This window comes from Homo sapiens, chromosome 14 (genome assembly GCF_000001405.40).
Source record: "Homo sapiens chromosome 14, GRCh38.p14 Primary Assembly".
Lineage (NCBI taxonomy): Eukaryota > Metazoa > Chordata > Mammalia > Primates > Hominidae > Homo > Homo sapiens.
Genome location: NC_000014.9, coordinates 87139138 through 87203000, shown reverse-complemented (window position 1 = coordinate 87203000; position 63863 = coordinate 87139138). Strand labels below are relative to the sequence as shown.

Genomic DNA, 63863 nt, shown 5'->3' with positions numbered 1-63863 from the left:
ACTAGAATATTTAAATACAAATAATATTCCTTTAAATCAGTTAGAAAACAAAATATAAATTGCTGTCTTATCCTTGGCATTATTACTTTCCTCGTCTTGTTTTTCTTTCTTTTATGTCTTATTCTTTCCTTTCAGTTTTTTTCCTTTGATTTTGTTCAGTTATTTTACCTTTTCCAAAGGCCTATGACCTATTCTGTAAAGTTTGCAGTAGGTTATAAGTAACTTTAGACATTTCAAACATATATTTCTGCTACTACTTAAAATTGTACCTCATACGCATTTCAATATTTCAGTGTTCCAAATACAAATGCAATTTTAGCAGAAAGAAATAAATGAAATTGTTTCATTTCACTTTTTTTTTTTTTTGTGTATGGGATTTTATACCATGAGGACTGAATCAGAGATTTAAGATAATTTGTTGAAACCAATACAAAACAGTCCTTCATAAACCTTATTATTGTCCTTTCACTTTTGCCCTCTTTTTAAATTTCTTCTGCCATACTTGCTGTAATCTCAGGCTAAAAGAAGACAAAGGAGCTACCATATTTTGAATTGTGTCTGATACAGGAGCTTGCATTTATGAAGCACCAAATACAAGGTTTTTAATAAATGAATAAGGGCAATTTGAATAATGACAATTAGAATTTTAAGTCTGCAGAAGTGGAAGCAAAATATTGACTTTGATAATAAATGTAATTTCAGCAAATTATCACTCATCTTGGAAATATCTACAATCAAGGGAAATATTATCCTTATTTGTTAGAAGTAATTCAAAAAAGTTTGTATCATATAGTACTATTCAAGACTATCAACATATTTTACAACAAAGATGAGACCAAAATGGAATGATGTTTCCGTTTTACCTGAGTCATTAAATGATGAAAACTATGTTTATAGAAGTTTCAGGAATGAAACATCACAAGACGATTTGAATGAATTGCTTTTCAGGTTGATTCCTCATGTTAATATTCTTTTTCTCTCAACTACATTTCATGCCTCTTTGCATTTTTATTAAGAACTTAAATGATGACTCTCAGTAGAGAATAAGCTTCCATGTTGGTTCTGTGTCTCAGAGAGAAGTAGGGTATTAAGAAAAAAATGATTTCAATTCCCATAAAAGGAACCATAGTATTTTATCTAAAATAATCTACTAACTCAGATCAGCTGCTTAATTTATCTCACAGCTAAATATTTTAAATTATTATTGCAATGGTGGTATATATAACCTAGTCTCCCATAATCTTTAAAATGGAGCAAAAAAATCTGTCTCTCCTAAATAATAGCATATCCTAACCATTAACTTCCCTTTTTATCCATTAATTCTTGCAGTGAGGATAATTTTCCAGAAGGATAATATCAATGAATATCCATCTAGATTTCTAGTCATATTAGGGCAATTTGCTTTCTGAATTTCTGATATGGACAACCCCTTTGTGAGTAGCCTTTCCTGGGAACAGAACATTCTTCTACCTGCAATTCCTTGCCCAATAAGAATAGGTCATTCCAAGCTTGGGAGAAGCTAGTTGGTATTTTTCTATTTATCTCAGTGGCAGCTATTTCAACTTGGATGTAGATTTTACCTCATAATGCTCTAGACCACTGGGTACCTCTATGTGATCCAATATTATGGTGGGTTTCACATTCCACTGCTTGACTTTGGGCTTATAAAAAGGTCTCTGGGTGACAGCAATCTGCCAAAGCTGTGTCCAAATGGTACTGTTCTGGAACTCTGCACAGAGGTATCAGCCAACGTAAAATGGCACCTTTACCAGTTCTTTGAGCCAAGCACTGAAATCATACTTTAGGTCTTAAAGTAATGGCCATTTTGTTATCCAATTCCATAAAATATTCTATCCTGTGTTCAGATAGAACTGTATTTTAGAAACAACCTGGAAATTACCTCCTGTTTTCCCATACCTCTCATTTTCACTATTGCGGTACAGAAAATACTGGTTTAAAGCCCTAGAGCTGATTTTAAATTGTGTCCTTTTTCAGTTTTCATTCTTTGTTCCAACTCATGGATCATCTCTCCATACCTTAGGTAGATAGGAAGGAACCTCATCAAATTCTTCTGCATCTCACACATTACCCAAGTCCTAGGTGGCAATTCAGATGCTGAAATAGTGTATCTGCAATTAATCCCATGAACTTGGCTAGCAATGGCTTGAATAATATAGTCTTAATCTCAGAGACAGCCAGAAACCAGTGAAAGAGCAGCATACTAGTTGAGAGACAAAGAATTATATAACAGCTAGTGTTGGGGGGTGGGTGGGAGTGCACATTCTGACAAGTGTCCTTCTCAAGATTGTGAGGGTTTCATTAAAGAATTGAGAAGTCCAGATATGAGTGAACAGATTACATCAGCAATTTTCATTAGGTTGAGCTTTGAAATTCCATTGTGGGGCACCGCCTGGCCAACTTTATGGAAATTTTAGACTAGAGAATTAACTGTTGTGAGGGGCTTCCTGTCCATTCAGGATACCTAGCAGCACCCATGGCTTCTACCTGCAGGATGCCAGTAACACCTCCGACCCTTGTGACAACCACAAATGTCTCCCGACATTGCCAAGGGGCTTTGGGTGTATCCGGGAGAGATATTGCCCCTCTAAGAAGAATCACTCTAGAAAAAAGGTAGTATTATTTGTTTCCATTGCTTTTTTTCTACTTTAAAGTTATGTTCAACAAGTTTTAAGATATTAAAAGAGCAGAGAGAAATCACTAGATCTTAAGATATATCAGTGCCAATTCAACATAATAAGCAATGCATTTAGATTCCTCTTTCGGCATTCTTAATATTTAAGGAAGTCATAATCTGATATATGGATATGCACCAAAATAATGCAATGTACTTGGAAATACATCTTGGAAGATTACGCACAATTCATTGAGTAAAGGTGTAAGAATCTTTAGGATCCATTATTAGTTGGAAAACAATACTCTCTAAAATTGTCAGAGTGGTATTCTCTTATTAGCTATGAGAAACCATTAACCACACAGAGTAAGGTTTAAAAAAAATTCATCACTTGAAATCATTAGCTTCCTCATAAAATTGTGAGAAATGCAAAATTATTTTTCAAAAAATCATTAGTTACAGAGCACTGCATTATAAAGGCATGGGTCTGTTACTCTACCCTTTTCTGCATAAAAATGTGTCAGATGTGCAAGATCATTTATGTTGATAAATAGCTTTTAAACTATGTTTATGGCTTCATGATCAAGTCGATATTAGCTCTTCCATTTTAACAGTAATTTTTATGGTGAGACCATCTTTTAGATATGAAAAATCCTGAAATGAATGAGAATAAACATCACTTTTCATCCAGCTAAAAACAACAGTTTAAAAAGCAGTTTGTTCTGTGTACTCTGTGTCTCAGAGGCTGACTAGAGGCAGCTGCTTTAGTAAATGTCACTGCCTGAGTTCTAGTCACTGAAGATTTTGGCTTCCTTCCCTCTCTTCTTTGTGATTTTTTTTAAGGCTTAAAACAAGTGTCACAGCTTCTAAGAGAGAGCTTCAAGAGGCCCAAATAGTTATTTTCACCCAAGACACCTTGTTATATGGAAGATGAATGTCACACATTGTTGGCCTCAGAAATGAGTTATAAAATATCTTTTTTTCTCCATTTTTTCCAAATTTCTAAGGCTTTGGAATGATTTCAGCTAAATGTTTAAAAATGGGATCCAATATTACATTCTTACTATTTGATCATCTCTGTATGTAGGAGAGTTTTCCAGTTTTTTAGAAATCAATTACTATGTCCTATAAGGGGTTATTATATATTATAAATATAATACATTATATATTATAATATATATTATACTTATAATATTTAATATTATAAATATATAATATATAATAATATATATATAATATATTACATTCTTATTTTTTGATCATCTCTGTATATAGGAGAGTTTTCCAATTTTTTTTAGAAATCGATTACTATGTCCTATAAAGGGTTATTGTTTACATTTATTCCTCTCAGGTTTATTGATAACTTACATTGCCAAACAAGGTTTTTTAAAGTACCAAATGAAATAAACCTTACCCAAACTAATTTAGAAAAAAGAAAATTTATTGCCTCATGTGGAAGAAAAGGCTGGGAGTAGGGGAATGTTTGGAGAATACAGAGTGAAGTTTGGGCATTTCTAGTTCTTGTTACAGAGGCTACAATTGTTTTCTTTCTTTCTTTTTTTTTTTTTTTTTATGAGACGGAGTCTCCCTCTGTTGCCTGGGCTGGAGTGCAGTGGTGTGATCTCGGCTACTGCAACCTCCACCTCCTGGGTTCCAGTGAATCTCCTGCCTCAGCCTCCAGAGTAGCTGGGACTGTAAACAGGCGCACGCCACCATGTCTGGCTAATTTTTTTTTTTCTTTTTTGTGTTTAGTAGAGACGGGGTTTCACCGTGTTGCCCAGGCTGGTCTCAAACTCCTGAGCTCAGACAATCTGCCCACCTTGGTCTCCCAAGATGCTAGGATTACAGGTGTGAGCTACCATGCCCAGCCAGCTACAATTTATTTCTGAAGAAATCAGTCTCTCTAATGAGTTTTCTCTTTTTTATTTCACGTTGGTTTCATTCTCAGGCTCCTAGTGGTGACAGAATAGCTGCTGTAGTCTCTAGGCCTAAATCCTCCCATGAATCAGTGATGATGGGTAGAAGGCAGCACTCTGATTGTCCAGGACTGACTCAGGGGTACACCCTGGATTCCTCACTGGGCTTGATTCAATCTGTAGCATAGAGATTGAATGAGAGAAGGATTGGCCCTTCAGTGGAATGGCTAATGGGTACTAGTGGGCACAAGCAATGTTCATCCACTACAGCTGCTGTCTACATCTATATCAAAATGTTTGTTAAATAAACAATAAAGTCAAAAATCCAGGTGCTACAAGACAAACAGAAACATCCTTGCTCTTAGGCTGTTAAACTGGAGAAATGACCAGGTAGACACATAACTAAAATTCAAGCTAGTGAGAACTATCAGGCACCATGCTTTTGGCATGGAAGGGACTCTTTACTAAAATGTTCAGGGAAGATCTCTAAAGGAGCTAGTTTTGGGAAATAATCTTGAGTAGGATACAGACGTTCAGAAATGGAGGGAATGGCAAGAACAAATGGAGAGTGGGGTTCATGGAAGAGCAAGTCAGTCAGTTTAACCAAATCAGAAGTCAACAAACTATAGCCTGAGGCCTAATCCTGTTTCGTGAATAAAGTTTTATTGCAACACGGCCATGCCTACTTGTTTACATATTATCTATGGCTGCTTTTGTGGATTTGCATCATTATAGCTGTCTAGCATGAAAAGCCTAAAATATTTACTATCTGGCACTTTACTCCAAATGTTTACTGATCCCTGAACTATAAGATAAATTATGGAAAAGGCATCGGATTACCTGGAAAAGTCACATGAAGATAATAATTGAGCTCTTGATAATTAATTAATGCTTTTTAAGCAATGGAGGCCCATTGCAAGGTGCAGAGAAGTAGATGGTGTGATTAGAACTGAGCCTTACTAATACTAGTTTGGTGAAAGTACATAAAATGCATTGGAGGGAGGAGGCGCTTAACCATAAACTCCAACGTGGAGAATAATAACCAAGGAGCTTGTGACACATGCAGATTTCCAGCCCTGCCTCAGACATGCTAATACATCAGAGATCAGGGCATTCTCACACTGCTTGTTCTTAAAGTCCAGACTTTTAGAAAGGTTGAACTAAATTTCTAGGGAATGGTTTGTAGTCTCAAGATTACCATCATAGTTCATGTGAAAGATGACAGGGTCTCACTAGATGGTTGGCAGGCTTTCTTCTGTTGTTTACAAAGACAGGACTAGAGTTCAAATAGAGACTCCCCACCTCTTGCCCACTCCCCTTCTTTTAAACCCCAGGCTCCATCTCTACCACAAAGGGCCTCTTGAGCATGTGGACATTTGAGGCCAGGTTCCACACACACTCCCTCTCCTAACAGCCAAATCAGGTATGATAGTCTGTCTTTGGGAGGACAACCCAGAGAAGTAGTCTTGGGGCCCTTGGGCAAGATAGTCTAGGGTGCTGGGTACCTTCATTGTGGTCTAAATGAGCATCTGTGAACTTCAGATGAGCACATTCCCTTGGTCTTTGGAACATTCCATTTTATGGTGAAGTGGTTTTCCAGAGGAAGATCAGAGCAGAACCCCATGTAATCTGAGGTCCAAGACCAAGGCCCTGATTACCTGCTCTAAATGTGGGCCAGAGAAAGAAAATGAAGAAAAGATGTGTTTTCAAGATATTGCTATGACAAAATAAACCGGACTTGGTAACCATATTTGGTATGGGAGATCATGGAAAGGAGAATGAGTCAAGGGTAGAAAAGCTTTCAAGTCTCCATTAATGAGAGAAGTATGATGTCATCCGATAATAAAAACAGAAAGTCAGGAGAAGAAATATGCATGGAAAAAAACAAAATAAACCAACAAAACGTGTTGTTTGCTTTGGAAACTTATCCACTAGAAATAAGAATGAAATTTAAGTAGAGAGGACCTGCAAGAATTGGTAACTGTGAAAGAGAGATTAGAACTAGAAAGTGCAATTTAATGTTGACAGAATAGTCTTCTTCTTGACTTCCATCTCTCTTTACTCATGAATGCATTTGAATTTATTCTAACTGTACTGGTCCTTTATTCTTATCTGGATTATTTCAAATAGAAAAATTACTAGTCATCAACTACTTAACAACACTGAGGTAGAGTTTGTAAAGAAAGGCAACCAAAATGCTTAAATATACATAAATGTTTGATTATTTCCATTTTCTTAGCAGTATTCCAACTGATGAGTTGGTCCCCTACAATCCTCTAAAAATAAACGATGAAGATTTATTTCTAAAGCTAAACACTTTCCTTGTAAAATTAAAAGCATACAGATATAACACAAAATTATTTTTAATTCACTGCAATTATCTTTACTGATCCTCAAGTTACTCCATACGTGGCTAGTGGGAAATTTTTTATTTTGGCTCCTGAGTCAGTTTACATGACTCCAGTAGTCTTTGAGTTTCCTTGCTGTCAAAATTGTTTGCACCATTTTATCCTGGATTTAAGCATTTCTCAAAGAAGCACTGGGTCATTTTGATGAGATATACACTTTACAGAATATAACATGGATTAGAAAAGTGCTTATTGGTACTGGGCTGTTTCAATGCATGTATTTTAAAAGAGAAAATTTCTAATAATTTTATTCAAACACTTCCAATTTAATATGGGTTTTCCTCGACCTCACCAGTCTTTCAATGTCTTTCCCCCATGCCCAAATCACAGTTGTCAAGAACACCAATATAATTATTCACTTACTTCATTTGCCAATATACTTAGCATAGACTCACTTCCAGCTTCGACATCAATATGATGATTTGATGATTACTAAAAGTAGGAGGTTTTTGTTTGTTTGTTTTTTGTTTTCTACTGTTTTACCTTAGGATATATCCCAATATGAATGCTAGTTAAATTAAGGTGACATGGAATGGTTCCATTTTGTGTGGTTATGACAGCTAACTTATATGTAGTTAGGTTCTTTCATTTCATTTTTCTTCCAAATTTCATGCTTTGTCTTATTCATTTATTTTTGTAAATGTCAAATATTTGCATCTTTTCAAATATTTACAAAAGTTATCTTCAAAAGCATTCAGCTTCCATTCCAGTCCCCTGCAAAATGGCCCCTAATGGTAGCCATTTAATTTTGTTGGTGTTGTTCATCCTTTCATTTTTTAAAATATAAGCAAACATATATATATATATGGATATATATGGATATATATATATGGATATTTATATATAATGGTTTTCTCTATATATTCCAAACTGTGTTGTAGAATAAATGGTAACTCACTAAATATTCTTTCCTTCACTTTGCTTGTTTAATTTTTCACTTATTAGTAGATCCTGGTGATCACCTGTATTATATAGAATCATTTCTTATTTCTCTTACAGCTTCAGGGTATTCCATAATGCAGCTGTACCATGGTTTATTTAACTAGTTCTTCATTGGCAAATATTTAGATTATTTCCCGTATTTTACCTTTACAGAAAATACTACATTGAATTCCTTGTTTATATATATTTTTATATTTCACCAGTGTATCTTTGTGATATATTCCCAGAAGTAGAAATGCTTGGTCAAAGGGCAACTGTTTACATAATATTACTAGCTATTTTCAAATTCCCCTGCATAAGGTTGTACCATTTTGCATTCCCAACAGCAATGTCTAAGCGTACTGTATTTACACAGCCTCCTCAACAAAGTACTTCATAAAAATTTTAGAGTTTTGACAAGCAGAAAGATGACAACTGGTATCTTAATGTAGTTTTAATTTGTGTTTCTCTAATTTTGAGTGAAGTTAAGGATCTCTTCCTGTGTTTATAAGCTATTTTCTTTTTCTTTAGGCTGTCTATTCCTATCTCTAGTCCAATTCCCCATATAGTGCCTTCATGACTTGGTTCCTGCCATTTCACGTATAAGCTGATGGCCTGATGCATGGCACCCTTGAACACACACCTGCTGCCAGTTCATGTGAGAGGTTCTGCTTCATTCCTTTCTGCTTTTTCATCTCAGCTTTTGCACATGCCCTTCATTTTGCTCCAATTGTGTTACCTTCCAGCATTCCTATATGGAATGCCCTCTGTCCCTTGCAAATCAGCTCCCTTAAAGTGATCTGGAAAAATTCAACTGAGCTCTTTAAGAGTGCCTGCTTTGGAAGAGTCATGCACAAATAGAACACTTACATATTTGCAAATTTTATATGCCTTCTATGTTGCTGCAAAGTTATAAGGAGTATGTATTGCATTTATAACTTAAGCAAATCAAAGAGGAAAAAAATATTGAATTTCCCTTTGAAGTCTTCCTTGTTACCCAAGCAGAGATTTCTATAACCCATACTCTGATTCCACAGTGCTATCTACCTATCTATCTGTAGGACCCTGCTCAGTCTGGCATAAGAAGATACCAATGACTGCATGACTTAAACAACCAAAATTCATTTTCTCAGAGGTCTGGAGCCCAGAAGTCCAAGATTAAGGCCCCAGCAGAGTTGGTTTCTGGTGAGGCCTCTCTCTCTGGCTTATCAATGACCGCAGTCTTGCTATGACCTTCACATGGACTTTCCTCTGTGCACATGAAGGAAGGGAGGGAGAGAAAGAGAGATAGCAAGAGCACTCTGGTGTTTCTCTCTCTTCTTATAAGAAACCTGTCTTATTGGATTAGTACCTCACTCTTATGACCTCATTTAACCTTAATTACCCCCTAAAAGATCTTATATCCAAATGTAGTCACACTGGGGATTAGGGCTTCAACAAATGAACTTAGAAAGGACACCGAACTGTAAACATCCATGACAGCAACTCTTATTCCATTATCCATTCATCCATCCATCCATCTATCTTATTCATGTTGAATGCACTGTTAAAATGCATAAAACTGCCTGCTCGCTTATTTCTCTTTCCTCCATGTTTTGCCTTCGGTTGGAGTAGGCATTATAGTCTCATCACTTTAGATCCCTAGTCTAGCACATAATGGTTGCCCCAAAAATATCTGCTATTATACATAGTGGTTCAGAGGCTGGTCTTTGGGCATGTGATTGTGTAAACATTACATGTATTTCTGTAATCTTTTCCTGAAGATACAAATAGAGGAAGATTCCTTTGCCTTCTCTGATAGCTCATACTTATCATAAAATTATTTTATGTCATAATCAGGCAATGCAGACATGAAAAGTAAAACAGATTTTTTTTAAATGGAAAGTAATAGTCTTTACACAAATTTTTTTAAAGAGTGGGAATATATGATGATTTTCAGTAACAGTTTCCTATCAGTTAACTTGGAAGTTTAAATTACTTTTTGGAAATTTTCTAACTATATTACCTTATTACAGTTTATAAAATAATCAGTTTTCTTGCTTTCATCATGTCGTTTATATGCTGATAGAGAAATATACAGACAGCTGAAGTGTCTATAATTTATCAGCAATTGCAATTTCCTTAAATTTATTGAACTCTTTACCTGGGCTTTTAAAGCTGGTTTCGGATATGAATGACACACACAGCAGGCTGATATTTTGTGCTCTGATCCACTAGAATATAATGGGAAATTGCTCTCTGACTCTCGCTGATTCATCAGGAATTAGAAGGTTAGCAGTAACTCATTAAACACAGAGTTGCCATTTGCAGCTCCCACATGTAAGACATCTGGCCTAGAACTAGAAAGACATCCACTCAGACTCCTGCCAACAGAATCACTGTGACAGGAAACAATGAGGGTAGAGAGTTGGGGGAGATTCTTGGGACAACCCTCAGTTTCTCCACTGGAAGTAAGAGGAACTTGGGATGCTGCCAGGTTTTCTACAGTCTGGAGTGGATGGTGGATAGGTATTCTCAGGTCATGTGTGAAAAGTTCTACCTGTAGACTAATGTCCTGTAGATAGGTGACTGACATTTTTCAAAGTTCCCCGAGCCCTGCAACAGAGCTCTTTTTTTTTTTTTTTAATGTTAATGACTAGACATCTTCTCACCTCTAATAATCAGGAAATAACCGCTGTACATGGACTATTCTTTTGTCAAAGGGTGGCCCTATTGAAAAAAAATAACATGAGATTTGGAAATGGCCATTTGTGGACTTACATACTATGTCTGTTATCACCTGCTACTGGCCCTTGGGTAATCTACTTAATCTTCCTGAAGGAGAAAGGATACAAATACCTGTTTTTGATGACATTTAATGGATGAAATTAGGTTACGTATCTGAGGAGCATAGTGTAGTGCCTTGCTAATCGGTGTAGGTACCTTGATTTTTATTTTATGTATTATTTATTTCACCTGTGTAGAGTACTTTTTATCGCACAGGATGGGATAACTTTCTCATGTAGATTTTGTTTTTTCTCATGTATCTTTTCATGACTTTGACAACTTACTGGACACATTACTGCCTAGCATCTCTTATTGGATAGCTCCCTTGAATTTTTTTTTTCTTGATTCTCTTAATGTTTCTTGGTATCTCTCTCCTTTTCTTCATATGCCCAGTGGGCCCGAAAACCTGGCCAGTGTTAAACTAACTAAATGAAGATGCCAAATAGGGGCAAGAGTTTTACCATGTGCCAGCTGTGTGCACTTGAACTTAACTTCTCTCTCATCTACATTAGCTATTTTGTTCTTACCCTTAGCTTAGACTCCTACCAAGCTAGGTAGAGTTGCCAGTCCTCCTGATTCTAGTCAGCCTGCCTTCAAGTTCACTTCTCCTATAATCCAGGCTAACATGCCAATGCACCCATGCATTCAGCTGGCCACGACAGTGATTACACATTGCAAAGCAATTTCTTAGTGCAACTCCAATTCTCGCATTGCTTCTGTTTCTGCTGCTTCACTACCAACTCTTGGCCTAACCATTCGTATTTGGCAGTTGTAACAAGTCTTTCATTTTCTAACTCTCAGCTTTGCCTTAAGGAGCCTGGCTTGAATATGACCCACCAGCTCTTTCCAGAAATATATCCTGTTCCTGGGTCTGCAAACTAGGCAACATCAAGTAGAAGTTTAAATCCCAGCTCAGCCTCATATTTGCTGTATGAATTTTCCCTTGGTGTTCATGACAGGATGACTTGATCTCTACAGGCCACATGTGATGGTTAATTTTATCTGCTTGGCTAGGCCATGGCACCCAGATATCTAGTCAAACACTGTTCTGGATGTTCCTGTGAAGGTGATTTTGAGGTGGGATTAATATTCCAAATGATGGAGTTTGAGTAAAGCAGATTATCTCTATAATATAGATGAGCTTCATTTCATCAATTGAAGACCTTAAGAGAAAGGATTGCCCTTCTCAAAGAAGAGCGAATTCTTTCTTCAAACTTGAGTGCAACTCTCCCTCCACCCCCTCTTACCTTCTTTCTTATTTGTTTTGTTTCTCTGGAGAACTCTGGCTAATACACTACAGTTTCTTCTTGGTGAAATGGGAATAATATTTGCACCTAATTTCTAGGTTTATGATGACATTGAAGGAAACTAGCTTAGCACTTGACACAAAATAAGTGCCTAATAAATGCCAATTACTCTTCTAATCATGATTTACCTGCTCCTTTCATAACTCACTGTCTTGAATATTGATTTTGCTCCATTCTCAATGGAGCCATGGTTGCCATTCTCAATGACTTCATCTGGAAAACTTCTAGGATTCAGTCTAAATCCTACCTCTCCTGTGAAGCCAGCCTGAATGTCCCTCAGGCAGTTATCTATATATATAGTCCAAGGCTACAGCTTATTAAACGATTATTTATTTATTTAAATATAGCCTTCAAGAAGAGGTTTCAAATGTCTCCCAGTCTTTAAGATCACAGACTTTAATCTCAAACCTTGATGATGTTTGATTCTCAATAAGTATTCACTGAAGGAATATTATGAGATGTCTATACTAATTGTATTAGGAAAGGGAACCTTTTGTCAAACCCCTGTTTCTGTGTGGTAGGTAGGTAGATTCATTGATTCATGAAATATTTTTCAAGTGCCTGCTGTGGGCAAGGAGAGTGTCATTTTTTTTAGCTTCAGTTCTCAGGAGGCATATGACTTATTGACGGAAGTTGTATGGATACACAAGTAAGTGAGCCTCAGAGTAAAATCTTCCATTTGGAAGGCGTGAGAAAATGATATCAAAATCCGGAGGGGGAAGTGATTCTTTCTGCCTGGGTGAATCGAGAACAAGCTCTCATAGGAAATAACAACGTAAGTTTAGCCTTAAAGAAAAGGCAAGAATTGAACCGATGTAAGCGTAGAGAATAGCCCTTTCAGGTACAAAAAACAGAAGTAGGTGTGTGGCAGCTCACGCCTATAATTCCAGCACTTTGGGAAGCTGAGTGGGAGGACGGCAGCCTTGGCAACAGAGTGAGACCCCATCTTTACAAAAAATAGAAAAATTAACCCGACGTGGTGGCATGCACCTGTAGTCCCAGCTACTTGAAAAGCTGAGATGGGAAGATCACTTGAGTCCAGGCATTTGAGGTTGCAGTGAGCTACGACTGCAACACTGCACTTCAGCTTGGGCAGAAGAGTGAGACCCTGTCTGTATTAGTCAGGGTTCTCTAGAGGGACAGGACTAATAGGATAGATGTATATATGAAAGGGAGTTTATTAAGGAGTATTGACTCACAAGATCACAAGGTGAAGTCCCACAATAGACCATGTGCAAGCTGAGGAGCAAGAAAGCCAACCCAAGTCCAAAAACCTCAAAAGTAGGGAAACTGACAGTGCAGCCTTCAGTCTGTGGCCAAAGGCCCAAGAGCTGCTGGCAAACCACTTGTGTAGGTCCGAGAGTCCAAAAGCTGAAGAACTTGGAGTCTGATATTCAAGGACAGGAAGCATCCAGCACAGGAGAAAGATGGAGGCCAGAAGACTCAGCCAGTCTATTCCTTCCACATTCTTCTGTCTGCTTTTATCCTAGCCGGGCTGGCAGCTAATTAGATGGTGTCCACCGAGATTGAGGGTGGGTCTGCCTCTCCCAGTCCACTGACTCAAATGTTAATCTCCTTTGGCAACACCCTCACAGACAAATCCAGGAATAATACTTTGCATCCTTCAATCCAATCAAGTTGACACTCAATATTAACCATTACACTGTGTCTTAAAAAAGAGAAAAGAAAGAACGAACGAACGAAAGAAAGAAAGAAAGAAAAGAAAAGAGAGAGAGAAAGAGAGAGAGAGAAAGAGAGAAAGGAAAGAAAGAAAGAAAAAGAAAGAAAGAAAAAGAAAAGAAAGAAAAGAAAGAGAGAAACATAGGTCACATACACAGCCTAGGTGTGCAGAATAATAAGCAGGCTGCATTGGCTGTAGGTCAAGGTTGAGGATGGAAGCAGAAGGAGAATTTGGATGGAAAAGCTGAGGACCGCTTTATCAGAGCTGTAAATACTTGAATCTAAGCCCAAGGAGTTGACACTTCATTCAGTGGGCAGAGAAGACTCACTGAAGTTGTTTCAGCAGATTTCCAAAGTGGTTGATAAGTGTTTCATAGATGTTGGATACTCATACTTTTTTTTTTTTTTTGAGATGGAGTCTCACTCTGTCACCCAGGCTGGAGTGCAATGTCACAATCTCAGCTCACTGCAACCTCTGCCACCTGGATTCAAGTGATCCCTCCTGCCTGAGCTTCCTGAGTAGTGGGAATTACAGGTGCGTGCCACCACACCCGACTAATTTTTTGTATTTTTAGTAAGGACCGGGTTTCACCATGTTGGTCAGGCTGGTCTCAAACTCCTGACCTCGTGATCTGCCTGCCTTGGCCTCCTAAAGGGCTGGGATTACAGGCATGAGCCACTGCACCCGGATGGATACTCATACTTTTAATAGGAACCTTGTCATCTTGGAAGATGTGAGTAAAGAAGTTGCTATGAATTGGGAAACAATGGCTGTGGGTTTGACTGAAAAGAAGAGTTTGAAGTAGATAGCTGTTTTGTCACATCACGAATGACATGCAAAAGAAACAGAAAAAACACATTTTGTCCAAGGCTGCCAAACCACCGTTTTGGCCTCAGGAACAGTATTTAACACACGGAGCACTTACTATGAGAGAGGCACTGTTCAAGGACTATATAGGTGTCAACTCTTTTGTTCCTAAGAAATAAAGATCTTATTATCCCCCTTTTTACAGATGAAGAAATGGAGACAACAGAGAAGTTAAGTAAGTTACCCAAGGTTAGACAGCAGGAAAATGACAGAACTTCTTCATGGTACCGCTTTGCACTCCGCCAGGCAAGACACTGACTAGTATGCAGCTAGGGCTCTTCTCTTTAAACACTGCTGCTTTGAAATAGGAGGGATTAGATGGGATGAAACACACATCATTTTTCCTTTCTTTTTTTTTTAATACCTCTGGGTTGAAAACACCTTTTTTTTTCTCCTCTAAGTAGCACACTTCAGAAGTATGTTGGAAGCTACAGAGACAAGTTAAACTCTACATGAGCAATTTTTCCACCAAGGGAAAAGTGCCTGCCTGCCATTCTTTACAATCCTCCGGGAAGCCATCCTGAACAGGTAAATGACTCCACAGCGCAAAGGAGCTGAACAATTCTTTCCGTGCATGTCTCATTTTGGAATACAGAAGAGAATTCAATATGTCTTGCCAGGTTATTACAAAAGGAACCTGCTATTGCCTAGCTCATTATATGGCATCTGATACCAGATTTTAAACACAGTGAAACAAAATAACGTATATCTTTATTTTTCCTGACACAGAACCTTTTCTTGCTTTATACTGTGACGTGAGGCTGTAGTCATCTGATACTGAGAGCCTACCCTATCATGTATGGCTGGCTTGGACCCAGAGAAAATCAAGTGCTAAATTTGTATAATTTGGAATATGGGATAGGTAGTTTTACAACAAAGGAAGTTTGATTTTTGTTTTTGTTTTCTTAAGGAAGCCATATTCTCCCCCATTATTCAGTATAAAATTAATTTTCTATTTTCAGTAGTTTCTCTTGAGGAGGATGCCTCTTAGTTCATGCATGTTGCACACAAACAAAACATAATGATGTCATTCTGCACTGCAGCTTTTCTTCCTTTCTTCTTCCATTTGTTCACTATTTATTTAAGGCCCAATGTATGTCATTTGCTGCACTCTTATGGACTAGTGAAAATTATGGGATACATATACATTAAAGAGATGGTCTCTGCCTTGAAGGAGTTTAAGTCCCCTGGAGGAAAAAGTCATATGCATGTGTTTTAACACACAAAAAAACACTACGATGCTGTTTCACAGGAAAAAAATAGTAACCTTTTCGGAAGCAGGTAGAAGTTAGGTAGCACTAGGGTAGTATAATGTAAAAGGAGAGTTTCTCTGCCTCCAAGAGAGCTAAACAGTTAGCCAGGCCACGGGTGTATCACTCCAAGGGAAGGCCTTGAAACTTTCTCTGAGCACTTGATGTGCATGTCCCTGTTTATAAAGACTTCATTTTCCTTCATCTCTTCCAACATTGTCTTCACCCCTGGCTACCTTTCTAACAGCCCAACAAGCTGTGACACTTGCAATCTGCTGAATAAGGACAAGGCTTAAATCAGATGCAAATTTCTGAATGCTTCCTTTCCACCTACTTACATTTGCCATTTATATGCAAATGTAAGTCTACTCTCCGTTCTCATTGTAACACTCTGTCCCTCCAGCTTTGCCCTAACCTGGCTTTAGATGAAGGAGGGCTTCGCGCTCGTTAAATCTAGATCCACATTTAACTGTCCACTTGGTAACTCAAAAACCAAATGTCTCGGATCATAATTCTTCAGGAAATAGCTCTCTATAAAAATATATATCAGAGTCTGGGTGATAATGTAATCAAAAACTACGGGTGTTAGTTAAAGTGCTTAAAGGTAAATTTTCTGGCTGTATTCCCACATTCATGAAAAATGATCATTTTTTCAAAATCTCCAGTTTAGCAGTCTAATGCCTTTGGCAGAAATATGCACTAATGTATCGGGAACAGGCTTGTTTAGCACGTAGAAAACCCCAATCAGGACACTTCACTGATATATACGTCTGCATTGATTTTTGTGTTTTTCTTAAATGCTTATTTCTGATGAAATCTGTCCTATTGGCTCCACTCCTGGGATAGAAGCTGAGCTCTGCATTCTTCCCAGCAGCTCAGGGTGAAATAAACGCTTGTCTAATGCTGTATGGCTCAATGCCCCTGTGTCATATCTATGCATGCCATAAAAGCAGTGATAAACATGATATATTTTTATGACTCTGAATGCTCTATGTGTCAATAAAATATTTTTTAAACTGGATGAAGGCTGCAGTGAACCTGCCTCCCTGCTGAAGCACTGAGTCCCAGTATCCCGGGCTTGATTCTGCCCGGATGGCAGAATCATCAATCGTCTGTGATGAAATTAGGTGTCTAGTGCTTGCGGCATATGCAATGCTTTAGTCCTAATGGCCTAAGAGTTTTTTTCTCTGATACACATTGAGAAGCGTTTCCCTTGCTTCTTGTAGGGGAAATGGATCACAGCTATAATCGACCAGATGAGCTAAATGACCTTTCCTTATTTGAAATGCCCTGGGATTTTACGAGAGGAAAAGATCCATATATGCAAGAGAAACTGCAGTGTAAACTTTTCAAAGACATTTTAATAGGCTGCTTTAAAAATATAATTTAAATGTGGAGGAGCTTCTTTCCAGAATACTTTCATTGACCGAAGACAAGATGCCTTTCAAACTTTGGAGGGGCAGCATTGTTTGTTGTGTTGCAAACTACAAATGAATGATACTGCTAATTGTATTACTTATGTCTACACAGTGCTTTCTGTTTGCTAAAGCATTTTATGTTTAGTTCTCATAATAACATTTAGAAGAATGAGTTATGTCTTATTCCATTTGATAGTACATAGAGCTTAAGAAACTTTACACAGAACAAATAACAGCACTGGGACTAGAGCACATTAGAATGGATTAGATCAGGATGAGTTCCTCAACTATTCCCAGTAGGAGTATCAGCCATTCTATAATGAAAGTATTTTGAATACAGGACAATGAGTAAAAAGCATACTTTAAATGATGCTTTTGCCTGTTCACAGATAAAGATCAAGGACAAACATCAAGTCATGCTTTTGGAAAGAGGAGAACGTTTTCATTTCTAAACTTGCAAGTTTCCCAGATAAGCTGAATAAGAACACTTTTCTGCCCTTGCATATAAAGCGTGCATGTTTTATATTTTCCTTAGTTAACTCTATATCTGAGTTTTATTATTTGGGAATTAATGCCGTTTAATTTTGTTTTATTATCATTGGAGATAAGGAAGTGGCTGTGAAAGGAATTAATATTCATCTGCTATTTATTGTCACTGGTACATGACACTAGGTCCTACATAGTCTAGGCACTATGCATCTATTAACAAACAGCTCACAGTCTCCAAACAACTTTGTAAGTTGACCTGCTTTCCAATTTTCCAATTCATATCGCAGAGGAAAAGAAAAACCTCCAGCTCCTTAAGATATTGCTCATTAGCATAGGGCCGTACCTTGCAAATCTCCCCAGAATTGCTGATATTTACATACCGATTTGACATGCATTAGAATTTTAAGGGTCGGTGCTCTAAAATGTTAGCCCATTGAGCACATGAGCTGGAATCAGATGCGTAATGTTAACATTGCTTTCCCGTTCAATTACATAGCGTTTTGGTCAAAAGTTAAGTTGACACATTTCTGCCAATTCCCTTTTTTTATGATAGCCAAATGTCAAGTACGTTGCAAGTGAACGTTGGCATATGACAGATCAATAAGAAATCAGTGTTAATAAGGCCTTTATGGAGGCCCAGATTACACACTCAGATAAGAACAAATGAAATTTTGCAAGAAATCAGGTCAGGGCAGATTCCAGGTTCTGGCTCTTCTACTTCTCTTAGATAATATGCTGCTTTCATCCTACTGTGTGATAATACAATTTTTGAAAGCAATGCAGCTGAGCAATAATAGCATCCATTGCACAAGCGTGCCTAAACTCCTCAACATTGAGATATAGTGAATGTCACTTACAGACGTACTCTAACACAAATTTACTTTACTTCTTTATTGACAATAAATTCCAAGCATAGAGGAATCAAATAACTTGACTCGGCCCTCAAAGCTGGTCATAAATGTGTCAGATCAGCAATAAAATCGTGGCTTGTTAATTATAGAACTAAGGTCTTTTCAATTTTCAGCCTCTAATCTTTCATAATAGTGAGAATCTTGACACCTCTCACCTGAGAGTGTTAAGAAAAACCAGAGCTGGACAGTAGTTAAAGTTAAATAAAATAAAAACAGATTTTATTCAGAAAACAACAACAACAACAAAAACCTATGGTAAAGGCAAAAAAAGGTATCAACATAGACTCAAGCTTAATTCTGAATGCAACAAGAAATGTATAGCCAAGAACCAGAGTAAGGATCTGGTGAATGGAAAATTATTAAAAGAGAGTATCAGACATAAGGGGAGATTCTGCCTAAACCCACCTAACAGGATTCTTGCTGAAGGCAGGCCAAGGTAATCACACATCACCTGGGTGATGGGGGAGGATGAGGAACCCAATCAGATATTGAGGGTGATCAGATATTGAGGGCGGAGATGGGTCTTGCTGAACCCACTTACCAGGATGCACTCTTTGCACAGTTGGACTCTGTAAGAAAGAACAAAGGAGCTCAAGTGTTGGCCTAGTCAAAGAGGGAGTTCAGAGGAGCCTGGTCAAAATGTTGTCAAGGAAACGATCTTGTCACCAGAAAGGTACACAGTTTCTTCAAAATAACAGAGAGATCATTAAATTGAAGAAAAGTCTTAAGATATGGCATACACTGGAAAGTCCCTAACTACAAACTTGATGAAATCATTTGATTTCTCTGAGACTATTTCCTTAGATAATGGAAGTAAAATATTTAGCACAGTGCATACTGTATTAGCATTTGCGGCATATGTCAAGCATTCAAGATATGATAACAATTATTGTTGATTTGCTTCTCTTTTATCATCACCAACATGAACATTGGTAAGATTATGAACTTTTCTGTCAGAGACCAAGATTCACCTATTAGCTCTGCAATTTCTGTGGGTGACTCTAAAAAATTCATTTCTTCACTCAGAATATTTGTGTCTTTATCTATAAATTGAGGGTAACCAAATTATCTAGGAGCAAAATTAAAGAGCTAGCATAGGTACAGTATGAATTACATATGAAATATTCAATAGAAATTAAAGTCATAATATTTATTACTGTATAACAATGTAAATTTGTAAATATAATATATACACTATAACATATGTACTTTGTACTGTAATATTTAAATTAAGTATATTATATATCATGAATATCATATTATTTATTATTTTTATTCTTATTCATATTTATGAATGGAAACATTTAATGATGTATTTCTGCCAACAAACTATTTCTACTTTTACTTTACTACAGAGCATTTAGCGAAATGATTATAGCCACAAATCTTCACCAAAAAAGGAATACAGAAAAGAGAAGATTTAAAAAAAAAAAAAACAGCAGCTAATGAGCAACAGATTTAAAAAAGGAAAAGACTTTCTGAGAAGGTTAACTACCTCTGTGTAATCTCCCTTTAACTACATTGTATTCTTAATTCTATCTCCTTCGTGGATTAAACAAAAATTCTAATGGTTCCCTATTTAGTTATTAAGAAAACAAGAATGTAACATTCTTTTTCCTTCTCATTGAGATCCACCACCATGGAAACCACTGGGAATATTAGAAAAGGGGCAGTATTATTAACCATTCATTACACCTGCATTTCTATAGATTTTTCTTTCTTTCTTTCTTTTTTTCAAATTTTTGCTGTCTTTTTGGTTTACACTAGCTGGTGATAAGGACGCTTTGATATTTACTTCAGAAACTGTTTCTCAAAAAATCTGTAGAAGTATTTCTGGCTGATTTTAAACTCAGTAGACAGTAAACTATTTTGGATTAGATGTATTTAACAGGTGTAAAAGCTCTGATTCTCCATCTAATAATATAGGAATTGATACAACATACCTGGCAGAATTGTGAGGCTCAAAAGAGACTATTTACAGGATGTTTACAGTGTGATTTAACCAACTGGTTTTCACCTCATCCCAATGCTTTAGTAAAAATAATAGTAGAAAACATACATTGAACACTTATTCTGTGAAGAAGACCTTAGGAGTTTGGGACGCTATAGAAAAACAGGATTGGCCGGCACTGTGGCTTATGCCTGTAATCCCAACAGTTCAGGAGGCCGAGGCAGGCTGATCACCTGAGGTCAGGAGTTCGAGACCAGCCTGACCAACATGGTGAAACCTCGTCTCTACTAAAAATACAAAAAAATTAGCTGGGCGTGGTGGCACATGCCTGTAATCCCAGCTACTTGGGAGGCTGAGGCAGAAGAATCGCTTGAACCTGGGAGGCAGAGGTTGCGGTGAGCCGAGATGGCGCCATTGCACTCCAGCCTGGGCAACAAGAGTGAAACTCCATCTCAAAAAAAAAAAAAAAAGGAAAGAAAAGAAAAAGGAAAAACAGAATAAAAAAGATGGAACAACATGCTGAGCAACAAATATGTGGCTGGTGAAGAATGTAAGTCAATCATTTTTATAATGTATAATATTACTTTACCTATCATTCTCATATTCCCAAAGCATAGAGACAGGGTTAGGTAGGTTACATAAACATATAGACCAAATGCTTGAAAGACTGAGGATTTAAATTCAGGGCTCCTTAATCTTTACATAAAGGATTCTTGATTTGGGGATGGGGACAGAATTAGAGAGAAGAATGATTTTACATAATTTTATTTTTCTACTAGCTACGTAAGTACAAACTTCAGCAATCTCTCACCACTGATATTCCTCCCTGTTGTTTGCCTTGCAAACATACGGAATTGGCAATTAGTAGTTTACAGTCCTGATGTTTCACTTTTGCTGTCATCTGAGGTTTTTCTCAGCTTAGTAACTCCAAAAACCTGCCAAGCCTATAACAAGCTTTGAAAGATGGAGCACGGCACTTGGTGTAACAGCTGATATGATGATCAAATCCGTGGTCTCTGTGTGTGTGTGTCACCCTGTCTCCAGTCTGTTGCAGGACTTCTCTGAGTCCACAAGTTTAAGTTTGTTTGTACAATTTGGCAAAGCACCCTAGTCATAAAAATGGGCCATATTGTCTTTAAAAGATGTTGAAAGCTGTGTAAATGAATCAAATTCTGTGTAGTAAAGAATTTGGCCTTGCTGGAAGAGAGGTCTGGCAATTGCCCTCAACTTCTAGGAGATCTTTTCATATCTGATAAAAGCACCTTTGTTTAGGGAGGGGGCTTGCGGCAAGGAGCTCAGGGTGGAGTTGGTAAGACCTGATAATATTAGGAGGAGGCCTAACCACACCACAAAGAGCTCCTATGTGATTTAAGGTAGGGGCTTTGGATCATACAATATAATTCACCACGTGTGCAATGAATCAGTCATGCCCATGTCATGGAACTCCAGTGAAATCTCTGCACATAGAAGCTCCAGAGTTTATCTGGTTGGCAATACTCTATAAATATTGTCACACATTAATGTTGGGAAAATAACGTATCCTAATTCCATGGAAGATGACAAGGGAATATTCATGTTTGAAGCCCTCTCAGACTCTGACCTAGGTGTCTCTTCCTTTGGCTGATTTTATTCTGTATTGTTTTCCTGTAATACACTGTAACTGTGAGTATAATAGACTTCAGTGAGTTCTGAGAGTCCTTCTAGTAAATGGGTCATTTGAGGAACTTCCTGAACTTTCAGTTGGTGTCAAAAGTTAGGGTAGTCCTGCTGGCTGTGCCCTCAAACTTTTCAGTTTGGCTAATTGTGGTTAATAGCTCCTTTACAAAGAGAGAGAAAGAAGAAAGAGAGAGAAAGAGAAAATAGAAAAACATCTGTCTTTGAACTTTGTTCATTATGTCCAAATCTTGGACAAGCTCCATGCTAATTATGTCAACTTGAACCACTTATTTCAACTCTCTGATTTTCCATCTAATAATGTAGGAATTGATGCAACATACCTTGTAGGACTGTTGTGAAGATCAAAAGAGATGATTTATTTACAGGATATTTCCAGCATGATTTCTGATAGGTGCTTCATAAACATTATGTTTATTGTTTGAAATTTAGGATGGTCTCTTGGAAACACTCTTAGGGAAAAATCTATTCTTGGTTAAGTGTGGTCATTTCAGGCATAGACTCCAAAGACCTATGGGAGAGTTACATGGAATGGAGTATATTTGAGTTGCAGGCAGTGAATAGTTAAATGTGAAGCAACTGCCCACTTCATATACCCATGCAGAGAAAATCAGGAATGATTTAGAGAATTGCTGTTGTAAATGTGGAGGCTGTGGATCTGATGACTAAAGCGACCTCATTTAGGAATCACAGTCCAGTGAATCTAGGGAGCATTCAAGTTCAGTGACTTGTTTCTAGAATATATATTTATTAAGAACTTTTGGCCGGGCACTTTGGCTCTCGCCTGTACTCCCAGCACTTTGGGAAGGCAAGGCAGGCAGATCACTTGAGGCCGGGAGTTCGAGACCATCCTGGCCAACACGGCAAAACCCTATCTCTACTAAAAATACAAAAATTAACCAGGGATGGTGGCGTACGCCTATAGTCCCAGCCACTCGGGAGGCTGAGGTGGGAGAATCGCTTGAAGCCGGGAAGCAGAGGCTTCCGTGAGCCGAGATTGTGCCACTGTACTCCAGCCTGGGCAACAGAGTGAGACTCTGTCTCAAATATATATATATTTTGATGTGCCAGGCACTATTCTGGGAGCTGAGGAATTAGCAGTAAACAGACAAAATTCCTCTTTTTCATGGTGGTTCTTTCAGGAAAAACAAAAAATAAACGAATAATCGTATAACAGAAATGTCAGTAATAATTGATATGCAAAAAAATAAAGCCGTTCAAGAGGTTGGAGTGGAAGGGTAGTGCTATTTGATAATAGGTGGTCAGGGAAAACTGAGACTACAGAGGGAACAAGATTCGTCAATATCTGGGGGAAGAGTGTCCAAGACAGAGTGAAACCTAAATGGAATGTTCCTGGCTATACTGGGAGCCATAGGAGACCAGCCTGGCTACAGCATTTACTTTTATCAATATTCTCTAGTCAGTCACAAATTTTAATTTAATTATTGTATTGCCAAGTAATATTTTAAAATTGGACAAAATATTTTTATCAGACCTTTGAGGTAACATACAACTAAGATAAAACATTGTAAAGACAACGTAGTGAGACTTTTTAAGTGAGCTGCTTAAAAGCATTATAAAAAGACAGTGAATAGAGTCCACGTGCAGTGGCTCACGCCTGTAATCCCAACACTGTGGGAGGCTGAGGCAGGTGATTCACCTGAGGTCAGGAGTTCCAGACCAGCTTGGCCAACATGGTGAAACCCTGTCTCTACTAAAAATACAAAAATTAGCTGGGTGTGGTGGCAGGTGCCTGTAATCCCAGCTACTAGAGAGGCTGAGGCAGGAGAATTGCTTGAACCCAGGAGGTGGAGGTTGCAGTGAGCCAAGATCGTGCCACTGCATTCCGGCCCGGGCAACAGATAGTGAAGACCCAAGATTTGACAGCCAGATTGGTGTACCAACAGCAGCAGCCTGGAAATGCTCCCTGAAATAATTAACTTCCATCTGATGTCCTTAGAGAACCATTGAAAGCCATTAGTAAAGGGATAGATGATTTCAATTTTGTTACTTGGAAAAAATCAAGTTAGGGCCTTCCCACACATCATGTACCAAAATATTTTTAAATAAGTTATTTTCATATAAGATTGCAATCCATAAAAATGAGAATAAGGCATGAGTTAGGACTTAGACAATCTTGGACTAGAAAGTGGCTTGCAATATCTTTAGCTAAAATAAAAATTTTAAAAACACATTAAAATATAATACAGCCTGTCTCCCCAGTTATTGGCAATAAGTGTTTTTTACTCAAATAAGAAAATAAAATAGTTGAAGGGGAAGGAAAATGACTACATGGGGCACTTTTCTGATGTCTCAGCATTTCCCTGTTTTCGATTTTACTTATGTCCTAAGCATGAGTCTGTTGGTGTTATCTGAAATTTGCATTTTCACATACTAATGAGAAGTGTTAGTCATCACAATTCTTAAAATGAACATTATATGCAATCAATCTATTTTCAAATATTTTTAAATTATACTTCCCCATACAAAAAACCAGAAGAGTTTAGATAAGCTTCAGAAAATAATTGTATTGCTTAGATACCTGTAGAAATTCTTTATGAATTCTGCACCTCGTCCATCCTAATATTTCTAGAGACTGTGATAGAATACGCTTCCATGGAAGGAGACATTTGAGAACATTTGGATCCCACTTTCAAAGTAGGATGTTTTATTTTCCCCTCCATTTCACTCACAATCAGAAACATATGGAATGTTTTATTTGCAGGCTACAAAAACAAATCAAACAAGCAATCCTGTGTTGGAAAGAATTTATTCCTCCTGTGGAACAGGAGTCTAGCTCTGTGTCCAAACTTCCAAGCCCACTGCTTTCTCTCTACAGTCATCAAAGTTAATAGCTGCTTCTGTGCCCTCTGTTATTCCCTCTACTCTGGCAGTATTATAGGGCAGGCCTCGTTTTCCCTTCTGAGATTCATTATTCTGTCCTCTTCAGCTTCATGGAAATATTTACCCAATTATTGTCAGTTTCTCCATCAGGATTGCTGATTGTGTGGTTATTCTGCTGATAAGGTTTCTTATCTCTTTCCTTGAGTCCCTTGATTCTCTACCTACAGGCAATTTCTATCCATGTGTAAAGGCATTTTCTAGCTATGTGTACTGTTTGTTCTTGCATTGTTATAGAGAAATACTTGAGACTGGGTAATTTAGAAAGAAAAGAGGTGTAGTTGGCTCATGGTTCCACAGGCTGTACAGGAAGCATGATGCTGGCATCTGCTTGGCTTCTGGGGAGACCTCAGGAAACTTACAGTCATCATGGAAGGTGAAGGGGAAGCAGGCTATGGCCAGAGCAGGAGGAAGAGAGAGAGAGGAGGTGGGAGGTGCCACACACTTTTAAACAACTCGATCTCCTGAGAACTCTATCATGAGAACAGCACTAGGGGGATGGTGCTAAACCATCCCCCCATGATCCAATCACCTCCCACCAGTCCCCACCTCCAGTACTGGGAATTACATTTCAACATGAGATTTGGGTGGGAATACAGATCCAAACTATATCACAATGGACACCTCATTCCTACAGTTTTGGTGAAAACCTTAGATACAGGCAAATGAGGGTGCATCCATAGCCAGTCCCTGGGCATCTTCCCTCTCTCATACGTAGTAAGAAGGTTGTATTAGTCCGAGTTCTCTAGAGGGCCAGGACTAATAAGATAGATGTATATATGAAGGGGAGTTTATTAAGGAGATTTGACTCACACAATCACAAAGTGAAGTCCCACAATAGGCTGTCTGCAAGCTGAGGAGCAAGGAAGCCCGTCTGAGTCCCAAAACCTCAAAAGTAGGGAAGCTGAAAGTGCAGCCTTCAGTCTGTGGCTGAAGGCCCGAGAGCCCCCTGGCAAACCAGTGGTTTATTAGGTCCAAGAGCCTAAAAGCTGAAGAACTTGGAGTCTGATGTTTCAGGGCAGGAAGCATCCAGCACAGGAGATAGATGGAGGCCACAAGACTTAACCAGTCTAATCCTTCCATGTTCTTCTGCCTGCTTTTATTCTAGCTGTACTGGCAGCTGATTTGATTGTGCACACCAAGATTGCAGGTGGGTCTGCCTCTCCCAGTCCACTGACCCAAATGTTAATCTCCTTTGACAACATCCTCACAGACACACCCAGGAATAATACTTGCATCTTTCAATCCAATTAAGTTGACATTCAATATTAGCCATCACAGACATGCAAAAAGGATGTTAACTAGCTTGTTTCATCTTCTAATGGTCTTATCTTTCCCTATTGGAATATTTTCTGCAACCAGATATTAAGATTTTATAGAATGAAAAAACAGGGGCTGCTTTTTAGAATTGGACATAGAATTTGTTGCATTATTTTCTGCTGGTAGATTGGATCTTACTGGTGATTTTTGATGTGTTTTACAGCTTAAAACCTCTTTTGTAGGTGTTATTTTTCAGCTGTTCAACAATATTTGAATAACCTAAGCTATTAGGTTTGTGACCAACATGGCTTTCTCCCCATCTTCCCTTGGACCATTTCTCTTTAGTTTTCAGTTCCACCTGAAGAATGTTAAGGCACTCCTAACATAGATCCTTTAGCCCCTGTCTCCATCGCGAGATTCTATTACAGTGACCCCAAAATATGTTCTTTGAAGGTAGAAGATGGTGATGGTAAACCACATAAAGGTGAATAAACACAGCACTTGTGAGATAAGTGAATTACAACATGAAATATCAGCAATTTGAGTCAGGGATTGCATCTTGTTCTAGACACCATCACACTGGATGTGCTGAACAAAACATTGTTTAATGAAACAATGCTTCATATGAGAAAAGTTTGTAAATAATCAGATCCAAGTAAGAGTCTACAGAAGTTTGGTTTTTTTGGCCACAAAAATAAAATACAGTTATTTGCAAAACAGTAATAAGTAGAAGTATTCAAGTATAGACATGGGTGTAAATTTGCAGTATACAATTAAGCGTGCAGAAATATGATGCATAAAGGGGGCGTTCCCTGTGACATTAGAATTTCATTGCTTTTGGGCACTTCCAATTTTATGGCCAAATCCACCCATGCAGGTGTCAGAGTGAAGAAATAGTTGCATAGAGTATGGTTTAAAGCCCTTTGGAGCCCATTCATATCAACCAGATCACTGGTCTTTCTCCTGCCATATGCTTGCCTTATATGGTACTTATAAAGAATGCTGACTGATTTTTTTTTCAGCATAAAAAGTTTTAATTTTTCCAAACAAATTTTTTCAAATGGCAAATGAACAGAAATTCAAAAGTTGCAAATTCACAGCTGCAGTCTGTGGGGAGAGAAAAACTTCACCCATCAAATCTGCAAAATATACCAGAACATAAAAAAAAATCAATTGATTGGCAGATGTGGATATTTACATCTCTCTCTTTAATTGCTTAAAATCAGCGAGTTGGGAGACTTCACTAAACTTGGCAGCAATTCAAGTTGAGTACAGCTTCTCTTTGGCAGGAGGCTGAGAAAACTGAAATGTGTATGATACCTTTAAAAAAGAGGATTAAAAAAAACCAGGGGAGATAATGAGGAAATTACAACCAGCAAAGCTGAAGAAGTTCAGTGTTGTAGCCTGAGGGATATTAAGAGAGGAGCAAGTTCAAAGAAGCATAGAATTGTCATCATCGAATGCAGAGGAGTTAAATATCATAGACTAATCTAGGTTAATATATTTTAAAAAATAATAGTTTAAAATTATTTTTGAACAATTATAATTGAGAATAAGGTTTTAAAAGCAGCGACATGACACTACTAGTATCTTACCCAAACAATATTTATTTGGTTTCATAAAGGTCAAGGAAAATTGCTTCTATTTTTAAAGAAATAGGGATTTTTAGAACCACAGGAAGTGCTTACATGGATTTTCAGCCCACTGTGATACTGAAGGTGCCTTAACTGGAAGTAAAGGCAAACCTCATGTCAGCCACTGCCTGCATGTCTATGTATTGCCACAGTGGGAAACAGTTCCTCCTTTTCCATCTTCAAAATATCACTGGATGTTTCTCATTGATGGCGTTTAAATATAACTCTGCTGACAAAAGAATTTGCTAAACGGTTTTGAGGCTTTTAGCTCCCATAATATCAAGCCTAACTTAAAGGGCAGAGATAGTACTGAGTATCAACTAAGAATATTTGGCATAGACACATATAAGAATGACTAAAGCACTTAAACGAAGCGGAGACAGTAATATTTGGATTAGAAATTGCAAGGAACTGGCTGAATTTTCTAATTTATAAATGAACTTCATGTTTTATATACTTGAAATTAGGTATAATTAGCATAATTATCTTGATGAGGACATTGAAGATATGAAATGTTAACTTTCCTAAGATAACGTATATACCAACTTATTTTTGAAATTTGATTCAAAGTTTTGAAACATAAAAACACATGATCTTTCACCTATCCCACATATTTCCCAATAGAAAGCCAGGGAACTAAGATTCCCAGAGTAAAGATTTGTGTTCAATATGCAGAGTAAAACCTATAGGTTGGTGCTAAAATAACTGAGTTTTTGCCATTACTTTCAGTGGCACAAACTGCAATTACTTTTGCAAAATCCTATTATTATAGAAAAGATTATGAAGAGAATTTGTGGCATTATTTTTCTCTTATTGCCTTAGAAAAGAAGTGATTTCAGGGATCAGAAACTGTTTCTACATGCTCTTGAGATCTGTGTATGCTTTAAAAATCAGTTATTTTTATTTTTACAATTTTTTTCTATCAACTTATGAATTTCTCTTCCTCCACCAGTTTTTGTAACATCTAAATCCCAAGTTTAAAATATCTTAGTGTTCTGAATTCTTATATACCCTTTTAAGTTAGGCTTTTTAAAAATCATAGTTTTTTTATTTTATTATTTGTATTGCCAATACCATCCTGTTTTGGATATTATACACTGCTATCACGTCTAATACTCTAAAACTCACTGTTTAGTCCTGTTTTCCAAGTTGTCTGTTATGAATTCACTTTTTCTTTCTAACTTAGGTTAAGTTTAAAGAATTGCAACATCCTACAAAATACCATTAAACATTTTGCTCACATTTCTTTTAATTTACTTCTAAATTAAATTAAATTCTCAATTTGAGCAGTTTCTCCAGGGAATTATTTATTTATTTACCTATTTTTGTCTATTAAGGTTATTTCTATGTTCCTCAATAATGTTCCATAGATTTTTCTCATAGTGGTTTGCTAAGCTTTCTAAGTTCATTCCTAAGTATTTTGTAATTTAGTTAGCATTCAAAATGGTATTTGTTTTCCATTAAGCTGTGTAGTGTTTTTTAATTGCTGGTACACAAAATATATTATTTTTTTGAAATGTTTATTTATAACTCCCTATCTACTACCCAGAGACTCAAACAAATCTTGATAGCTTTTTTTGGTCTAATGATACAATTTGCAATTCATTATAATTTTCTTCCATTTTAAAATTTTGATTACTACATTTCTTCTCCTCCTTCTCCTCCTCCTCCTTGTCCTTCTCCTTCAATGGCCATTACTAAAATTTTCAGGGCATTGACCAATAGTAGTGATAGAAAGTGGTAGAACTGATAGAAGCCTTTCCTCTGACTTAATTCATAATGACTGGTGTTTCATTCAGTTGTCAGTTCTACCTTACTGCTTTCAACCTATGTCTGAAATGTTCTCCCCACACATAAACACACAACTAGATTCTTTACTTCATTTTGGGTATTTATTCAAAACTCACCTTCCAATTCATGTAAACCCCATGAAAGGCAGAGGCCATCTTCTTTGACTCTTTCTTATGTACTCAGATTTTAGGCAGAGCTTAGTAAATATCTGTTGACTCCATGTTATTGAGCCATTGAGAATAGCGTTGCTTGGTAGCTTGACACAACTATTTTTTATTATGTTGAGAAAATTAACTGTATTATGTATTCATATACATTTGATCAGGCCTAGATTCTCAGTTCTACTAAACACTGTACGATCTCTTGAAAGGATAAAATTATTCTCTTTTTACTTTTGATCTAATCAAGTTAGACTTGTATTAGATTTTGTAAACATTAAATGACTCTTGCATTCTTGTAATGAATACTGCTTGTTTGCAATGTATTATTTTAATAATATGCTGAATTTGATTTGCCAGGACTTTATTTAGTACCCATCTAAACTCAAAAGTGAGGGTTTCCTGTACTTTTATGATTGTGCCTCATTTGTTAGGTATAGGTATTTGGGTTAAGTGATGTTCGAAAGCAGAGATAGGGATGTTTTTCACATTAGATACAGAAATGCCTATTAGACATGACATAGACTTAATATTGAATTAAATTTTATAACTGTATTTTATCTCAATTCTATGTTTATCTGGTTTCATTACATTCCAGCAGTTATTCTATACCAACACTTGCATAGAAGCTGTTTTATTAATCTCTTATTAAGGTAAAGTTACTTAAATCCCATGTCTCCCCTACCCCACTTGCCAGAATGCTACAAGAAAGGCCTACTTTCTGAACTTTTACTTGTCTGAAATATTCACTCATCTCACATAGGAAGGACAAATTCACTGGTTACTTTTCTCACTACACTCTATGCTAACTTCTTCTATTGTTTAGAATTGAAAATAAATGTAAAACCAGTCTATAGTTTTACCTGCATAAAAGGAGCTCTTCAGCCAGGCGCAGTGGCTCACACCTATAATCCCAGCACTTTGGGAGGCCAAGGAGGGTGGATCACGAGGTCAGGAGATCGAGGCCATCCTGGCCAACACGGTGAAACTCTGTCTCTACCAAAAATACAAAAAATTAGCCAGACATGGTGGCGGGCACCTGTAATCCTAGCTACTTGGGAGGCTGAGGCAGGAGAATCACTTGAACCCTGGAGGCAGAGGTTGCAATGAGCTGAGATTGTGCCACTGTGCTCCAGCCTGGTGACAGAGCAAGACTCCATATCAAAAAAAAAAAAAAAAAAAAAAAGGAGCTCTTCCTGACTGAATTTTAAATTCTTTTTCTTTGTCTTGGAAATTTCAGGACGTGTCTAACTAGTTTTTTTAGTAAATCAAAATTCCTATTTTCTCCATATAATTATTATTATGGTTGTTGTTATTATTTATTTTAGTTAAGTTTCCTTCTATGTCTCATATTATTTCTGTTCTATTTTTATAGGGTTGCTGCTTGGTCAGGTCTCTGCAGGTTACTTCCAAGGAGACCAACCTATAGGAAGAGCAAATCCATCTTTCATGCCTCCCTCAGACAGATCTCATTTACATTGACTCCAGAAAAAAATTCATCAATGTTTGTGATATTTGAAGGGTACCTTTTTCAATTTTAGAATTTTTATATCTCTCTAAATTCTGTATCTTGAAGGGAATCTAGAAAGAATAGGCATTAGAATTTTTAGTTAGAATTTGTGTTTTACTCAAAATTCTTGCCTGGATCAAGTGTTTCCTTAAATACTTGGCATAACGCCTGGTGAATAAGAAATACTTCAATCAAGAAGGAAATGGGATTGGATGTATGAGATTCTTTATTCAAATGATATCTTTTAGAGTACAGACTTGGAAACCACAGCTACCCTAAGGATTATATTTTGGGAGTGTAGAAATATTCAAGAAGATATATAAATTTCTTTATGATGACAAAGATTCTTTCAAAGGAAAGGAAGCGGAGATAGAAATACACTAATGATAACAAAATGCACAAAGTTATATCCATAGTCATCTCATTATAAGGTAATGCTGTTACAAGGTTATAATGCTGTTATAACACCGTTGCCCTTCTACCCAGAACTTTCACTGGCTCCCTGTTTTACTCAGAGCAAAAGCTAAAGGATTTGTTATGTCCTCCAAGTCACAGATGATTTGTTCCTTTTGCTTCATTGAGTTGTCTCCCACTGGCCTCATCCCTGTGTAGTCAGCTTGGTCTTCACTGGTGTCCCTTATAAGCTGATATGCTTGTCTCACTCCTACCTCAGTCACTTGTCATTTTTTTTTTCTGCTTAAAATGCTCCCTCTACAAACACATATGCAACTAGATTCTTCATCTCCTTGTGGGTCTTGATTGCAAATTCACCCTTTTCTTAAGACCATTCTATCTAAAATTTTAATCTCCCATCAACATTTCATACTCCCATTCTCTTATTTACTTATTTTTCTTATCATGACAGAAAATGCTTTGCATTTCACCTGTGTATCTTGTTCATTGTTGTTCTTTCTTGTTTCCATACAGGCTTTATAAGGACAGGGCATTTAGTATGTTGTGTTCACTATTGCAACCCTGGTTCCCAGAACAGGGTCTGACCACCAGTAGGGATTCAATAAATATCTGTAAAATGAATAAATAATGAGATGTGATAACAAAATGGTTTGGCTTTGTGTCCCCACCCAAATCTCCTCTGGAATTTTAATCCCTACACGTCAAAGGAGGGACTTGGTGGGAGGTAATTGGATCATGGGGTTGGTTTCCCCCATGCTGTTCTCATAATAGTGACTGAGTACTCACAAGATCTAATGGTTTTAAAAGTGTTTGGAAGTTCCTCCTTTGTTCTCTCTCTCCTGCCACTTCGTGAAGGAGCTGCCTGCTTCCCTTTCATTGTCTGCCATAACTGTAAGTTTCCTGAGGCCTCCCCAGCCATTCGGAACTGTAAGTCAATTAAACCCCTTTCCCTTATAAATTACCCAGTCTCAGGAATTTCTTTATAGCAGTGTTAGAACGGATTAGTACAGGAAACTGGTACTGCAGCAGAGTGGGGCACCACTAAAAAGATAACCTGAAAATGTGGAAGTGACTTTGGAACTGAGTAACTGGGCAGAGGTTGGAACAATTTCAAGGGCTCAGAAGAAAACAGGAAGATGTGGAAAAGTCTGGAACTTCCTAGAGACTTGTTGAATTGTTTTGACCAAAATGCTGATAGTGATATGGGCAACAAAGTCCAAGCTGAGGTCGTCTCAGATGAAGATTAGGAACTTATTGGGAACTGGAGCAAAAGTCACTCTTGCTATGCTTTAGCAAAGAGGCTGGCAGCATTTTGCCCCTGCCCTAGAGATCTGTAGAACTTTGAATTTGAGAGAGATGATCTGAAATTGAAACTTATGTTTAAAACGGGAGCCGAGTGAAAATGTTTGAAAAATTTGCAACCTGACCATGCAATAGAAAAGAAAATCCCATTTTCTGGGGAGAAATTCAAGCCAGCTGTGGAAATTTGCATAAGAAATGAGAAGCTGAATGTTAATAGCCAAGACATGGGGAAAATTTCTCCAGGGCATGTTAGAGATCTTCAAGGGAGAGATTCCCATCATAGGGCAGGAGGCCTGAAAGGGAAAAATGGTTTCATGGGTCAGGCCCAAGGCACCCCTGCTCTGTGCAGCCTCAGGACATGGTGCCCTTTGTCCCAGCCTTTCCAGCTCCAGCCATGGCTAAAAGGGGCCAATTGCTTCTGAGGTGAAAGCCCCAAGCATTGGTGGCTTCCATGTGGTGTTGGGATTGTAGGTGCACAGAAGAGAAGAGTTGAGCTTTTGGAACCTCTGCCTAGATTTCAGAGGGAGTATGGAAACGCCTGGATGTCCAGAGAGAAGTCTGCTGTAGTGGCAGAACCCTCATGGGGAACCTCTGCTAGGGCAGTGCAGAAGGGAAATGTGAGGTTGGAGCCCCCACACGAAGTCCCCACTGGGGTACTACCTAGAAGAGCTGTGAGAACAGGGCCACCATCCTCCAGTCCCCAGAATGGTAGGTGCACCAACAGCTTGCACTATGCACCTAGAAAAGCTACAGGCACTCAACACCAGGCCAAGAGAGCAGCTGTGGAAACTGAACCCTGCAAAGCCACAGGGCAAAGGTGCCAAAGGCCTTGGGAGCCTACCCTTTGTATCAGCATGCCCTGGATGTGAGATATGGAGTCAAAGGAGATTATTTTGGAACATTAAGATTTAATGACTGCCTTGCTGGATTTTGGGCTTGTATGGCGCCCGTTATCTTCTATGTTTTGGCAAATTTCTCCCATTTGAAATGGGAGAACTTATCCAATGCCTGTACCCCCATTGTGTCTTTGACATAACTAACTTGTTTTTGATTTTACAGGCTCACGGGCAGAAAGGACTTGCTTTGTCTCAGATGAGACTTTGGACTTGGACTTTGGAGTTAATTTTGGAATGAGTTAAGACTTTGGGGGACTGTTGGAGGACTTGAACTTTTGAATTAATGCTGGAATGAGTTAAGACTTTGGGGGATTGTTGGAAGGCATAATTACTTTTAAAATATGAGGACATGAGATATTTGGCAGTTCCTCCTTTTCTCTCCCCAACCCTCTCTCTCTCAATCTCCTGCAGCCTTGTGTACAGAGTGCCTGCTTCCTCTTCACCTTCCATCATGATTGTAAGTTTCCTGAGGCCTCCCCAGCCACGTGTAACTGTGAGTCAATTAAATCTTTTTTTAAAAATAAATTAACTAGTCTCAGGTATTTCTTTATAGCAGCATGAAAACTGACTAATACAGTGTCTTAGTTCGTTTCAGTTTCTATAACAGAATACCAAAAACTGGGTAATTCATAAAGAGGATTATTTGGCTCAAGCTTCTTAAGGCTGGGAATTTTGAGAGCATGTTGCTGGCATCTGGTGAGTGTCATCTCATGGCAGAAGGACAGAAGACAGACAGAAAGCATGAGGGGCAGATTGCCTTTTATAGTAATTCACTCTATGATAATAAAAACTCACTCCTTCAATAATGACATTAATCCATTCATAAGCTCTGTGCTCATGACCCAGTCACCTGTTAATAGACCTCACCTCCCAACACTGTTGCATTGGGAATTTAGTTTCCAACATATGCATTTGGGGAAGACATTCACACCATAGCAAACGGCAACAATGTAATTGATTACTTAGAAAATACAATTTGCAATATCCAAGCTAGTATTGAAATTTCCATCTGGAACTATGATTGAGTTGGGGACCTAGTACTGTGTATAGGAAATTGGGCAACCTTTGAATTGGGTTTTCTCTTAGATGGCTTTATGCTTTATGGCAGTGAACAATATGTGTAACAAAGAGCTATGAAAATTATGGGGCTGATGGTAGTAACTCTGATTCTGATAGAATACAAAAGGCTGTTATTCATTTACAGAGCTATTTCCAGATAGTGCTATATTTACTTATTGATATTATGTTTATAGCAATACAACTAAAGCTAACTTCCAGGCAGCATCCCTGCCCGTGTCCATTCTGGTTGGCTGTTAATTATTTTGAATGCCATCCCTAGTGAGTGTTTAAGAAACACCTTCATTATTGGAAATCTATTAAAAAAAAACTCTGTTACTATAGGTCTAAATTGTTTTAGGCCCTCACTTCCTTCTCCATTAAGTAATTTTTCTTTTTTTTTTTTTTTGAGACGGAGTCTTGCTGTTGCCCAGGCTGGAGTGCAGTGTTGCGATCTCGGCTCACTGCAAGCTCTGCCTCCTGGGTTCACGCCATTCTCCTGCCTCAGCCTCCCAAGTAGCTGGGACTACAGGCACCCGCCACTACACCAGGCTAATTTTTTGTATTTTTAGTAGAGACGGGGTTTCACTGTGTTAGCCAGGATGGTCTCGATCTCCTGACCTTGTGATCCGCCCACCTTGGCCTCCCAAAGTGCTGGGATTACAGGTGTGAGCCACCGCGCCTGGCCTAAGTAATTATTTTTTATCTTTATTTGTGATAAAGCAAAGTTTTTAGAAATTCAACAGTAGCATTAGAGTAAAGCACCCTGTAATCTCTCATGATGTCTTCATGGGTGATTCCATGTTTGCTCTTTTCCTTTGCATATATTTCACATGGTGGAGTTTTCTCAACACTTACTTCTCAGATAAAATGTTATTATACCTTTACAGAGAGGCTATCCTTGTCCACATAACCTAGAGTAGTTCATCTCAACCTTCCCTGCCACTGATCCTTTTTCCCCTATAACATATGTCATGACCTGAAGTTATTTATTTATGTATGTATTTATGTGTAGGTGTATTCAATTGTTTGTATATTCCTTTGCTAGAATATAAATTTCACCATGAGAGGATTTTGTCTATCTTTTTCAATACTGTATCTCCAACACATAGAATGGTGCCTGGTACATATTAGACATTCAAAAAATAGTTGTGAATCAAATGAATTAATGCTGATATCTAATAGTTGCTTGATATTTAAACTACTGAATCTTATATTAGCATTGAATCATGGAGTAGGTGTTACAGATAATGAAGAGAGAAAACAAAGAATAGCAGAACACAATCTAAAATAAAATCTACTTAGTTGTCTCATGTATTAAGTTATCATATGTGGCATCTGGAAGCTCTGCTCTTACTAGTTCTATTTTCATACTGTCAACAAGCTGCTGCCACATCCATAAAAGTGAAACATTTATGCACCAATGCAAAAGAGTTACTTTTGACTTTTCTTTCTCCTGTAAAGCACTCAAAAATACAATTCTAAAAGATGAAATGACTGGGGGAGGATGGATGGTGGGAGAATTGTATGACTTAAACCAGAAGCTTACATAAGGATTGAATCTGGTCCTTAACATTAAAGTGGTAGTTGCATTTTGGAAAATTGAAATCATGATGCTTGGCTGAGCTGTAGGTGTACTCTCAATGGCATTATATGATTTGACTTAAATAGAAAAGCAATTTAAATTCTTGTTTAAATTAGCACTGAACTCCAATATCACCTATACTAATTTTATGTTTAGAGGTATATTTTACATTCAGTACTTCTGTGGCAAAAATTGACTGCATCATTCATTCAATAAGTATCTTTCAAGCATAAAACCTGTGCCAGACACTCTGCTAGGTTCTGGGGATTCAACATAAACACCAAACAGCCTCTGCCCTCTGGTAGCTAACACCTACTAGAAAAAAGTCAGTCTGCCCAGCACTGGGGAAAATGTAAAGTTAAAGTGTTGTCAAAGGCCATTGCAAAAAATTAAAGTGTCATAAGCTATGTGACTAACCATGTGACTGGCACCCAATAGAAATACAAGTAAAGATCAAGAAAAACTTGCGTCTGCATGTGCACGTGCGTGTGTGTGTGTATGTGTGTGTATGTGTGTGTTGGGGAGTGTTTGTGTGATTGGTATATAGACAACATAATTGGTAGCAGGAAGGATATGCAGACAAAATTCTACAAAGGCCATGTGTTCATTGTTGTCTGTGCATCTATGATATGTGCTGCATACATTCAGAGGAAGGAATCACTAAAGTCTGCTCCAATGGTAGAAGCCTTATGCAATTGGAAATAGGTCTTGAGGGATTAACAAAAATTAAATAAACAGAAAAAAGGAGAAAGGAACTGTGTCATTGTAGTCTAGGTGATGAAGACTTGATGGGGGTGAGATTAACCAATCTTTAAGTTCCGGTCATCTGGAAATTTATTGATTTTCTTTTGAGTCATAAAGGTAAGGTAGAGCTAGATCAAGGAAGAGAGGGAAAATAATATTCTTCTAGGCAATGGCTCTCAAAGGTTTCTAGATACACAGTATCAACACCACCTTGGAAATCTGTTGGAAATGGAAATTCTCAGACCGCCAACCCAGGCCTACTAAATAAGAAACTCTGTGCAGAGCCCAGGAATCTATGGTTTGACAAGCCCTCCTGGTGATTCTGAGGCATGCTCAAGTTTAAGAACCACTGTTCTAGGGGATGGGTATATAAGTGAATAAAACAACAAGCAAAATTAAAAGTCAGCTATCACTGAGATTTGGGGCTTTGACTGCCAAGTGAAACCCAAGTGAAGATTTTTGCAGGCTCTGGGCTAGAGAGTCCCAAGTTGAGCAGATCTCCTGACAAACTTACCCTGGGTCTTTCTTGATCCTGGCATTTGTTCCTTAGTTTTCCTCTGTGGTCACCTTGTTCTTTCCCATTGGATACCCTTTCTCTATGTCTCCATTTATGTAAAGTCAACTCATTTTGGGGACCTCCTTAAAGTATTGAAAAGCCTTTTTTCCCCTGATTTTTTTTCATTTCAATAATGTCTGTATTACTTGCCAGTTTTTATTTTTTGTTTAAACTTTTTAACTGAAGAAGAATTTACATTAAAAAACATGCCAATATCTTACATGTATAGCTTCAAGGATTATTTAGAAATATAACACATCTCTGCAAGTAGCAGCCATGTCAAAAAACAAAATATTACCTGCACTCGAAAGCACCTGTATATTCCGTTCCAGTCACTACATATTCCCAAGGTAAAGGGAACAACGGCCTTTGTTTCTAACATCATATATTAGTTTTGATAGCCTTTTTCTCCAACTGCGCCATTTGTTCTCATTTCATCCGACCACTTTGTTTGGCTGCAGAACACTGTTTTATTGATCATTTCATTCGATTGCTAAAACATCACTAATAGCAACATTGGAATGTTGAAATATCATTACTAAAAACATGCTGTGATTGGTGACCCTCTGAAAGAACCCTTGTTCTTCAAGATGGTACATTGAAAAGGAAACGCACAATTATATTAACCACGACCAATCAGAGCAGCAAAGTAAGCAAAGGAGCTAGCAAACTTGTCTTACCAAAAAGGCTTCTAGGAATCTTCATCTTAGCTTCCTTACTCTTTGACACTTAATCACTTCTTTTCTTTGAACCAATGGAGAAAAAGAAAGAAAGGAAAGACGGAAGGAAGGAAGGAAGGAAGGAAGAAAGAAAGAAAGAAAAGAAAGAAAGGAAGGAAAGAAAGAAAGGAAGGAAAGAAAGAAAGGAAGGAAAGGAAAGGAAGAAAGAAGGAAAGAAAGGAAGGAAGGAAATGAGAAAGAAAGGAAGGAAATGAGAAAGAAAAAAGATCTTTCATCTCAAAACACCACCCTCCTCTATCAGCACCCTCAGTTACTCTCAGCATTGCTTCCTTGACGTGTTCTGCCCTCCTCTTCCATAACAGTTGGCTAGACTTTCCTGGGATGAGGGAGGTGTTGATTCCTCACCTCTCTGGAATTCTGGCTTACCCTCTTCAGGAATTATTATTTGTTCATTGATTTCCTTTTTGATGTCCATCCACGAGACCCTATAACATAAACTCCAGAAGACCAATGACTCCTGTCTTGTTGATCATTGTCCCTCTACCCCCTAAAACAGGTCCTGACACATAGTACATGCTCAACAGACACTCACTTGAAATAATAAATTTTATGCATGAGTACTAAAGTTCTAAATAACATTTAAATTAGACAGTGTTTGAATTTGGAATCTGCCTCGGCTCTGCCAATGACTAACCATTTGATCTAGTCAACTCATTACTTTCTCTGTGCCTCAGTTTTCTCCTTTCTAAAATTGGGACTGTGGAGATTATCAAAGGTCTCTAACTCAATAAAGTGCATACAGGAGATATGTGGAGGGTAAGGATTAGGGCAAACAGGTCTTCTAAGAGGCAGCCTCCACTCAGCCCCAGCAGTTTGTTACAAAGGAAAAACACAAATGCAATATTGCTTCAGAATGTAGTATTTCTAGAAATGCTGAAACTCCAGATTTTTTTTTCACTAAAACTCACATGAAATGTTCACAATGAATTCAATTAAGAAAATAAAAACATCATAGGCTGAAAGTGACCCACAGTTTAATTCTTTTTGTCTTGGGGTTAGGTCAGCACTAACAATAATTTGACCCAAGATCATGTAACCTTCCTTAACAAAGGAAGGTTATTTGTTTGAGTATATGATTTATCAGCTTTCTCAAGATCTCTTAAACATAAGAAGAGACTTGTAAAGTGAATCTTTTTATATTTCTGAGAGTGGGAGTACTGATTTTTCTTAGAAAAATTTCTTTCCTCTCTGTATATATACTGCTGTATTATGGCATTTTGATATCAGAGCAACTTTATAAGATTTGATAGCAAAATGATCACTACTCAAGTTTCAATGACCATTTTTATTCCTAGAATCTCAAATAAAATACCTTCAGGTCTATATATGAATTTTTCCTCTTAGGGCTAATATTTTCTATACATTTAAATTAAATATATAATCATGATGTTTAGAAAATAAGCTGACCAATGAAAAGTTAAAAGCTATTTGGAAATAAAATGGTAATATTAATTGAGGAGTAATTGAGAACATGTATCCTACTTGAAGAAATACTGAAGTATTTAAAAATAATAGTCATTAAAATTATTACAATAAATGAGAAGATAAAAATCCTGAATATTAAATAGAAAAATGCTAAAAGGTATTTTTAATATGCCATTAATTACTTTTTTAAGTTGCTGAGTTAAAAAACACTGGCAGGAAAAAAAAAGAAAATACCAAGATGCTAGAATGGATGGTTGAGGGAAAAAAATTATAAATGCTCTTCTTCCTTTTCTTTTTCTGGCTGTGACCCTATCAATTAAAATTTCTTTTCTTTTTCTCTTTTTTTTGAGATGGAGTTTCACTCTTGTTGCCCAGGCTGGAGTGCAGTGGCATGATCCTGGCTCAGTGCAGCTTCCACCTCCTGGATTCAAGTAATTCTCCTGCCTCAGCCTCCCAAGTAGCTGGGATTCTCCTGCCTCAGCCTCCTGAGTAGCTGGCATGTACCACCACACCAGGCTAATTTTATATTTTTAGTAGAGACAGGGTCCCTCCATGTTGGTGAGGCTGGTCTTGAACTCCCAACCTCAGGTGATCCACCCACCTTGGCCTCCCAAAGTGCTGGGATTACAGGTGTGAGCCACTGCGCCGGGCCAATTAAAATTTCATATGCATATCCGTGTGTGTTCATGGATATTCCATTCTCTACCAAATTTATTTTATAATATAGAACACATTTATTAATGGAGGTAAATGAAAACAAGCCATAATATCAAACTGGGTCTTGGGGAAAATAAAAGTTTTTTTTTTTAACTAAACCACCGTAATACCAAACCTGTTTTATGTATTTATTATTTTTATCCTGAGTTTGATTCTTACTGTGCTTTCACTCTGGCCATAAGCATGTCTTCCCTGCAAATTCAGATAAAGAAAGATTTAAAATGAAACCAGATGCTAATTTCCTTAGCATCTTCTTTTAGACTAATAGTTAGATGTTCCCTCAGTGGTTGGTGGGGGCGGGGACAAGCGGCTGTACTTATCACAGAGATTGGAAGAAAACAAAACAACTGCAGGAGCAGGTAAGGATTAAACCATTTCCGGACAGAGGACCCGGGGCAGGTGCAGGCCCTCACTCTGGCTATCTTAGGTCATGGCATCTGTGCAGTGTGCAATTGACATCCTGAGAAAACAGAGGTTTAGGAAGAAATGTCAGGGTCAGTCCAGGGAATTCATTTGTTGGCACAGCTTTGTTGCACTATTCTAGGGAGAACAAGATAAAACTACATTGCTCAGAAGTCCTACTTAGAATTTAAAGCACATTACAAAATATTAAAATGTCTTGTTTGATCAGTTTTATACTCCCAGACTCATGCAAAAATGAAGAAAAGGGCATGTATTCCCAGAAGACTGTTTTTATTTTTTGATCATGACTAAGATAGATTCAGAGATGGGAGAAAAGGTAGATTCATGGATGAGGGAGTGTGTGGGGGAGGTTGGGAGGGGAGCAGAGAGATCGACAAATAAGAAATTGCTTGAGGATGTGTTAAGCAGATGATAACAAATACCTAAGACCCTAATGAGAAAACCAATCCAATCCTCTTGGGAAGATTATTTGAGAAAACATTTCAGACAGAGGGAATGCAATGCAGGGTCATAAAGCAGGAATGAACTTGGCAACTATTAGCACCAGATAAAAGGCTGTGAGGATCTGGTATGTGAAGGGTGAGACCTGGAGGAGATGGCCCTGAAGAGGCAGAGAAGAGCCAAGTCGCACAGGATTTTTAAATCCAGGTTGAAGGATGTTTTCTTAAATGCCCTGGAAGCTATTGAGGGTTTTTATGTTGGGAATTGGGGTGATTTGATTACCATTTTTTAAAGATCACTCTGGCTTATGATGACATACTTTTCAATATTTTCCATTTATAGTCTTGCCTTTGAACATCCAGGCTGTAATCCAAGCCATCAGACACAAATGGTGACATGATTAGGAAAAGGCTGTCTTTATAGTACCCATTCTGGAACAATCTGTAGCTTTTATGTGCACATTATCATTGCCCCTGAGCCATAATGGGCCTGAAATTGGAGGCAGCATTCCACCCGAGTCATCATCCAAACCACTTTATAAAGCCATCGTCTACATACGTCTCTAGAGGCTCATTCAGTTACTCATAAGGCCCAACTTTTCTCAGCTTATGAGGAATATCAAAATCATGGATACGGATGTTCATATTAACTCCATTTGGAATAATTCTGTTTTCATAAATAGCCACCAAAAATCCCTCCACGCATTAAACATAACAAACTGAGCAACAACACAAACAGTTCTGTAACTCAGGGTCTTTTTTTCTTTTTTCACTTAATTGTATCCTAACCCTTTCATGTCTTGGCAAAAGGCAAATATCAGTATTTTGCCAGAATGGTGTTATTTTAAGCAGAAGAAGAAGGACCATAAAGGCATAAATAAGTCTTGGGGGGAAATAAAAGACTTTTTTAAAACTAAACCACCATCACATCAAACCTAATTTATGTATAAATGTTCTCGGTTCTCCTCCTCCAAAGCCTGTAGCTGGAGAATATACTCTCTCCTCATTTTTCTCAGCCTTTAAGGATTGTTTGATCTTTACCAGAGAAGTTTCTGGGCTTTTATGATGGAGAAATGGAGAATGGGCAGAAGAAGGAGCAGTCAGTAGAGGGGGAGTTGAAGGGCTTAGCAAGATGTGTGTTAAATCAGCTTAAGCAGGAGAGAGCAGAAGGAAGAACCAAAAGTTTCTCAGCCAAAGTTGGAGGGTCAAACTGGGGAGAATGTGATGAAGAACAAGAGGGCCTGGTGGAAGGAAGAGAGTGAGAGCAATGGAAAGAAGAGAAGGAAATATAAAAGAAATGTGGGCCGGGCGCGGTGGCTCATTTCTGCAATCCCAGCACTTTGGGAGGCCAAGGTGGGCGGATCACGAGGTCAGGAGATGGAGACCATCCTGGCTAACACACAGTGAAATCCTGTTTCTACTAAAAATACAAAAACTTAGCCGGGCGTGGTGGCGGGCGCCTGTAGTCCCAGCTACTGGGGAGGCTAAGGCAGGAGAATGGCGTGAACCCGGGAGGCGGAGCTTGCAGTGAGCCGAGATCGCCCCACTGCAGTCCAGCTTGGGAGAAAGAGCGAGACTCAGTCTCAAAAAAAAAAAAAAAAAATGTGCTGGAGGGATGGATTTGATCAAAATTCTCTCCTCTCTTTCCCTCCCCTCCTTTCCCCCTTCTTCCTTCCTCTCCTTTTCTCCTCTCCTCTCTTTTTCAGTTTTTCTTAAGACACAGTTTTGTAGAAAGATTCAGCTGCTTAAATGCGGGAGCCAAATAGAAGTAATGTTTTTTTTTTACTTATTTGGAGGAAAGATGGTAAAAGGAAAGAAAATAAAGGAAGAAATGTGGCAGGAAATAGACTAAATAAAGCAGAAAAACCATCACATGTATAGTTAAAGATTTTGCCTCTTATCATTTCAAACTCTCTTTTACTGTACAAACATTGCCTTTTTTTTTTTTTCTAAAACCTGAGAGAAGTCATGATCTTTCTCAGTGATAATGAATAGCTCTATGTGTGAGAACAGAAACAAGATGCAACAGCTTAGCATGGAAATGGAAGATGCACAGGGATCTAGACCAAACTTACCTGCTATTCCAGCTCATCTCCCTTTCTTTATGGATCAATCATATGGTATTATTCACTATTCCCCAACACACAAACTCTTCCTCACCTTATTGTTGTCTTCTCAGCCAGAAATCCCTTTCTCTTCCTCTTCTCATTAATTTATTAAATGATAATTTATTTTGCACGTTGTATGTATCCATGGTACTAGATACAGTGATACTCACTGAGAACAAATGTTCAATCTGCCACTTTCTAAAATTGTTTTGAAAGAGTATGAAAATAATTGTAATAATGCCATAACATAATATCTTCACAAGAATCCTTATAAATGTTTAATCCTGTAGTAATTTTTGTTTGTTTGTTTTGACACAGGGTCTTGCTCTGTCGCGCAGGCTGAGTGCAGCGGTGCCATCTTGTCTCATTGCAACCTCTGGCTCCTAGGATCAAAAGATCCTCTTATCTCAGCCCCCCAAGTAGCGGGGACTACAGGCACATGCCACCACACCCCACTAATTTGTGTGTATTTTCTAGAGATGGGGTTTAGCCATGTTGCCCAAACTGGTCTGGAACTCCTGAGCTCAAGCAATCCACCCTCCTTGGACTCCCGAAGTGCGGGATTAAACGCATGAGCCACAAAGCCTGGCCCTGTAGTAATTTTATTCATCCTCTCATTTTGCTCTGCATTTCACACAAAGCCACGCCCACAAAACACAAACAGACAGTTCCACATCCCTCTCCCAACCCCACATGTAAATTAAGATAACAAAGCTTTGTTGTTGAAAATCACTGTCTAGAATTACACAGAAATGATTCTGCTTCTGTCTGGATCCGTGAGCAGTCTGTCACTGGAAAATCCATACAGTTTATATCATTAGCAAAAATGAATTAGTTCACATTCAGTTTTGAAATTCTAATAAATCTATGCAATAATTACATATATATTTGAGAAGATTCTTACATACATCCTTATTTATTATACATCTTAAATATTTATAGAATTTAAAGATTGGGATGCAGACTGTTATAGTTATTAATTAAAGAAAAGAAGACTGTCTTTTAGTTGACTAACTAGGATTACAAGCATCTAATGAGGCTTGAAAAGAGTAGAAAGCATTGACTATCTTTGGTCTAAACAACAGGCAGTGCATCAATGTGGTGCATCATATGCCTGAACAAACAAATCTAACTACCTGGTAGGGTGACCAGGAATGAAAGTCTGGTCACTGAGCTTGGGTAATGATTGCCAAGGAGTGACTATTTTTTAGTGATGAGAGAAAGAAAACCCATTCATGAGCCAAATGAAATTCTAAATCAATTCTTCAGTTTGCTGCTTAAATCTAAAGTAGTCAAAACACTAGTTGATTAAGCACTTAATTTTATGAAACAGTATTCTTGAAAAGTAGGAACTTAATTATATCAGAGATATAATACTAAACAATGATTTTCCCTTATAGTCTACTACTAATAAAGGCAAGGGTTATTCAAAGAGAGAGCATGAATAAAAGTGGTATGAATTCTGAAAGAATTACATAAAATACAGGAAGTATATTCTTAATCACATCCTTGGTCAATGGCAATATTTACATTTTTGTCTTAAAGACAAAAAAAAAGAGAGAGGGATTCAAATACACTAATAAGAATAAGGGTGTACCCACTTCCATCCCCTATTGCCCCCAAAATGCATAAGTAATTCTGAAATCTGAGTAGGCATCAGCTATTTATGGGTGACACGCAAATAATAACTATAGGTTCCAATAAAAGGTTTTTTCTTTTTTTTTTTTACAATTATTTAAGCATTGATTAAAATAGTTGAATTAAGAATTATAAACAGTTTAGTGCACAGACCTGTATTAGTCTATTCTAACACTGCTATAAGAAATACCTGAGACTGGTAATTTATAAGAGAAAGAGGCTTAATTGACTCACAGTTCCACATGGCTGGGGAGGCCTCAGGAAACTTATATGATCATGGCAGAAGGCAAAGGAAAAGCAAGTACCTCCTTCAAATGGCAGCAGGAGACAGAAGAGCATGTAAGAGCAGGGAAAACTGCCTTATAAAACCATCAGATCTCCTGACAACTCACTCACTATCATGAGAACAGCATGGGGGAAATCACCCCCTATGATCCAACCACTTCCCACTGGGTCCCTCCATTGACTTGTGGAGATTTCAGGGATTACAATTTGAGATGACATTGGGATGGGACCACAGAGTGAAACCATATCAAGTCCAAACATAATAGATTAGATTAATTAATTGAGAATTGATTGGTTAGAACTCCCACTTATAAAGTAATTACTTATTTTAAAAAATAAAATAATTAGAGATACCAATACATGCCATTTTTGTTTCACAGAAATGTATTAGAGGTGAAATTTGAAATTTTCTTCAAAATTTTAAAAATAGATGTTTTAGATATTTGTTGTGGTTTTTCAGTATAATCATATTTGGTAAGTGGGGTTATGATTTTTTTAATGTCTTACTTTCAAAAAGACAAACAAAATTTTCATTGTATCCATATAAACTGTGAGTGATTCGGGATTAAAAAAGGAAAATTAATTTTCATGAGAAGGAAAGCAAAAGGAGAAAATCTATCACAAATATATCCAATAGAAACCACAATATGTTATGTTTAGAAGCTCAACAGTTCTGTTATTTTCAGAAACTCATTTATGTCAACCATTATGAAATAAAGTACAAAACAAAATACTGTATAACTAATGTAAGAAATATAAAATACTAAAGTAAAGGTGTATACTTCTTAATGAGAAAGAACAAACTCTTATTTTTTTAAGTGTGGCCAATAGACCACTAAAATGTAAACTTTACCTATGAAGAGAGTGCCTGAGCAAGAATCTGCAACTAGAAAAAGAAAGTGAGAGATTATGCAACTGGTCTTTGAGAAAGTACAAATCATAATTTACAATGCAAAACTCTGAGATGCAGTGAAAAAAGAAACACAGTAAAAGCAATCCTTTAAACCACCCTCCTATGCTTCTAACATAACCCAAGAAGAGAATTTTGTCTTCAAGAGATCCCTCTTTCCACAGATGCCTTCACAGGAAAAGGTGGCAATCCCTCTAACAGTACTTGAAGTAAGTAGAACTGGCATGTCTTGGCTGCTGCTTCCCACCAGTGTAGACAGACTTTTAGCAATAAAGAAAGGCAAGGCTGCCTGCTGAAAAATCCCCTGGTGAAATGATTCAGGCTTGACAGACATGCCCCAAAATGCATATCCTTTCAAAATCACATTGATTATACCGTTTTTCTTAATTCCAGACTTCTCAATTCTATAAAATTTCAGACTTGAAATCTAGAGCAAACCTCTTGAAAATCAGCAGATTTGCTTAGAAACAAATGCACCAGGTAATCCACCCTCTTTTTCTTCCCTCTACTCTCCGTATTTTTTTTTTTTTTCATTCTCCTCCCCACGCTTTTCTGTAAAGGTCTGTTAATGTTACTGGCAGCACATCTGTATGGGTCTACAGCAACCTCAATTCTTGCCTCTTGATAAGAAAGAATTTAAGAGTCATAAGGCAGAAAGAGACTGAGGCAAGTTTTAGAGCAGGAGTGAACGTTTATGAAAAAGTTTAGAGCAGGAACAAAAGGAAATAAAGTACACTTGGAAGAGGGCCAAGCAGGAGACTTTAGAGAGTCAAATGCCCCGTTTTACCTTTGACTTAGGTTTTTTTTTTTTTTTTTCTTTTTTTTGAGATAGAGTCTCGCTCTGTTGCCCAGGCTGGAGTGCAACGGCGCGATATCGGCTCACTGCAAGCACCGCCTCCCGGTTTCACGCCATTCTCTTGCCTCAGCCTCCCAAGTAGCTGGGACTACATGCGCCCGCCACCACGCCCGGCTAATTTTTTTGTATTTTTGGTAGAGACAGGGTTTCACCGTGTGAGCCAGGATGGTCTTGATCTCCTGACCTCGTGATCCGCCCACCTTGGCCTCCCAAAGTGCTGGGATTACAGGCGTGAGCCACCGTGCCCGGCCTGCCTTAGGGTTTTATACGTTGTCATACTTCCAGGGTCTTGCATCCCTTCTCCTCTGTTTTTCTATTGGGGTGGGCTGTCCTCATGGGCAGTAACCTGCTAGAGCAAGGGAAGGGAGCATGCGCAGTGTGTTTCCTGGAGTTGTACGCATGCTCACTTGAGGCGTTGTTTCCTTACCAGCCAGATGTCTTTAGAAAGTCATGCACCAGTTAAACTCCACCATTTTGCCTCTTAATGCACATGCTTGGGCCCACTCATCAAACTCCTGATATTTTATTGCAAAGCTGCTGATCCCCAGTTTCAGGTTTTTACTATCTATTGGGAGACAGCCTTTCCCTGGCACTGGCTGTGACCAATTATTATTTTAGAGAGTCAGTTAACAACTGCCTGCCCATCACCTGATAGTCGCCTGACATTCCTGGTGATGTATCATTGGCCAAAAGGAGTCAGTTGCTAAATGCCATCCATACAATTCTCTAGTAGAAATAAAATGTATTAGCATAAAATACAATTGATGCAAAAATATAAAATAAATACAAAACTATGAGATATATACAACGTGCGTGTATCACATTTAGATTTCTCTTCAAGTTGATGTTACATTACATAGTGTTTCCCTGAAGACTTATATGTAAACAGTTCATTGTGAATTTTTACAAAATTTTATACAAATTTTATGTAAACCTAAACCATTTCATATATGGGAGTATGAAAGTAAGTTATTTAGTATATAAAGTTAATATTTTCTGAAGTCAAGACTTTTACAAAATTTACACAGGCAATAAGAACTTCATTCATTTGCTTTTTAAAAATGTAGACATTTGAAATATTTTCATAAAGCCATGCACACCTAGAAAGTCAAAATTAAATGGAAGGTTGAATAATTGTCTGATAGATTTATTAATCATATCATCTATAAAATAATAATTCACTTTCTTGCCCGAATAATCTCTCCTGGCTTTTTGAGGGCTTGGGAGTTTGGGGGTATCAAATTTGGCATTTGAGACCTGTCCCATTTATCTTGGCTACAAAAGCACTGTGTTTAGAACAAGCATTCTTTGTTGAAGTTGCTTGAGTTCCTCTTGCTGAGGTATGACACATGCTAGTTTGTGCTATCCAAATTTGCAAGAAAATTGCTCAGTGTGGAACCATTATCATCAGTATTGTGACTTCTCTGATTCACATTTAGCCAGTGTAAACTTTCAATCAGTCTTCTTCTTTCCAAATATTTTACTGTACTTGTCGTGCCGCAAAAAGGATTATACATTGCTCTTTTGCTTTTGGTTTAGTTTTATTCGCTGCATATGTTTAATAAAGGTCTACATATTGCACTTTAACTTCAAACTTCCAAAACTTCTGATACATCATGAAACTCATGAGCAATTTCCATTTCCAGAAATAGCAAAGCATCCTTCTGAGATGTTGTTAAAGTCTGTTTTAATATAGCGTGTGTTTATTTAAACTCAGTGCCAAATAGCTCCTTGGTGGTGGTTTCTGCTTATAGCCAAGGGTTGAATAGGCCATGGAGAATAATTCTAAGAGTGAAGAAGGTTGTTCTGTGACAAATCTAAAGCTCTCTAGGGAAGGAAGTGTTAGCAAGCATACACTTCTCCTTTCAGGAGTAAGAGTCTCATCTTCATTTCTCATCATTGGGCCATTAGGTTTGTCAAATTCTAATACATTGTTAAGGTTCTATAGGGAACCAGATATTAACACCCCATTTCTCCTTTCTGAGATGGAAGAAATGTACATAGTCATATCTCTTAACATCTGATGTGACACACAACCTAGCCAGAAAAAAGAGTATAACCCACGTATAGAGACTAAAAGGTAAGTTTCTTTTTCTATTGTCATAGAAATAATTCACTTCAATTTTGGAGAATAGAGAAAATAATCCCTTAACATTGCAGAAAGGAATGAAAACCCAAATACACAGTATAAATAACATTTTTGAATGCACACACACACACAATTGCTGGAAAAAAGAAGAAAAGAAATTTTGCAAATATTACCAATTAAAAACTTGAATACATTATGACCTAAAAATTTAAACAATTTTCCACAATTTATAAGTTAAATAGAAGAAATTTGTTTCTTTTTTTCCCTTCTGTCCCTCTTTTTTCCCTACTTAAAAAAGTACTGAATTGCTTGGATGCTTTTATTTAAATATCTTATCAGAGCTTAAGCCTCCTGACATTCATCTTGGCAAAGCCGTGTGCCTTCAGTGACAGTGAGTGCTCCTCTTCTCTGTCCCCTGACTGATTTGCATGCTGTCTCTGGTGTCCCCAGCAACAGGTGTCTCATTAGCACCTGAGCGATGCCAGCTTCTGAGGAAGGCTGTGAACTGATTAAACACATGCTCCATTTTTATCTCTTTATGAGTCATTACTTAAAGGTTTTATCACCAGATTGCCACACTTAATTACGTGCAGCCATAATTAAATATGAGCATTCTTAGGTCTGCTTTTTAAAATTGTAGTTTAAACTTCAGTGACACGTTTTGCCGTTTGCTAATTTAAAGCTATTTTTAAAAGAGCAGTAGAAGGTGCTTTGTTGAAGGGGGCATAGTGGGGGAGGGTTTTTTCTTCTTTCATACACCAGGTTATACAATTTTTCTTAATCTGAGAAAAAATCTACACTGCATTTAAAGGTTAGAGAGAATCATCAGAAGTAGGGGCAATTAAACTAGAGTGTGCTAAGTTTGTCTTTATGGGTGCAGGAAACTGGCATTGCTTGCCTTACAAATTACAATTTAACTAGGATTCTAGTAAACCTCAGGCAAAATCAGACAATTATCTGAATTTTCCTTTTTCCTTGTGTTCTGAAGGCATCTGCTAATTGGAAGAGGACAATATAAAACAACATCATCCATGTTATCAAGAGGATTATAAATCAATATTTTATTTTTCTTCTGACATATTTGTATTATCCATTTCAGCCAAAATTACTTGTTTGAAATAATTTCATGTTTTGTTTGGTTTGGTTTTGTCTTTTTGCTCTGATCTCCTTCATACTCTCTAATACTTATAACTCAGGGCTGAACTATAGCCCCTCTTCACATTTGCTAAACACATGGAGGAACCAGAAGGTTTGGTTTTATTGCCATGCTTGTCTGTGGCCTCTCTAGGACACTCCCACACATTTATGAATCTTTCAATATTCTCCAAGTTCTGAAAGCCTATTTGCCATAAACAATTTCATCATTCCTCTAAGGACATGTACCCCTTTCTGCTCTAACTCCCCTTCCCTACTCTAGGATGATGGGAAATATAGCCACCCCATCCCTTTCTTCCTGCCTTCTAGAAACAAACATGCCAGATTTACGCAAGCTATACAAGTTATACAAATTTATTTACCAGGGATTTAAGGCACTCACGTAGGGAATTATGAAAAGAGAGAGCAGACCTTTTCTTTTGAATGTTAACATGAGAAGACACCTAAGATCTGAGGATGCTGTGAGGACACTTTGGAAGACCTTGCTGCCTTCTAACTAGCACACCCACACTCCAAGCATCACTTTTTTTTTTTTTTTGACTGAGTTTCGCTCTTGTCGCCCAGGCTGGAGTGCAATGGTGCGATCTCCGCTCACTGCAACCTCCGCCTCCTGGGTTCAAGTGATTCTCCTGCCTCAGCCTCCCAAGTAGCTGGGATTACAGGCGCCTGCCACCACACCCAGCTAATTTTTATATTTTTAGTAGAGAGGGGATTTCACCATGTTGGCCAGACTGATGTTGAACTCCTGACCTCAGGTGATCCGCCCACCTAGGCCTCCCAAAGTGCTGGGATTACAGTCATGAGCCACTGCACCTGACCCAAGCACCTCATTCCTTAAGGATTACAGCCTGGACTCCATCCTGCTTTGTGGGAAAACTTCCCTTGCCTCAGAAAGAGATCTCACTCTGGATCTCTCCAGGGTGGTCCAAGTTCAGGAAGTGTCCTGAGTGTCAGCCAAACAGAATTAATGTTTTATCTCGTTTATCCGTGTAGGAGACAAGAGAAGACTCCGCAGGGTGATGGAGGACAGGCTATAACACATAAACAAGGGCCCAAGTGCACAATTTTATTTTCAATCTCTCAGTGCAAATTTTTATATTCAATCTCCCCACAAGTGAGAATTGTGGCTCTGCTGCAGGTTTCTTTTTCTTTTTCCTTCATTCTTTCCTTTTTTTTTTTGATGGAGTCTCCCTCTGTTGCCCAGGCTGGAATGCAGTGGCATGATCTCAGCTCTCTGAAACCTCTGCCTCCCGGGTTCAAGTGATTCTCATGCTTCAGCCTCCCAAGTAGCTGGGACTACAGGTGTGCACCACCACACCTGGCTAATTTTTGTCTTTTTTGGTAGAGACAGGGTTTTGCCATGTTGGCCAGATTGGTCTCAAACTCCTGACCTCAGGTGATCCACCAACCTCAGCCTCCCAAAGTGCTGGGATTTCAGGCATGAGCCACCGCACCCGGCCTCTGCAGGTTTCTTTACTTGTTAACCAACTATGACAATTTGGATACTTTGTTTTGAAGATGTGAAAATCAAAATAAAAACAAGACAAAAGCAAACACAGAGCCTCTCAATCATAATTGGATTCAGGAAAAAAAAAAAAAAGAAATAGATGGCTTCCACATATAAAAAGTCCAGAAGTAGTTCTCGCTTCAGCCATGGCTTGATAGAAGGGTAGAAATATCACCAGGCTCTCCAGTGTTTCCCTCTATTTCTCAGTTTCCTTTGAAGTCGCTCTACCTGGGCTTTGGGCACTGAAAGTGGGTAGGGGTTTCCAAAGAAAAATTGCAGCAGATGGAGTTAAGCAGGCAAGGAAGACTTTCCTCAGTTCTATTGCAATAGGGGAGAGAAATTGAACTCAACTCCTCTGAAAGGCAGCAGGGTTTTTAAGTGCTGGGATGAGCAAGTGGAAAAGCACTGGTGACTGTTTGTGAGGAGGTTGGTCCATGCGATTAGGCCATCTGTGCTGCTAAGCGGCACTGAGACAAGTTAGCATCCTACCCTCCCAGAGACATTGGGAGTGAAGGACTCTTTCACAGTAATTGAAATAATTACATTTCAAAAGGATGACTCCCGGGTCCTTGAGAAATACATAGCAGGGTTGCAAAACTGGCAAGAGGCTAGCAGAAGATTTACATCTCAAAAGGGCAGAGAAAGAATGTTAAATTGAAAGCCTTCCAAAGTAAATACTCGAAGAAAGGGGAGACCAGGGATCTACAGCTAGGAAGAAACGTGAGCTTAAATCAAGCTGAGGGGGATAGTAAGGCTGTCTTGTTCAGGGTGTATCTCCAAATGAGAATCAGAGGCTTTGGAATAACTTGTATCAAAAACATAAACAACCAAGAGTTAACCAATAATCACACTTTCTAAGTAGTGATTAGTCTACTTTCTGTAGACTAAACAGTGATTAGTCTACTCTGTAAGCCAATATTGTCTACTTTCATAGTCTACTTTCTAAGCCAATATTGTCTAAGTCCATATTGTGAAACAAATAGTTGCCCCAAGAGCAAGGCTCTGGCTATGTCATTAGAAATAATGTCTTCCCACAATTGTGCTGGGCACATTTGGTTCCTTCCTATTCGCCTTGTAGGTGGTGATGTCAAATTCCAGCATCAGATGTGAATGATATGCCTTTGCTCCTCACTGCACAGGTAAAGAAAACGACATGTTAAAAACAAACAAACAAACAAAACTAAATCAAATGAATTTGGCTAGGGTACCATCTTTAGTTCAGGTAAGCCCAGATATTTTGGAGAGGGTCTTTGCTCTTTCATCCCTTGTGGTGATTTGCTTATTGCTTCTGATGCACTGTCATCATTATTTACTAAAATCATTCAGCTTCATTGGTTCCATGCTAATTTTGGACACAAATGTTTGGATCAAGCCTTCCAAGTTGTAGCACTAAGAACACAACCTCTTGGGGCCTACTTTTCAGAAAATTCATGTATCTTCACTACTTGAGGGGTCCCTCCCCATAAGATATTACTTTTCCTGTCTTTGAGACATCATCTTCCTCCATATCGAGTCACTTATGTCTTCTAATACCAGCAGAAGACTTATTCATGACCTTAAAGTATGTTGCAGCCTAATTCCTTAAAACAGATGCTGATGTGAAGAAATTACACCTTTAAACAGAAGGGTTGGTTATCCTTCCACCTAGGGAAGGGAAAGGGACATGTTATTATTATTATTATTATTACTTTTTCATTTCATTAAGCCCTGTAACATTGAGGACAGTATAGAAATTAGTACTTCCGTAAGTTATCCTGCTACATAATTTTTAATGCCTTCTCTCTCTTTTACACAGGAAATGGCTCTGGCTTTAATTAAATTGTTTTGATTCACATTTTTGCTCTGAAAGAAGTGGGTGGAATGCGATGTGGTGGAGAGGAATTTCTCACACCACTTATAGGGATGGGATTACACAGTTTATTTTGCATTTAAGTAGGATCATTTCATCCTGCTGGATTTGAATTTCAGTGTCCCTTCTTATGAATTTAATTTTTGTCACGTAGACTAAGTGTGTTGGCAAAAGAATAAAGACAGAGGTTAATCTGATGGAGTTCTAACACTATCTAATTCTTTCTGGAGACGCTTATTTGCAGGCTTCAGAGAGAAGTACAAGGCAGGATTTAGAAAAATAAAGTACTCAGGAAAAAGAGAATGTGAGAACATGTAGGGAGTTAGTTGAAGAGTGAAGGAAAAACATTAGGAAAGGAAATCATAGTATTTATAAGGAAATGTCCCAGATGTTTTGAGAAAAAAAGTAAAGAAATGACTCAAAAGTGTATTAGTGGCAAGAAAGATGGGCTAATGACCAAATAGCTGGTGAAAATAACAAATTAGAAAAAGTGATTTTTGTGTGTGTTTGGAAAAAGAGATTTTATAAGATTGTGAATAGGATGGGCTAGAATATGTCCTTTTTAGCTGTGTTTGTAACACATTGGCTATAATTGCATTGTGAGTGTAAAATAATTCAATGGCCCACCATTTTTCCCAAACCATAATTAGTACCCAATAAATGCTTATGGAATAAGAGGTATTTTTTTATTCACCTCTGATTTTTAATAGTTCTTAACAGATTTTTAAAATGCCAAATCTCATGTTTTAATGATATCATCATTATGTTTTAACTTAAAGCAGGAATAGCAAACTTTGGAATCTCAGAAAACATACTGGAAATTCATTTTTTTTTAATAGCATGTAATTTATTTAAAGAACATTTATTACACATGGTATCCTTGAGCTAAATGTCCGGGATATCCCACTGCCTATTGGTGGCTGCAAACAATTCTCCTCTTTCTGCCCACATCTGGAGGTTGTTCAAGGAAATTCTTTGAAAAAAAAAATATATGGGAATTCAAATTCTTATATTTATTAATTAAGAATTTGTGTAAAAGGAAGCATTCTGAGGAATTCAAGTTGCCTATGCTTATTTCAAATATAGCCAATGTGGAGCCTCCAGAACATGTCAGATCTTAAAGGAGAGACAATGTGGCTCTGTGAGGTTAATAAGTTAAGCCTGAGGAGGCCTCCATATTGAGTCCTTACCTGGCAAACTCTGACCTTGCTTAATACGTAGTCTAACAGGAAAAGCCTCACTTAGGAGTCCTCAACTATTGAAACAAGTGCTTGAGTCTTAGTCAATCACAGCAGCTGAGCCCCAATAAATCACAGGTGGCCAGATGATTAAAATAAGGCAAAACACCAAGCTGTAACCAATTAGGCCGTATTTATGCATCACTTCCATTTTCTGTCCATAATTATCATCTGACCACCTTACGACTCTGGAATTCTTAGATCTTGTTCTAATTCTGAGGGCTGATTCTAGAATCATGAATAAAAGCCAATTAAGATCTTTAAAATTGTTGTCATTTTGTTTTTTGATAGCCCTAGTAACTCGGGGACACTAGTGGGAGCCAATAGTCTTCTGAAATTGTTTTCCTATTCCAAAGCCTTCTCGATTAAATATTTAACGTAGCATTTTTATTGTGCCTGTTTTGCAGCAATATTTTTTTTCCCAGAGATTTTATATGTTTTGTGGGTCTTTGTGGTATATATTTCTCTACATAGAAAAATATCCCAGTGAATGCTTAATTACCAATATTTCAGTTTTAAAAGCTACTGGAAATAATCTAATATCTATATTTTTAAATTGTTATAGAGGGTGTCAAATATATAACATTAATATAGAATTATTTTAAACTAGTGAAAGAAGAGTATAAAACTTTTCTAACAGTGAAGAATTAAAGGATATGTTAAGTGTCTAATATGTGGGTACAATTCTAAAAATTTTCTTCTGCTGTTTTCACTTTTTTTTAGATGCTACTAGAGAAAAGAAAGATAAATAATGCCAGAATTAAGTTCCTTGGGAGATTACAATTTGGAGTAGAGATGGGCAAATACAAAGATAAGCACAATACATGTTAGCAACTAAGTAACAGTCACTGGACTCTGACTCTCACGGATTATCATTATAAACTAAAAAAATATTAAAAAACAAAAACAAAACTTGGCGCCACAGAGCAGGCAAATTCAGGCAGATGAGGGTGGAAGGCTGCTCGCAGAGGATGAGGATGGCCCTACTGAGTTTCTGGCTTTCATGGTTTTTCTATGGCAGATTTAGCTGCCATCGAAAGCTGATTGTGTTTGGGGCTTTATAAAGCAAAGGCAGAGTTGAGGACAACTGCAAGCTTTGGAAAGTTAGAGCAGAAATGCCTGATAGAAGAGAGCCAGAGCAAAGGAGCCCCAAGGCTGACTCCAATCAGCCCAGCTAGGGATAAATGAACTTAACTGACGAATGAGGTGTTGTTTTTGCTTTCAGGATAAATGCAGATACATTCCATTTATTATTTAAGTCCAGAACAGTGGCTAGTACGTAGCGAGTGCTCATAATAATACTAGATAATATTTGTTGAATACTTACTATGTCAGCAAGCTTGAAGATAGATCAATAGACATTTCCATCAGACAAAAGCGAACAAGAAGATTAAAAAAAAACAAAAGGAGCACAATACAGTGTAAGCTCCGTAACAGAGTGCTGTGTGAACATAGATGTGATGTGGTTAATTTTGCTGGAAGGTGGGTGAAGAGTGACTTTTGAAGTGGATCTGGAAGGAGGAGTGCATACACTAGCCAACGTCTCTGGCAAAGTAAAAGGCAAAGCAAGGAACAGAAGCATTGATGAGGAAAATCAAAAGCAGAACTCGGTGGCTTGAATTCAGGGACAAGTTTAAGGATAGGTCCAAGGAGAGATGTGCTATTACATGTTTGATAACAAATCGGACAACAAAAGCAAAAGCAAACAAAAAAATTGGACAACAGTAGGAAGCTGTAATGATACAAGCATCTCTGAAAGAGGACTCTGACTGATGGTAGAGTACATTATGACGGAAATGCTAAATCTTTGGTTTAGTGTATCTTCCAGATGTACATTTTCTACAATTCTTTTGTTAAAATATAAAGTTCAATTAGTATTTACTAAATTATATTTTTCTCTTCCTTACCAATCACATCAAAATTGCTATGCCAAGGGCCGGGCGCAGTGGCTCATGCCTGTAATCCCAGCATTTTGAGAGGCCAAGGCAGAAGGATCACTTGAGGTCAGGAATCTGAAACCAGCCTGGCCAACCTGGTGAAACCCTGTCTCTACGAAAAATACAAAAAAAATAGCGAGGCTTGGTGGCACGTGCCTGTAATCCCAGCTACTCGGGAGGCTGAGGCAGGAGAATCGCTTAAACCCAGGAGGCAGAGGTTGCAGTGAGCTGAGATTGTGCTACTGCACTCCAACCTGGGTGACAGAGCGAGATTCGGTCTAAAAAAACAAAAATTGCTATGTCAAGTTTTGTTGATTTTTACCCCCTAAACATTGCTAGATCTCATCTATCTTTGTTCTTGTTGTTTTCACCATTACCACCCTGGTCTAAGCTATTTAACATAGGTTATGGGAATTAATCACTGCTGTTACTTCCTTGCATCATTCATGCAAGGAATCCAATCTACTCTCCAGGTAGGAGGAGATAGAGTGGCTTTATAAAATGTGCTTATGCTTGTATCACTCCTATTAAACTCTGAGAAGGTTTGCCTTTATAGTAGGGTAGTGAAAAATGTGGAAATAACTACCATGGCCATCAGTAAAAGAAAATAAAAACAAAGACTGCTATATACTTTAATATTCTATGGAGGGGGTTTCAACAAATAAAATGTGCTTGTATCAACATGAATATATCGTAAAAAATTGAGTAAAAAAACAAGTTGCTGTTGGAGATGTACAATATAATGTCATTGATATAAATCAAAAGTCACACAATTCAGATGATATATTATATATAAAGAAACATATTACAAAATGTTTCAAAATATTAGGAAAATGGCAAATCTTCTTCCAAAAAGTACTTTTATTTTCTTTAAATGTTTTTAAGTTTGTTAGAAAAATAAAGTAAATGTGGCAAAATGTTAACATTCATTAAATATGAACTGTGGATATACAGATATTATATGGGTTCCTGTTTTTCCTTCATATTTAACCATTAAAAATAAAAACAATACTTTAAGGTGTTATTTTCTCCTATTATGTTTATAGAAATGAATCGGTCTTGGAATACTAAGTAAGGAGGAAAGGTAAGATGAATTCTTGATGGGAATATAAAGTAGAATAGATACTTTGGAGAGCACTATGTTAATATCAAAAAAATTCTTATTTCTATATATTTCTAAGTATATATTACTCCTCACAGTAGTTTTCAAAAGTTTTGGTTTTAGGATCACTTTATACCCCAAAATAATAGATTGCACCGGACACTTTTTAGTTATGTGGGTTTATATGTTGATATTTTCCATATCAATATATGAAGTTTTGAAAATACAATAATATAGAAGCACACAAATTCTATGAGCCATCAAAAGAATGATGTCACGCCATGTCATTAGCCTCTCAAAAACCTAAGAGCATGAAAGTGAAAAGGCCAATACTGCCTTAGAATAATCATGGAAAGATTTCAGTCTTGCAGACCCCCTGAAAAGTCCCCAGCATCCTCTGGTGTCTGTAGATTACACGTTGATATCCAACAACCCTGAAAAACCTTACACATGTGCATTAGGCTACATTTACAGGAAGATTATCAGAACGTTATTTACAAAAGGGGAAACTGGAAAAAATTAAATGTTCATCAATATGAGAATGGGATAAATACATTTTTGTATATTCCAAGTTGTGTTCCTGTACTGAACTTAAAATCCAGCCATTGCAGCTCTACATATCATTATTACATATCATTATCATTGTTTCCCCTGTATACAGTGCATATTCATGGGTGTGTGTGTGTGTGTGTGTGTGTGTGTGTGTGCATGAGGGAAGAAAATATACCCAATTAGGTTCACCAGTTTATGTTTACCAGTTTGGGAGAGAAGAGAGAAGAAACAATTGGAGCAGACACAATAAACAAAGACCAATTTAAATTTACATGTAAAAATATTTTATCTTAACAATTTCAGAAGTGAAGGAAAAACCTGTGAATTTGCTAATAGATGCTATATATTTATTTCTAGTCAAAAGTTTAAGAAAACTGCTCATGATTTTATAGAATTTTGTGGCAAGTCAGGTAAATAAATACTTGCTATATTTATTTATAATGTTAGATCACCATTTTTCAATAGATAGGTCATTATAGTGAAAAATTAATCTGCAGTATTTCCAAAAGTCATTTAAAACTATAGTTCTAATATAATGAACTTGTAACTCCTCATTTTTCTTTTTTTAAAAAAAATCTATATGTGATTTGTGATGCTTTTGGTGGGGATAAATGTAATGGATCGAGCTTACCATGTTATGGAGTTGATATTAAGAACATTTATCTTAAAAGTAGCCTTTTGTCTGTTTACCCAATGAACTGCTAATCTGAGAAAAATCTGATTAGTTCCATCCAGAGTTTGATTCAATTTAGGGGAGCCAACCTTTGCTTCTGAGTAGACAGAACTGCTTCTCTCTTTTTAAACTTATCTTTTTTCAATTATTCTTTATAAGTTCAGGGGCGAATGTAATCATTTTAATGAAACTTAGATCGAACGATCTTAGAATGAATGGCAAGAATGGTCAGAGTCTCCATTGTAGAATAGATTGTTTCCCCTTGTGTGGTATTTATTTCACTGCTTCTCAGTGATTACCTGTCATATGTTTTGCAAAGATGGGTATTAGTGTAACTATGGCAATTTTGCATCAAAACATGTAGTTACTGGGGGGCAAAAGCATGTATAGAATTATCTTGAAATATGAAAAATGAGACTGGAGATAAACCAAACAGATATGAAAGACTTTCTAAAAACTAGTTATTATTTTTTCTCATGAAAACAAACAGCTAGAACCTCACTTCTACATGAAAACCAATCTTTCTATTTGTCAGGAACACTGAGAGATGCTGTAAGCATCTTTTAGACATTATTTTAAGAACTCAGTCCATCTTTGACAGACTAATTGCTTGTTCAGTGAAGAGAAATCCCAATGACAGATAATGATCCCTTTTAGTTAAACAATCCCTCTTCTGGTGATGTCATCTATGCTGGTGTTGGAAGGAGTTTCTGAAAAATGTTTTGCACTTAAAAGGCACTTTCTCTCTGATGGAAACATTAATTTGTCCTGCTAGACCCCATTAAAAAATAGTAAAATAAATACACATTAGAAGACCTTTAAGGAGTGGCTACATTTTTTCCTATACATGCAGTTAGTCAGTTTCAGGACCTTAGTTGCTTTGTTTATATTCCCAACTTAAACCATGCATCATTAGATCAGTGCACCAGTGGCCCATCCGTGCAACTAGAGAGCTGTTTTTCTTCAGTCGTTTGCTTTCTGTCTTGGGATATTTGCTTTCTGAAGGATTATAAAATGAAAAACAAGTTAAGCTTCAAGGCACAGTCAGAAATAATGAGTCAAATAAGAGAACTATGTGGTTCCTGATACTTTCTTGTGTTAAATGTAAACAAAATCCACTTTTTGCTCAGTATAAGGGTGGCTATGGCTTCAGCGATCAATTGGAGTAATGTAGAAACTGATTTGTGATCAGATCTCATGTGGAGTTTGACGGAGGACACATGTTAGAGGTCAGTCATCACATTGAAAGCATCTAGAAAGAGAGCAATTAGGAGGTGAAGAATCCAGAATCCACATCCTATTTGGATCTCTCGAAGGATCTTGGCTAAGTTATTGCAGTGGAATAGAAGCCAAAGCCAAGAGAAGAGAGGCTTTTTTGGCTTCATAGAACTGAGAAATGATCATGTACATGAAGAGATGCCATCTGTGCTGTTTCAAATAGTGGAGTTAGCCCCAGTGGATGAGCATTACACAAAAGTAATTTTTACATCAACATAACAAAGAACTTCCTTTTGGTCTAAAGATATCATTGATGAGGATATGAATTCACTGATCCTTGGTTTATTTATGAAGCTAGAGAAAAATCTTTCAGAAATTTATTTCCAATGAGTGAAAAGTCTTTATGCATTGGAAGATAGAACATTTTACTTTCATTTCTTCGAGTTGCAACATCTGATCTGTCCTCCTCATGCCAGAGCCCAAGTCAGGCATTGTGAAGTGGTCTTCAATGGAATCTCCACAAGTTTCCTTTAAAAAGGGGTTGGTGGGAATTGATGAGTAAAGAGATGTATAGCCTTTCTCAGAGATCCAAACATTGTGACTAACCTAAATTGAATTTTAACCCAAATGTGATATATTTGTTCTTACTGGCTTCTGAAATAAAATTGAGGGTTAAATATGTGATATGGAGTGACACTAATTTCAGGACTTCAGTTACATGATGTATACGTACAAGAGTGAAAACAGGACTGGGATCTTAAAAGAGAATTCTGCAAAAAAATGATGCTTTGTTATGACCCAGATGTTTGTTTTTGAAATTGAATCCCCTATTAAAATTTTCTGGTATGTCTTTTATAGGTGACAGCGGTCAGGACGGGTACCCCTCATACTGGCTTCTTACTTCCACCTCTTGTGGCCCAACCCTGTCCTCCAGAGCCTAGCTTCTCCCTTGATCCTTCCCTTTTCTCCCCAACTTCTACTTTTGGACATTCCCCCTCTCATTCTCAGTGTTTTAAATCTCAGTTACCACCCCAGGTACTTTGCTGCTGATTTGGGTATCTTGTTTAAAAGAAAATCAGCTTGGGGGGAATGTCTCGAAAAACTGAGGCTGAGGGTAGAGGGAGTACGCCCGAGTCTTGGAGTCTTGGTTCCTGTTCACAGTGTTTGTGGGTTATTTCCTTCTCTATCACTCACCTCTTTATATATATATATATATATATATATAGAACAAGAATAAACACAAGTAGACATGTAGAATAATATTGCCAGCCACTATCTCCTTTACTAGTTCATACGCTTAATAATTTACTGAATGAGTATTCACATGTAAGTGCTAAATGTTGTAGGTACAGCAGACATATTTGAATTATTGGCTTATGCAATAAAGGAGACGGGCAAGTCCAAAATCTGCAGGGTGAGCAGGAAGCCTGGAGACTCAGGGAAGAGTTGATGTTGTGATTCAAGTCCAAAGGCCATGATACTGGATACCTGTGGTAGATCAAATGTTTCAGTTCAAATCTGAAGGATGTCAGTCTGAAAGATGCCAGGCTGAAGGCCATAGAAAAGGTGATGTTGCAGTTCAAGTCCAAAAGCCATTGGCTGCAGAATTCCCTCTTGCTCAGAGGAGTTTAGCGTTTTGTTCTATTCAGGCCTTCAACTGATTGAATGAGGCCCACCCACATAATAGATCGTGATCTCATTTATTCAAAGTCTACCCATTTAAATGGTAATCTCGTCCAAAAACATCCTCACAGAAATATCCGGAATAATATCTGACCAAATATACAGGCACCGTGACACATAAAATTGTCATAAATTGACACATAAAATTCACTGTCGTAGGAGGTGGCATTTAAGTTAAGACATGAATGCAAAAGATACAATAGCAAAGAATTTCAGGAAGCAGAAAGAATAGGCACAAAAAGTTTTGTGTTTGTGAAACAGAAAAAAAGCCCTATAAGTAGAGTTTGGTAAGTAAGGAAGGTGATTGAGAAAGTGTAGGAGAATAATGCAGGGGAAATTTATGTAAGGCAGTGGTTTTAAACCTTGGCTGTTAGAATTACCTAGGGAGCTTTAAAAAAATGCCTAGGGATGCAACCAAAGGACCAGTTAATTCTCCATGTAATTCAATGTGCAGCTAAGGTTGAGAAGCACTGATGTAGACTAGATTCTGAGATTTTATTGCAAATGAAAGAAGATGTAGCTGGTAAGGTACATAGGTTTCATGGTTTTTAAGAAATCATTATGAAAGTATTCTGGTTCCAGTAATGGCAAGACTCTTTCTCTGATAACAATCATAAATCTGGACAAAATATTGAAAAACAAATAAATTGAAGGCACAGGGGAGCAAAGTAAAACAGCCAGAAAATGAGAAAATGGAACATGACTCTGAAAAAATGAAAGTGTGTGTGTGTGTGTGTGTGTGTGTGTGTGTGTGTACAGCTTTTACCTTGAGGGAACTTCTCAATGTATGTAGTACAGGTTGGCTAGAACTCAAGCAGAAAGCTGCAGTTTTATTTACTGGAGGCAAAAGAGAATGGAGTTTTGGGTTTCCAGATGATCTGGAAACTTGGGGGAGGGTAATTCTGGATAACAGCCACACAAAGGGAAACTCCAAACCCATATCTCTACCTGATTCACCAACTTGGCTGAGCCTTAAACTGCACATGTGTGGGGGAAACTCTAATAAGCCCTGCAGGAAGCAAGGCTGGAAGAGACTTCAGCGGCTGCCCACAGCACAGGACACTGAATTTGGAGTTGGAATCTACCCTAAGTAGAGGACGTGGATAAACCTCTGAATTCCCTCTAAAACTCCACAAGAATCACAAGTTAACAGCATAGATGAAGGCCCAGAATAAAGTCCCAAGTGAAACTCCAGAATTGTGGAATTTGCCTTCTAACTAATAGTAAAACTAAAACATATCTGAAATAACAAAGCATAAAAAATTCAAATTAATCAACTAGTAATTTGCTTGCTGGTTAGAATAAAAATAGACACATTCC

At 37.6% G+C, this 63863-nt stretch overlaps 4 annotated features.

Moving 5' to 3' along the window:
• Positions 15712-16387: an enhancer, noted in NCBI's record as "OCT4-NANOG hESC enhancer chr14:87652958-87653633 (GRCh37/hg19 assembly coordinates)". NCBI's record gives its function as "activates a minimal SCP1, AML or CMV promoter by ChIP-STARR-seq in naive H9 embryonic stem cells {active_cell/tissue: H9 hESC(naive)}" and the evidence as "EXISTENCE:reporter gene assay evidence [ECO:0000049][PMID:30033119]".
• Positions 32289-32987: an enhancer, noted in NCBI's record as "OCT4-NANOG hESC enhancer chr14:87636358-87637056 (GRCh37/hg19 assembly coordinates)". NCBI's record gives its function as "activates a minimal SCP1, AML or CMV promoter by ChIP-STARR-seq in primed H9 embryonic stem cells {active_cell/tissue: H9 hESC(primed)}" and the evidence as "EXISTENCE:reporter gene assay evidence [ECO:0000049][PMID:30033119]".
• Positions 45619-46198: an enhancer, noted in NCBI's record as "NANOG hESC enhancer chr14:87623147-87623726 (GRCh37/hg19 assembly coordinates)". NCBI's record gives its function as "activates a minimal SCP1, AML or CMV promoter by ChIP-STARR-seq in primed H9 embryonic stem cells {active_cell/tissue: H9 hESC(primed)}" and the evidence as "EXISTENCE:reporter gene assay evidence [ECO:0000049][PMID:30033119]".
• Positions 47671-48171: an enhancer, noted in NCBI's record as "H3K4me1 hESC enhancer chr14:87621174-87621674 (GRCh37/hg19 assembly coordinates)". NCBI's record gives its function as "activates a minimal SCP1, AML or CMV promoter by ChIP-STARR-seq in primed H9 embryonic stem cells {active_cell/tissue: H9 hESC(primed)}" and the evidence as "EXISTENCE:reporter gene assay evidence [ECO:0000049][PMID:30033119]".